General features: G+C 41.7%; 1 long non-coding RNA gene across 1 annotated transcript; it reads right to left on the bottom strand.

Moving 5' to 3' along the window:
• Positions 1 to 29,687: 29,687 nt before the first annotated feature.
• Positions 29,688 to 70,695, bottom strand: LOC103005149 (uncharacterized). Its single transcript, XR_450389.1, has 3 exons — positions 70,543 to 70,695; positions 31,336 to 31,436; positions 29,688 to 29,885 (listed from the first exon to the last, which is right to left on the bottom strand). It is a non-coding gene; the product is annotated as an uncharacterized LOC103005149 (long non-coding RNA).
• Between the last annotated feature and the right edge of the window lie 1,394 nt (positions 70,696 to 72,089).

Below are 72,089 nucleotides of genomic sequence, written 5' to 3'. Positions count from 1 at the left end.
CCTTCTCCAGGGGACACAGGGAATTTTTGAAGCCAATTATACTCTAAATTAACTTGCAACTCCTGGAAATGCCTTCTAGTCTTTGGAGAGAGATCAAGAGTTCCTGGAAAAGAGCCACGACAGGGGCAAGATGAGGGACACACTAACAGGAAGAGGGCAGCATGGCTTTACAATGTGTGCGGTCAAGAACTGAAAAGGAAATAAATAAGGGAAGGTTAAATTCACTCCCAGCTACAGTGGCCACAGCAGCCCTCAGGGGTCAAGGCGGCTCCACAGGCTGCCGGAACCACTAAACTGGGTCCTGGACAACCTGCCAGGGCTAACCCTGTCCTGCGTTCTTGGTAACCCCTCCACGTGGCTGATCCTGCCCCATGAAAGAGGCTAGACGTACAGAATTCTAGAATAAGCAGAGCTTTAACGTTCCAGCCAAAACCCTGCTGCTTTCTGAGCATCTCAGCATGGTTCATGGGTATAAGTTGGACAGACTTATCTCAAGACATGCTGGGACCTCCGCAGTACAGACTGATGGCCAAGGAAAGAAGAACCCTGACTGCTCCAAGAGGAATGCCAAAGGACATTTAGAGATGCCCAAGTGAGTGTGGTGAGCCCAAGCTTGAATTAGGCTGCAATTTCTGTCAAAGAAAATCTACTCAGTGGGTCAGTATAACAGCAAGAAACCCGCTTGGAATGGATCCATGTATCAGGAATAATGGTAAATCAGCAATGCAGAGGGCACGTGGGGCTGTGAATGACGACCAGGCTCACTGACTAATGGGCTGAAAGCAAGAAGGCCAATTCTAGGCTCCACTCAATAGAGGGGATGATCCTACAAATGCCCTGCCAAGTCTTGATCAGAATTTCCTCAGGGCATGGGACTGATGGAAGACACCAGTGCCTACAACTTGAGAAGTCAAGGACTGATCATCTCAGTGATGGAGTGCTCTCATTTTCCTCCCGTTTTCTGGAAATTTCCCTATTAGACCCATTCAATCCCTGCATACACATAACCGTATCAAAGCTTGGCTCGTACCCTGGAGGACCAGCTCTCTATACATATACAATTCTATATTTAATGCACTTTAAATTCCACTTCAGTGCTGTGACTAATGACTCAACATCTCTCTCCTGCCAATGCTTAGAACCAAAGACCCCGTCTCAGATGGAAACTTTACCTTGACCACATTGATCCTCCCCTCGAAGGTCTGTAAGTCAGTCAAAGATTCCCTCATTACTCTACCCCAGCAAGTTACACGAGAAGATTTCTTATCCTATTTACCCCTTTCATGCATGCCTAGGCCTCTTTTCCACCCAGGTAAACCCCATATCCCTCACAGGGATATTTCAAAAGTGAGGCGGAAGTACAGCTCAAACAGACACCAAAGGACCGTAAAACTATTTTAGTTGTCAAACTTTTTTTTTCCAAACCATATTTTCCACAGTGGACTGGCAGGTATACATAACAGATATGTGCCGAGCTGCTCCAGATGAACGAAGGGCAGGGGAAGGAGATCCTTAGGCCTCCAAGGGACTCAGGGGCTATCAGAGCAAAGGAGGAGAGCCACCGACCTAGACTGAGTCGCTTAATTTACAAAGGAGAGCACTGAGCCCTGAGAGTGGAAGGAGTTTGCCTGGAGTCACAGAATAAATCGGTGCTAGAGCCTAAACCAGAAACAATGTCTGCTCTGGCTTTATACATGGAGATCTCTATGCTCTCTCTCTCTCTCTAAAATTTATCCAGGATATCCATGGAATCAGATGATCAAGTTGTTCAAATATATCCATTTGACTTGATCCATCTTATTTGGGAAATGTGTAAAATAACAAATCCAACATAATGTCAAACCGTATTTTATTAAATTTCATTGGATCCCTATTAGGATCATCATAAATCTTTTATTTTAGGAAAATCAGAAAATGCTCCAATTGAATAAAAAGTATAAGTTGATTACATTAGAGAAAAAGGAACCCTCCTACACTGTTGGTAGGAATATAAATTGGTACAGCCACTATGGAGAATGGTATGGAGGTTCCTTAAAAAACTAAAAATAGAGCTACCATATGGCCCTGCAATCCCACTCCTGGGCATATATCTGGAGAAAAACATGGTCCGAAAGGATACATGCGCCCCAATGTTCATTGCAGCACTGTTTACAATAGCCGAGACATGGAAGCAACCTAAATGTCCATTGACAGAGGAATTGATAAAGAAGATGTGGTACATAGATACAATGGAATACTACTCAGCCATGAAAAAGAATGAAATAATACCATTTGCAGCAACATGGATAGACCTAGAGATTGTCATACTGAGTGAAGTAAATCAGACAGAGAAAGAGAAATATCATATGATACTGCTTGTATGCAAAATCTAAAAAGAGGGCTTCCCTGGTGGCGCAGTGGTTGAGAATCTGCCTGCCAATGCAGGGGACACGGGTTCGAGCCCTGGTCTGGGAAGATCCCACATGCCACGGAGCAACTAGGCCCGTGAGCCACAACTACTGAGCCTGCGCGTCTGGAGCCTGTGCTCCACAACAAGAGAGGCCGCGACAGTGAGAGGCCCGCGCACCGCGATGAAGAGTGGCCCCCGCTTGCCGCAACTAGAGAAAGCCCTCGCACAGAAACGAAGACCCAACACACCCAAAAATAAATAAATAAATAAATAAATTTATTAAAAAAAAAAAATCTAAAAAGAAATGATACAAATGAACGTATTTACAAAACAGAAACGGACTCACAGACTTAGAGAATGAACATATGGTTACCGGGGTGGAAGGGTGGAGGGAAGGGATAGTTAGGGAGTTTGGGATTGACATGTACACACTGCTATATTTAAAAAGGATAACCAACAAGGGCCTACTGTATAGCACAGGGAACTCAGCTCAATGTTATGCGGCAGCCTGGAGGGGAGGAGAGTCTGGGGGGGAAAATGGATACATGTATATGTATGGCTGAGTCACTTTGCTGTGCACCTGAAACTATCACAACATTGTTAATCGGCTATACTCCAATATAAAATAAAAAGTTAAAAAAAATTTCATTGGATCCCTGTTAGGATCATCATAAATATTTTAGGAAAATCAAAAAATGCTCAAATTGAATAAAATAAGTTGATTACATTAGAGAAATAATTCAAATGTGCTTTGAAAATGCATTTTATTTGTTATTTATTTATTTATTTATTTATTTATTTATTTATTTATTATTGGCTGCACTGGGTTTCCGTTGCTGCACGAAGGCTTTCTCTGGTTGCAGTGAGTGGGACGTACTCTTTGTTGCGGTGCACGAGCTTCTCATTGTGGTGGCTTCTCCTATTGCAGAGCACGGGCTCTAGAGTGCAGGCTCAGTAGTTGTGGCGTACCAGCTTAGTTGCTCCGCAGCGTGTGGGATCTTTGTGGACCAGGGATCGAACCCGTGTCCCTCTGCATTGGCAGGCGGATTCTTAACCACTGTGCCACCTGGGAAGTCTGAAAATGCATTTTTCTAATAAGTCATTGAAATCATCTTTCTATGGAAAACTAAGTTATTAATTTAAATAGACAATGTATCTGTTCATGATCAATGTAAAGAGCTGGAATCAGCACTTGTTTGAAGCACATGTAGAAAATTTAGAAGAATATGAGATTTGGTAATAGCTGCACAGAAGGGTGAAATTAGTCTAGGGACTCAAGTTTTATAACATGCATATGGTGACCATATTTTCTAAACAAAAAATCAGGACACATGGTTGACAAGTAAGAATACCCTTATGGGGACAATGGAATAGATATAACAACCAGGTCTGTTCCAGAGAACCTGGAACATATGGTCCAGGATGCAGCAGCAATTTTGTGAGGCTTGTCTCCTTCACAGTTAATGGTCTTATTCATGGGTTGAGAAACCAGTGTGTATTCCCAGTGTCTGTGTTCTTAACTTTCACTTTGTCCTCCTAAGGCAAACTTTATTAAGAAAAAGAAAAGTCTTTAAAAAGTTAAAGTTCTGTAGAAACATGAAAGTCCATAATTATTAACAACACTATAAAATATATAATTTATGTATTGATATACTGGGCCAAATATTTGTTTACTTATCAATTCAATAGATAGTTTATCTGCTCATTTTGTATTAGGTACTGTTCTGGGCACTGAGGATACAGTGATGAATCAACCCTGATCCTTGCCCTCATGAAGCTTACAGTCTAAAAGACAGTATATTAACATAATAATAATCATGGTTTACTGGTCATAGTCATAGTAAATAGTCCACTTGCCATCCTTTCAACCAATTTTGTGTGATGTAGCAGATCATGCATGCCTATATTATCAGACCTAAATTTATATACGTACTAGCTGTGTAAGTTGGAACGAGTCACTTCATTGCTTTGCGCCTCAGTTCCCTAATCTACGTGGGGATAATTAATAGCTTCTCATCATAGGAAAAAAGAGAATGGGATGTGCATATAAAATGCTTTTGCTGAGACAGTCTGCAGTTTTATTCTTTACAATAAAGGTAAACAAATAAAATGCAAAAGTAATCTCAGTTTATTAAGGCGTCCAGATAAACAATCTTTGCAGAATAGGTTATGATCTCCCCAGAATACACAGCCCTTGTATACATGCGCTTACACAGCTCTTAGTCCAATTCACTCAGATTCAGAAAGAAGTAACTTGCTTCAAGTAAAGAACTCTCCTGTCTTCACTACTGTTTGTATACATCTCTAGTATAAATGTGCTCAAAGGTATCACACTGAAGTTTGAAAAACCAAGCAGTGGGTATGGTCTAGCAGTCATCAGTGTTCCTGCAAAGAACTAGGTCCTCATGCAGTAAACAGGAACCTTTTTGCAGGTAGGAGAGGTCTCCCCACTTTCTTTAGGTGATCTAGATTTGAAGAATGATTGATAGATGTCTCACCCTAGGAGTTAGATGGTGAAATGGCTTTTGTCACAAGGAGGCAGGTCTGGGGGTAGGATGGTGTAGGTCTCTGAGTAAAATCTTGCCAGCCAGATATGATAGTTTTCCAGTTTATTCTCTGGACGCATTTCCCTTTTCTCATCCCCAGCTTTAATAAAATTGCGAAAGTGGCCAAGCCTTTTTTTATAGCTTTGCAGAAGAGTATTAAGACAACATCTAGCAGGACACTTTCAGGCCCTTACCACACACACAAACACACTCTAAAATGTTTGCTATACATCTTTCTGAATGCCCGGGATAGCACATCCCCCATATTATGTCCTGGTAGGTTAGTCCTTAACCAGAGAAATGGCTGTGGTTGGTCTTCAGACAAAACAGATATGGGGTAGGTCTTGATGGAACACGATGATACATCAACACCCCTGCATCTCCCTCATGCTTATGACATCATCAGGTAGCCCAAGACTGTACCAGTTGCCTAAATTCTGCCAGTCGTGGTCTTCCTCCCCTTTTCCTGCATGCCAGTAGTCAAAGGAGTGAGTGTAACCCCACCTGAACCAGCCCGTGGTTACAGAGGAACAGGAGTTATTCTGCATGCAACAAAAAGTCCTGAAGAAGTCGTAACTGAGTGATGAAGAAAACGGTAGGGGTCACCAGAGGCAGGAAGCACGTGACTCGGCCAGCATCTCGGCAGCAGCACGTCAGCCTGTGGTTCTCAGCTGGCCGCACTCCAGAGGGCCAGACTCCAGACATGTAGGCAGTGCAGACAGAAAAGTAATTCTCTGGAGGCCAGAAAAGCCAACCGGGCACCTGGGATCTTAGCCACCATTGACATGTACAGCATTCTTGCCATAACAACTGGTTAGAGGTAATAAACCCCCTCTTATTTAAATGGCAAGTGACTAGGAGTGTTCGTTTTTGCTTTCAGCAGAAGTGTAAAAGGAAAGGATTCAAAGGGAAGAAAAATAACCCTGACTCATTCCCTGAGCAGTGAGGCAAGAATTAGAAGAGACAGCCTATGTTTAAATAGAGCCCATCGATAGGTCCCCAAACGGGTCCCTTTGCTTTCATTGTCCCCACACATTTCTTCTGTCAAAACTCTTAAGCAGGAGATTTTCTTTGGGGAAACATGATAAAAATTATGATTGCTAAGCTATCCTGCTTTTTAAATTTATAGACTCAAACTCCCTATGCGTTCTCCTTCAGGGACCACGTACATTTATTCTGACATCACATACACTCAAATGACAGACGTGCCCACTCAGGTGTCACACCTATTACCAGCATGATGAGAACTGAGGTACCCACAGATGGGTGACCAGCTGCTGATGAGGGAAAGTTCTGCTCTTTCTTGGAAGTTCCTCTTCTCAGAAAACTCTTTTCTTCCTCCTCCTTCCTCACAAAAGTTTTATTGTCCTCATCATTTTATGTTACCATGCCCCATGTTATAATAGGACCAGACCTCCTCTGTCTTCATTGACTGCAGCCTCATCTAAAAATCTATGACCAGCTATGTAATTAAAGTTTTAACTCTCAGGGAGATTGCTTTTTACCAGTAGACTTTTGTATTTGTCATTGGCCGTTTCCAAATAACTTTCAGCCATCTTCAGGAATTGTGTCTACTCTCTCTCTCCTTCTCTCTCTCTCTCTTTCTCTCTCTCTCTCTCTCACACACACACACACATACACACACACACACACACACACACACACACACTCAAATACAAACACCATTCATGCCACTGGTTGGTTGACTCCTATCTTATAATTTTCTTAGAACAGATGCCTGTAAGTCAGCCTCAGCTCTCTTTTTGAAAAAATGCCAGTCCCTCCTGCCTTTCAGCCTGGGTAAGCCCACCTGCATTACTAAAAGTTACCACATCATTTGCCCTGGAAAACTCCATGGACCTCGAACAGATATTCAAAGTGTTTAGGGGGAAAATAAAATACCTTAACGGCATTGCCAAATAACTGTGGGGAGGGAGCCTCAGAAGTCACCACGGGCCTGACTGGAAGCCTATGAATCTTTGCAAAGTAAAATCCTTTTAGCCCAGGATCCCTCCAGGCCACAGAAACTGCCCTTGAGTACATAAAGATGGATCCGAGGCTACTGGCCACACCTCGGGCTGCAGGAGAACTTGTGCATTTTTTAAAACGATGTTTATCGGGTCTACGTTGTTTTTCTAGCTCAAAACTGAGACATGAAAATGGAATTTTTAGCCAGTAACTCATACATTTAGATTCCTGGTTTTTAGGTTTTGGAAAAAATGCACCTAGTTGTTTTCTTATTACAATACTGCTGGTTTTGTTCACCGGTCCATGTTTTTCTTGGACTGTGGTGGAGTGGAATGTTTTAAATTATGGGCTTTTGCTTTTTACCCTCCGATGTCTACTAAATAAGTCCATCGTCTAATTCTAAAATTGTGAGGCAGCAAACATGCACTTGTAGCCAACAAAGCTACATTTTTATTCCAGAAAGGGTATTTCTGTTCTAAATTTACAGCAAAATAGCTCTGGAGACAAAGGCAGCATTTCAGCCAAACCAGATGTGCTTCTTTATAATGGCATGTGGCTTCCAGTGCGTTGCTAAGTAGTCTACCTTACTGAATGTTTCTCTTCATTATTAAAATCTATCGTAAAGTGTTTTGAACCTTCAGCTGATGTTAAAAAACAAAACAAAACATTGGCTATGTTTTGATTTAGCCATTAAAACAAAGCTCAACAACAACAGCAAAGATAAACCCACCACTCTGTGGGATAAAGAAATCTGATATTATTTGGAATCAAAGACTAAGTCATATTTTAGGCTTTTGTTACCAACAATGTTACCAATCCAAAGCAGTCGTAAATTAAATTTAAGTGAAATGGATTAAATCGCTCTTGGTAGAGCTACTGCAATTTGGCTAGACTCCCCGTCCCTCTCTTTTCTACTGTAATCCTTTCAGGCAAGGGGCTAGGGGTGGACACTGCATGACCTTCAATGTCCTTCCTGATCTGAGATTTCAGGGACTTTATAATTCTGAAACTACAAGCTACTCTGAATCAGTAAGTCTAAGCTTCTCTGATTCTCTGCCTACCTGACTCTCAGACATCATGGCAGGTCACTGGGGTGAACTCCTAGCCTTCAAAAGGAGCTACGGATCATGATGAAGCAGAGAACCCGGGTAAATGCCACCTTGCCTTCTAAGCAGGCATCGAATTGTTCATCCTGATCCTGCCAACTCCTGGGGAAATCAAAGGTAAAATGAGAAGAACTTATTAGGACTTTTGACCCTAAGTTGCTTCTAAGTAAACAACAGTGAGGACAAAGCCATGTCAAGGTTTAAACTCTTAAGTTTCAAATGTAGACTTGAAAGAACCTTGGCAATCTTTCCCTTCTTCCAATGTCTTCCCTTTTGTTTTTCTTTTAGAGTTTGAATTAGTCAGCTTCGCTACTGTTTGAAAACTCTGAATTGGGACGAGCCTGATTGTGTTTGGATGTTGATGATGGTATGTCTTGGAGGAGGGAAGGGGTGTACAGTGCCCGCCACCTCCCAGCACTCGCATTAGCTTCAGTTAATAAAAGGCCAGACTCTTGCTTGGCACCAGAGCCGAAGAGACAAGCACATACTTTCCTGTGTCGTTAGAACGTCGTGTGAAACCAGTTCCACTTACAAAGACTCCTTTCTTCCATCCTTGCTCTAAGTCACATTTCCCCATTTCATATCTACTATTTACAGATTAGTACTAGAATCTGGGATCCTGATTGAAAGTCCTACTATTGGGAGAGAAGGGAGGGAAAAAAAGTCTCATGTTTGTTAGTAAAACATATTCTGCAGGCATCTAACTGGTCTGCCCTGATATCCTCCTCCAGTGCCTGTCTTCTGCTACTGCTTTAGCTTCTGCTAGTTTTTGACCTTGGCTCTCACTCAAATGCTAGCTCTGGTATGCATTGTGCAGGCCCTTAAGTTGTCCATCAGCTGTAGCTTCTCCTGATGCCTCCCCAGCCCTTCCTGAATAGCCATGATACTTTTCTGCTGTAACTTCAGAATCCACTTGCCCTGTTAAGCCATACTCTAGTCTGGGTGGGACACCATGGAGTTCTCAGTCTTTCGGTGCTAAGAGAGAAAGGAACAATTTTTGCTTAAGCCAAAATGCTATAGGTTTCTAAACTTGGGTGTTATATATTATAATCAGGTTGACAGATGGCAACAATGTGTGGTTTGAAAGACACAAGATAACCCTCTCTTCCCTCTTCCCCCCAATACTGATCATGTCCTAGGGTCAGGAACCCTCGACACTTGTTCTGACCCTGGGTCACCCTGTCGAAGGTCCTTGTGGAAATGATGCAGGTAAGCTTTCTGGGAAGTGTGCATTAGCCTGAATTTGTTTTATATAGAATGGCAGAGAATAGAATCTCAGCATTTAGATCAGGCCCTCAGTTTCTTGCTCTATCTACTCAAACTACCATAAACCCCACAGAAAACTCACTCTGCTTTGCACAGTTCTGCTTCTTACAAACTCAATCCTGGTGTTAACAGTGATCATCTCTAGATGCTAGGGTCATGGCTGATTTTTAAATTCTCTTTATACTTTTGTTTTTGTATGTTATAAAATTCTGTAATGAGCAAATATTATTTAATTTCAGTAAAAAAGTAAGCTTCATTGTTTTAAAACCAGGAAAAAGAAAGTTCTTTCCGATATGAGCCAAATTCTGCATCCCTGACATTTTCCCTCATAAGTTTTGTTCTGACATCTGATCAATGAGCCTAATTCCTCTTCCCTTGACAACCATTCATATACCTTAAAGTATCAAGTACATTCTTGATTCTGCTCTTTCTAAATGTCTGCCCCTATTTTCATAGTTTCTGGTGCCTTCTCCAGCCTGGTCAAACACTAAATGATCTCTAGCCTACCTGCAGTATTTAATAGTGGTTTAGATCTGAATATAGTACAGCTAGTGTGCATTTGCTCAGTGCAGATAACAGTGCAATATCACCTCCTTTAATCTGAGCAATCTACTACTATAAATGTAGCCTTTAGCTATCACAACACACTTTGGTTTCTATTGACTTTTGAATTCATCTAAAATGCTTAGGACATCCCGCAACACATACATAAACAAGATTTTTTTCAGTCTTAAAATTGAACAATTGATTTTTCAAAGCTAAATAAAAGACACTGCGTCCGTCTTGTAACATTACCTCTTGTACTTTGGGCTCATTATTTTAGCCCTTTAATGTTATTCTGATTCCTGGTCCTACCACCTAAGCCTCAGTGATCACTCTGAGCTTTGTGTCACCTGTGAATGTGCTGCTCATGAACTGACAAGCCTAAGATGGGCTGGGAGACTCACCACTTGGAGGGACTGCCCTTTGAGCCAACAGGTGATTCTGAACATACTGGAAAAAAACACTGGCTAGAAGATGCTAATTAGCATAACCAAGTCTCCATTTCCTCATTTTGTGATTCTTAATTTCTTCTTTTCGAGATTGTTGTGAGGAGTAAATAATTTTAAGATAATGCCTTGAAAGATGTCTGTCACACAGAGGGTGCTCTTTACCATTAGCTTCACTTCCCATGTTGGTAAATTTGTTCAAAGAGTTGGGAACCAATGTAACCATAAAGTAATCTAGCCCACACTTGGCTAAAAGTCTTGCAGGAAACCATCTCTGCCCTGCCTATGGTAACCCTTCTCAGAGTCTCCCAAAATACAGAATAACAGGACAGCCTTCAGAGATGCACTTGAAACATCACTTTGAACTGTCTTTCACTTCTTCACAATGGCCTTGTGTCAATTGTCACAATGGTATGAAGTTTAAAATGTAATTATTTGTAATAATAATGGCATCATATTTATGCGGATTTGGGGGGTTTCTAAGATACTTTTGCATACATGATCAAGTCATCTGTTACAGCAGTTCGGTTCGTTAGGATCCCTAACCCCCCACATTACAGATTAGCAACCTGATATCTGAAGAGTTCCGATGACTTGCTCAAAGCCATGTAGTCAGTGACTGAGCTGGTACAAAACCCAGGTCTTGTGATGATTGGTTTTGTCCTCTTACTTTCATTCCACCCAAGTTTATTTTGGTTCTCAGAATGACCCAACATCCCAAGGGTTACCTCTGAGTAGATCCCTATAAGAGGGCTTGGTTTAATAAAATGGGACCCATTTCTTTCTGACTTACACAAATTTGCTTATCCGATTAGCCTAAGCAAAGAACAAAATTCTAAGAACTGATAACTTTTCATTAGGGAAGCCGAAGGAGGGACAAGTCAAAGGTACAAGGAGTCAATCTAGACTGAGATATGACAGCAAGAAAGCCAGAAAATGAAGTGAGACAAAGTGCTAGTGAAGAGCAAAGGAGCACTGAGGACATCTTTGTTAACATCACACCTGTTTCCCGAAGCCACTACGACGTGTCATTTTTAGATCTATGTTCTTCTGCCCCAAATCTTAAATAGCACCTTTCAGCTTTCCAATATTCTCCATAAGCCTTCGCTCACTCCTCCAAGGAACTGTATCACTCACATGTATGCATTTGCAAAGTTATTGCTCACAGACAGTGCCAAGGAAAATACATCCACAATGTGGCCGTGGTCAGGGTCTGGAAGACATGTTTTAACACCATGGTTCTCAAGCTTTTCATTGCCAAGGACCACTTTTCATGTTTTCCCCCAGGGACCTCAGAAAGTCCTACAATGGCGGCAGCAGCAGACAATCAGAACTTCTGATCCACATGAGATATCCAGGGTTACCAGACACACTCAAAGAAATTCCATTCCAAAGCACAGACATTTGACATATTTGTAGGCTGTTTGACTTTATTTGGGGCAAGTGTACATTTTCCATTAGCCTTATTTATTTATCTGAATATTTATTTGTATGTATTCATGCCCCATTTCTTCCCATTAAGAGTTTGAAGTGACCTTATAGCAAAAATACAAACATTGAAATAAAAACAAAATGAAATGAAAAAGTTGGGAAATGCAAGTATACATGGAAAATCAAAACCAAGAAAAAGAAGACTGGAAATATGCACCCATTAGGATCAACATGAATGCTGTGAAAGGGCATCTTATTTCATTAAGACTGTCCTGTAACCCAGGGCAAAACTGGGAAACAAAACCAGGTCTTTGGTTTTCACTATTCAAAAGGGAGTCTCATGTGGGACTTTTTGCAGCATTGGATGTAGGCCTAAGACTTCTGCTTTAACCTAATATTTTCAGACCTCAGGGCTTCTATACAATAAAGCCAAAGATTCATTCTTGTCTGGGCACCTGCTCCCCAACCTAACAAGTCTTTAATGAGTCCACCAGTAGTAACAGCAAAGGAAACAGACCCCTGGACCACACAGCTCTCCTCTTTTCTCCCCTGAATTAGAATTTGTAGGGAGAGAGCAGGATACCACCCCTCCCCACAGCCACAGGCAAACTTTATAAAGAGGATGTGAAACCCAAGAAATCATTCCATTACTGTTGTGTATATACATAGGGGCTCACGCATGCTAGAAACCGTGCCAGGATATTTACGTCTACAAGTAACCAACTTGCCAGAAGTTTAAAAAAACAGCGATACAATTAATATTCATTCCTGGGCTTTGGGAAAGTAAGAAATTTCAATAAAAAGTGCTGAAGGGAGCTGAAAAATACAATAAACCAGGGTCAGCAAACATTTTCTATAAAGTCTTACAGATAGCAAATATTCTAGATAATAAATATTTTAGATTTTGCAAACCATACATTTCCATCACAAATATTAAACTCGATCATTGTGGTGCAAAAGCAGACATAGACAATATGCAAATGAACAGATGCGGCTACAGTCCAACGAAATTTTTATTTACAAAAGCAGGCCAAGGGCTGGATTTGGCCCACAGGCCATGTTTGGGGACCCCTGCTATAAATGGAAACAGAAATAACATGCTATGCCTCTGAACAATGACCCTAAACAAACAACTTTATGAGTTGCCATGCATTAAAGACTCCATTGGCTGTTTCTAAGACTCTTGGAGTTTCTGGCATCTCTACTTTTACTTCTTTTCAAGCTTCTTCCAAAGGTGCTGGGTCTGATATTAGTTTTCTTGCACAAGAATGGAGAATTATGAAACATGCATTCCAGTGAACACACTGATGACACACTGCCTGACACACACTAGGTGTTTTATCTATTGACTTCTCACAGTCCTTTTCAAAAATGCTGACTGCATTTGGGGGAGGGAGAATATGATTATCTTCATCAGGTTATCAGCCCAGCATGAGATCTCGGGCAAGTCACTTGATCTGCCCCAGACCCGTATTTTTTTTTTTAATTAATTCATTCATTCATTTATCCTTGGCTGTGTTGGGTCTTCGTTTCTATGCGAGGGCTTTCTCTAGTTGCGGCGAGGGGGGCCCACTCTTCATCGCGGTGCGCGGGCCTCTCACTGTCGCGGCCTCTCTTGTTGCAGAGCACAGGCTCCAGACGGGCAGGCTCAGTAGTTGTGGCTCACGAGCCCAGTTGCTCCGTGGCATGTGGGATCTTCCCAGACCAGGGCTCGAACCCGTGTCCCCTGCATTGGCAGGCAGATTCCCAACCACTGCGCCACCAGGGAAGCCCCAGACCCGTATTTTTTTTTAATTAAAAACGTTCTATTTTACAATACAGTGTTATCAACAATAGTCACCATGTTTTATATTGGATCCTCAAAACTTATGCACCTTATAACTGAAAGTTTGTACCCTCTTACCAAATTCTCCCTATTTCCCCCACCTCAGCCTGCAGCCCCTGGCAACCACTTTTCTACTCTCTGTTTCTATGATTTTGACGTTTTTTATTTTGTTTTTGTTTTTAGATTTCACATATAAGCGTTACCGTGCAGTATTTGTCTTTCACTGTCTGGCTTATTTCACTAAGCATAATGCCCCCAAGGTCCATCCATGTTGTCACAAATGGCAGGATTTCCTTCCTTCTCATAACTGAATAGTATCCTATCGTATATATGTACCACATCTTCTTTATCCATTCATCTGTTGACAGGCACTTAGGTTGTTTCCATATCTTGGCTATTGTGAATAATGCTGCAACAAACCTGGGAGTGCAGATATTTCTTCAAGGTCCTGTTCTTACTTCCTTTGGATATATACTCAAAAGTGGAATTGCTGGATCACATGGTAGATCTATTTTTAATTTGCGGGGGGAACCTCCATATTGTTGTCCATGGTGGCTGCACCAATTTACATTCCCACCAACAGTGCACAAGAGTTCCTTTTTCTCCACATCCTCTCCAACACTTGTTATCTCATCTCTTTAATGATAGCCATTCTAACAGGTATGAGATGATATCTCACTGGGGTTTTGATTTGCGTTTCCCTGATGATTATGACACTGAGTACCTTTTCAAGTGCATGTTGGCCATCTGTACATCTTCTTTGGAAAAATGCGTACTCAGTTCCTCTGCCCATTTTTAATCTGATTGTTTGGGTTTTTATCTTTATATTGAGTTGTATGAGTTCTATATATATTTGGGTATTAACCCCTTATTAATATATAATTTGTAAATATTTTCTCCCATTCTGTAGATTGCATTTTCATTTCATTGATGGTTTCCTTTGCTGTGCAGAAGCCTTTTGGTTTGGTTGATGTAGTTTGTTTATTTTTGCTTTTGCTGTCTGTGCTTTTGAGTCAAATCCAAAAAATCTTTGCCAATACCAGTGTCAAGGACTTACCCCATTTTATTCTAGGAGTTTTATACTTTCATGTCTTATATTCACGTCTTTAATCTATTTTGAGTTGGTTTTGTGTACAGTATAATATAGGAGTCCAGTTTTATTATTTTGCATGTGGCTGTCTAGTTTTCCCAGCAATTTTATTGAAGAGACTATCCTTTCCCCATTGTATATTCTTGATTCCTTTGTCATGAATTAATGAATTAATTAAGCATATATGTATGGATTTATTTCTGGGCTCTCTATTCTGTTCCATTGATCTGTGTATCTGTTTTTATGCTAATACCATACTGTTTTGATCACTGAAGCTTTCTTTGTAATATAGTTCAAAATCAGGAAGTGTGATGTCTCCAGCTTTGTCTTTCTTTCTCAAGATTGTTTTGGCTGTTTAAGGTCTTTTGTGGTTCCATACAAATTTTAGGATTGTTTTTCTATTTCTGTGAAAAATGTTATTGGTATTTTGATAGGGAATCCCTGGAATAAATCTCACTTGATCATGATGCATGATCCTTTTAATGTATTGTTGAACTTGGTTTGCTAATATGTTGTTGATGTTTGCATCTATATTCATCGGGGATATTGGCTTCTAAGTTTCTTTTCTTTTTATATCTTTGTCTGGTCTAAGTGTCAGAATAATGCTGGCCTCATAAAATGAGTTTGTAAGTGTCCTCTCCACTTCTATTTTTTGGAAGATTTTGAGAAGGACCTTTATTAATTCTTCTTTAAATGTTTGGTAGAATTCACCAGTGATGCCATCTGGTCCTGGGCTTTTCTTTGTTGGGAGGTTTTTGATTCAATATCCTTACTAGTATTGATCTGTTCAGATTTTCTATTTCTTCGTTACTTAGTCTTGGTAGGTTGTATGTTTCTCGAAATTTATCCGTTTCTTCTAGGTTGTCCAAATTTTGGTGTATAATTTTTCATATAGTCTCTTAATGATCATTTGTATTAGTGTGCTATCAGTTGTAATGTCTCCTCTTTCATTTCTAACTTTATTTATTTGAATCCTCTCTTTTCTTGGTAAGTCTAGCTAAAGGATTTTTTTTTCTTTTTTAAAAAAACAGCTTTTACTTTTGTAGATTTTTCTTCCTATTGTTTTTCTGGTCTCTATTTCATTTATTTCCATTCTAATCTCTGTCATTTCCTTCCATCTACTAATTTTGGGTTTAGGTTGTTCTTCTTTTTTCTAGTTCCTTGAGGTGTAAATTTAGGTTGTTTATTTCTGCTCTTTCTTTTTTCTTAATATAGGCATTTATCACTATGAACTTCCCTTTTAGAACTGCTTTTGCTGCATCCCATAAGTTTTGGTATGTAGTATTTCCATTTTCACAGCCTCAAAATATTGTTTTATTTCTTCTTTGACCCACTGGTTGTTCAGTAGCATGTTGTTTAATCTCCACATATTTGTGAATTTTCCAGGTTTCTTCTTGTAGTTGATTTCTAGTTTCATACCACGGTAGTCAAAAATATGATATGATTTTATTCTTCTTAAATTTATTAAGAACTTATTTTGTGGCCTAACATACAATCTATTTTGGAGAATGCTCCATGTGTGCTTGAGAAAAAAATATATATTCTGCTGCTGTTGGAGAAACTTGTTCTGTCAATGTCAGTTAAGTTCATCTGGTCTAACGTAGTTTAATATTTCCTTATTGATTTTCTGTCTGAATGAACTATCCATTGTTGAAAGAGTGGGATTGAAGTCCCCTAATATTATTGTATTGTTGTCTAATTCACACTTCAGGTCTGTTAGTATTTACTTTATATATTTCGGTGCTCCCTTGATAGCCTTTGATTCCAGATAAAAAATCAAACAAACCAGGGTTCATGCTCTGACACTTAACTGTTAGTGGGTCCTGGGGAATTCCACTTCATTTTGCCAAGTCTCAGTTTCTTTTTGTGTCAAATGAGGATAAAAATATAAGAAGTTCAATGAGATAACACATCTAGCATAGTGCCTGGCATATAATCAAAGTTCAAAAAATGTAAATTCTGCCACCCGCATCTCTATCTTTACTGATCTGTGAACTGGGAGTGGTGGCTGCTTTTCTTATGGGCCATTTTCAAGAAGCCTGAAGATGCCTTTTGTAAGTAGTGGGGAGATGAGAAGCTGGCCTGCAGCCACCCTGACTGCCACGGCCCTGTCACCTCTCTCCGACTCTCCCCCTGGTTTCTTAGAAGATCTGTCTTCCTTCTTTTCATATCCTTCTCCATATCTGCACTACACGCCTGGGGACTTATTATCAAACCCGGGGCTTGGCTATGAGTCTACCCGCCAAGCAATAGCTTATAAAGTCCTTGAAAGTCTCCTTTGGATCAATCCAGTACCCTTGGATACAGTAACTTATGAACAATTTTCCTATTGGCTCTTTGTTAGGAACAACATGGAAGAGCATCTATCTTGTATTGAGGAAGAATTCACTGTGCATACTGGACTAGAATACAATAGTTGGGGAGAATACTAGAGGTAGAGGTCCGAGAATTCCTCTGCATCCCTCACAAATGACAAATAGCCACTGATTTAACATTTCCAGCAGTGGGGACTTTACTACCTTAAAAAGCAGCAATTTGGACCAATACTGATAATTATGTAGTTCATTTCCATTGCCCATGCTGTTTGAGTTCCTGATTCTTGTTAAACCAAGATATTTACTATTACTTCCAGCTCTAATTGTCCACAAATTGAGTACCATGACATCTGTGACTTTATCAATGACCTCAGCAAAAATGTGGGCCTGAACAGTAACCATGGACAGGGTCTGTTGCCTGCCCTCATTCTCCTCCCGCCACTTTGGGTAGAATCATTCAGCCGGGTATGAAACTCACGTACACCACAGGGCATGCTTCCTAAAGATCTGTGAACTATACCATACTCAGATGCAGAATCTCCCTGAATAACTCAAAAAGACTAAGAACAAAAGGAGATTTAATCAGTTGGCCCTGACCAACCAGCCTAAGACCTTAGGCTGGATTCCAAGGAAATGAGGCTATGGACAAAAGATAGCAATAAGTCTCAGTCTGAAGCTACTCTGGGCTGGATCATTGGTGGGGTTGGTTTATATTCATAGGGCAAATTGCCGTGGAAGAATAGTGTGACCTAGTAGATTGATCTTCAAACTTGGCTGGAAGCCTGATATATAATATAGACTAAAGCAGATCTGCTCTGTTTGAATTCCATCTGCATGGACCCCTCACTACCCATGAAGGCCCCTCAAGCAAATCAGAGACACTCTAGGAGAAACATATCAGAGAGCAACTTGCGAATGATGGTTGCCAGACCAGTCTCAGGGCTGCCATTGACTCACTGTCTGCCTCTGCTCACATCACTTTCCTTTTTTTTTTTAATTTTTATTTTATATTAGAGTACAGTTAATTTGCAATGTGTGTTAGTTTCAGGTGTACAGAAAAGTGATTCAGGTATACATATACCTATTCTTTTTCAGATTCTTTTCCCATTTATGTTATTACAGAATTTTGAGTGGCATTCCCTGTACTATACAGTAAGTCCTTGTTGATTATCTATTTTATATATAGTAGTGTGTATATGTTAATCCCAAACTCCTAACTTATTCCTCCCCCACCCCCACCTTTTCCTCTGGTAACCATTAGATTGTTTTCTAAGTCTGTGAGTCTGTTTCTGTTTTGTTCATAAGTTCATTTGTATTATCTTTTTAGATTCCACATGTAAGTGGTATCACATGATATTTGCCTTTCTCTGTCTGACTTACTTCACTTAGTATGATAATCACTAGGTCCATCCATGTAGCTGCAAATGGCATTATTTCATTATTTTTTATGGCTGAGTAGTATTTCATTGTGTATATGTACCAGATCTTCTTTATCCATTCATCTGTCAATGCACATTTAGGTTGCTTCCATGTCTTGGCTATTATAAATAGCACTGCAATGAACATTGGGGTGCATGTATCTTTTTTTTTTTAATTTATTTTTGGCTGTGTTGGGTCTTCGTTGCTGTGCAAGGGCTTTCTCTAGTTGCAGTGAGTGGGAGCTACTCTTCGTTGCAGTGCATGCCTTCTCTTGCTGCGGAGCACGGGCTCTAGGCGTGCGGGCTTCAGTAGTTGTGGCACGTGGGCTCAGTAGTTATGGCACGCAGGCTCTAGAGTGCAGGCTCAGTAGTTGTGGCGCACGGGCTTAGTTCCTCCGCAGCATGTGGGATCTTCCCGGACCAGGGCTCGAACCCATGTCCCCTGCATTGGCAGGTGGATTCTTAACCACTGTGCCACCAGGGAAGCCCCCATGTATCTTTTTGAAGTATGGTTTTCTCCAGATATATGCCCAGGAGTGGGATTGCTGGATCATATGGTAGCTCTACTTTTAGTTTTTTAAGGAACTTCCATACTGTTCTCCATAGTGGCTGTACCAATTTATATTCCCACCAATAGTGTGGGAGGGTTCCCTTTTCTCCACACCCTCTCCAGCATTTATTGTTTGTAGACTTTTTGATGATGGCCATTCTGACTGGTGTGAGGTGATACTTCATTGTAGTTTTGATTTGTATTTCTCTAATGATTAGCAATGTTGAGCATCTTTTCATGTGCTTTTTGGCCATCTGTAGGTCTTCTTTGGAGAAATGTCTGTTTAGATCTTCTGCCCATTTTGTGATTGGGTTGTTTGTTTGCTTTATATTGAGCTGCATGAGCTATCTGTATACTTCTGAGCATGATTTTCCTGAACTATAAAGTGAAGTTAATAGAAATATGTTTTGTTTTATCTCAGTAATACTATGGCTCCTTATATTATATCACTACATCTCCTAAACCATCTTGTGATTACTCTCTCACACGAGAGAGTGACCCCTCCACCATAATAACAATGGGAATATTTGGGAAGAAAAAAAAATGATTCTAAATTATACAACAGTCTTACCAGCCCAAAGTACAATTCTTTATACAACTCAACTTGAAGCAATTGTTTCTACTTTAAAGTCTTGGCATAACAGGAAATCTGGTAGGAGAAAATTAAGCATTTTTCCTGTTAAGATAATTCCAAGTAAATGAAATGTTTTGTTCACAAAATAATTTTAACAGAGTCATTACTTTGCAATGAGGCCTCTGAAGATTTTATTTTTAAATAAAAAACTTGGTGTGGTTTTTTTGTTTTATGTTTTGTTTTGTTTTTTGTTTTGTCTACACAGCTAAGTGTACCTTCATTGTAGAAAATCCAATATTACATAAAGGTATACAAAAGACAACAAAAATCTGACAAACAAACAAAGCAACAAAAACCATCATTATCCAGAGAAACCAGCATCAAGCTTCTGATAAATATTTTACTAGACCCCTCAACATCTAATCCTTATTTTTTCACTCAACAATAATATATAGAAATTTACATGTTTTAAGGGTAAGATAGATTTTAATGGAATTTGAGAAACCACTAAATAGATATAAATCTATATAAGTATCTTTCATCTATACTCCATAGGACAGATGTACCAAATTTTACTTATGCACTCCACTTTCTGTGACTATTTCTACTGTTTCACTATTATACACAATTCTTTAATGAACATGCCTGTATGATTAAATTCATTTTCAATTATCTCCATAGAATGAAGTCATATTAGAAGGATCTCAGGACATGTACATTTTAAATCTTTATGCATCCTATCATCCAGGAAGACTGTACTAGCTTTTATATCTATCAACTTGTACTTAATGTTCCTGTTTCCCTATATCCTTTCAACCCTGGATATTATCTCTATTTTCCCTCTTTACTGATCTGATATGGTACAACAAAAAGAAGTCATAGGTTCTACATGCATTTATTTTATTGGAAGCTAAGTTGAATATCTCTTCTGATGTTTATGGGCTATTCATATTTATTATTTCCTCAATGGCTGCCTGTAATTTTTACCCAATTTGCCATTGAATTGTATGGTATTTTTCTTACTTGAGAATGTTTCACAGTTTGATTTTAGAACTTTGACTTTCTATATTTTTCTCTATATAGAAATGTTTAACACAATCAGTCTCTTCCTTTATGGTTTATGAGTTATGACCTCCATATCCCTAAGAAAATAAAAAATATTCATCACCATTTTTTAATAACATGACTTTAATATTTACATTTACATAATAGCTATCTGAAATTAATTTTTAATTAATAAAACTATTAATCATCTTCATCATTTTCACTGTTTATTATTTCCACTGTTAACACTATTTATTAAACAGTCTATATTTCCTATCACCAATCTGAAATACCATTTTGTCATATCATACAGTCCCATATTTATTTAAATCTGCTTATTAACTAATCAGTAGTCAGTTGAGTTATCTTTCTAGCCTAAAATAATATCATATTGTTTTATTAATAGAGCTTATTGTTTTTTAAAATAAAATATTTTGTGTGGTATTGTTCTTCCTAATCTTGCATATTTGATTTCAAAGATGAATTTTAGAGTAATTTTGACAAGTTTCCATTACCAAGACAGTGTATAAATTGTTTTGGATTTTGTTAAATTTAACAGACTACAATATTAAGACTGTTAATATCAGAACAAGGAAGTAACTTCATTTTTTCTTTTTTTTTTGATATTGTTCAGTATTGTGTATCAGTTTTCTTCAAACACACTTTGCACACTTCCTGATGAATTTACTATGTATTTCATGGCCTTTTGCTACAATGAATGGAATCTTTATTGGATTATATGTGCTGTTTATTGTTGATATATAAGAAAGGTATTGTCTTTTTTACATTAATCTTTAAATTATCTTCTTGGCTGAACACTTGATATTTTCTAACAGATTGTTGATTATTTCAAGTTTTCCAGCTATCCAACCATATGATCTGCAAGTAGTGATGGCTGTTTCCTTTCATCTTGACAGTATCTCATACTCATTGTGGAGATGGTAGGTGTGTTAGTTTTTTATGGTTACCATAACCATCTGCCACAAACTTAGTGACTTAAACTATACAAATTTACTGTCTTACAGATCTGTAGGTAAGAAGTCCAAAACTTCTGTAGGTAAGAAGTCCAAAACTTTTTCCCAGGTATCACTGGGAAAAAAATCAAGGTATTGGCCCAACAAAGGCATTCCTCATTTTTATTACAGTGTTTCTGATCTCTGGCATTTCTTCTTGGTTCTTTCTTAGGATTTCTATCTCTCTGCTTACATTGCCCATCTGTTCTTGCATGCTGTCTACTTTATCCATTAGATCCCTTAACATATTTTCCATAGTTGTTTTCAATTCCCAGTCTGATAGCTCCAACATCCCTGTCATGTATGCTTCTGATGCTTGCTCTGTATATTCACATTGTGTTTCTTGCCTTTTAGTAAGCCTTGTAAGTTTTTCTTGATAGGTGGGCTTGATGTACCAGATAAAAAGACCTGCTATAAGTAGGCCTTTAGTAATGTGGCAGTGAGGTATGGTGAGAGGGGAAATGATCTATAGTCCTATGATTTTGGCTAGTTTTTTAGTGAGCTTCTAAACTGTGGATTTCACAAGTGTTTCTAGTTTTTTTTTCCCTCTCCCCGAGGTGAGAGATAATTGCTAGAGTGTCCTGGAGTTGGATATTTTCCTTCTCCCTCATCAGGCTCTGATAATACCTCAGCAGATTAGGCTCTAATTAACTGGTTTCTTCTGAGGACAGGCCTCCTTCAGAACAACAGAGTGCTCTGGCTCCTTTTCCCATCCCCCTGCCAGAAGCACGAGGGGATTTTTCTCTGATATTTACTGTGGGAACCTGGTTGAACTCCTAGAGGTAAAACGCATAAAACTGTGGGGCCACCCTGTGATTGATTCCCCTGGAGTTTTTAATTCTTAGAGTCATCCACACTGAGCCTCCAGCAATTCATCAATTACAAGTCAAGTTTTCCTCCCTGGCACTGGTTCCTGGCCCTGGTTCCCACTGAGGTTTCCCCTTGTGAGTCTCTGCTCCAGTAAGCCATTACTCCTTGTATTTGCCTGTCTGTCTCTCCAATCTTGGGGGCAGGGGTTTGCCCTATGTTCTCACCTCTCTTAAAATCTAGGAGAATTTTTTGATTTTTTGGTCTGTTCAGCTTTTTCCTTATTTTTAGGGCAGAGTGGTGATTTCCAAGATCCTTGCATGTAGAACTGGAAACCTTTCCAAGATTCTGAATTATAGTCATAGCTGCCATAGTGCTAATTCATATTTGCTTTCCTGGCATAAATCATTCTTGATCATGGCGTAGAACATAAGCTCCAGGAGAGACAGGAATTTTATGTTATAGTCATTGTTATATCTCTAAAACAAGAGCATAATAGAAGCTCAATAAAGATTTGGTAAATTGATCTGAGTTGTTAATATTCAATTTGTTTTGGATTTTTATATCAATATTTATAAATGAGATCAAACTACATCCTTCAAAACCAAATCTATTGACAGTCATCAATCCTACCCTTACCCTCATGATAAAATAAGATATGAAATATAATGACTCTGGGATACTCTGGGATTCCCCTCCCCAATCTATTATATAATGTTATTTTCAGGATCTTGTTATTATCATTTTGTTTTAATTTAACATTATTTTTTTAAATTATAACATTTAAAACCATTTCTAACTACAATATCTTTAGGTATAATTATACATTTATCATACTTAATTCTCAATTCCCTTTCATACTCAGATTTTCCCATTCTTCAGCTCTTTTACTATTCTTAAAAAGTTCCTGGCTGTCTAAGTTGTGTTTTTCAGTACATTTCTCAGGAGGAGTACATGGATAAAATATTCCCCAAGACGTTTTATATTTGAGAATAACTTTCTGTTGGTTTTACTTACACATTTAACTAGTTATCTGCGTTGGCCAAAAGGTTCATTCGGTTTTTTCCGTAAGATGGTTCTAGTAGCACTTAGTCGTCTTTCACTTCATTCGAAACAATTTTGTTAGATTGTATGTGACAGCTGTCATATCAGTGTGCATTTAAAAAACAGACATCAAAATTAGTGAATTTTTGTGTAGCCATTCTAGTATTGAAGATGGAAGAAAAAAAGCAACATTTTCAGCTTTATTATTTCAAGAAAGGTAAAAACGCTACCGAAACACACAAAAAGGATTTGTGCAGTGTATGGAGAAGGTTCTGTTGACTGATCGAACGTGTCTAATGTGGTTTGGAAGTTTCGTGCTGGAGATTACTCACTGGAAGATGCCCCACCGTTGGGTAGACCAGTTGAAGTTGACAGCGATCAAATTGAGACATTAATTGAGAACAATCAATGTTGTACCACGTGGGAGATAGGCGACATATTCAAAATATCCAAATCAAGCATTGAAAATCATTTGCACCAGTTTGGTTATGTTCATCGCTTTGATGTTTGGGTTCCACATAAGTTAAGTGAAAAAAACCTTCTTGACCATATTTCCGCACGCGGTTCTCTACTTAAATGTAACAAAAATGTTCTGTTTTTAAAACAAATTGTGATGGGAGATGAAAAGTGGATACTGTACAATAATGTGTAATGGAAGAGATCGTAGACCAAGCGAAATGAACCACCACCAACCACACCAAAGGCCAGTCTTCATCCAAAGAAGGTGATGTGTATATATGGTGGGATTGGAAGGGAATCCTCTGTTATGAGCTCCTTTCAGAAAACCAAACGATTAATTCCAAAAAGTACTGCTCCCAATTAGACCAACTGAAAGCAGCACTCAACTAAAAGCGTCCGGAATTAGTCAACAGAAAACGCATTATCTTCCATCAGGTTAACGCAAGACCGCATGCTTCTTTGATGTCCAGGCAAAAACTGTTACAGCTTGGCTGGGAAGTTCTGATTCATCTGCCATATTCACCAGACATTGCACCTTCGGATTTCCATTTATTTCGGTATTTACAAAATTCTCTTAATGGAAAAAATTTCAGTTCCCTGGAAGACTGTAAAAGGCACCTGGGGGCTTCCCTGGTGGCGCAGTGGTTAAAAATCCACCTGCCAACGCAGGAGACACAGGTTCGAGCCCTGGTCCAGGAAGATCCCACATGCCGCGGAGCAACTAAGCCCGTGCACCACAACTACTGAGCCCATGTGCCACAACTACTGAAGCCCACACGCCCTAGAGCCCGTGCTCTGCAACAAGAGAAACCACTGCAATGAGAAGCCCGTGCACCTCACACGGGTTGTGGCGAGTTGTGCTCGCCACAACTAAAGAAAGCCCATGCGCAACAACAAAGACCCAAAGCAGCCAAAAATAATTTAAAAAAAAAAAAGGCACTTGGAACAGTTCTTTGCTCAAAAAGATAAGTTTTGGGAATATGGAATTATGAAGTTGCCTGAAAAATGGCAGGTGGTAGTGGAACAAAAGGGTGAATACGTTGTTTAATAAAGTTCTTGGTGAAAATGAAAAATATGTCTTTTATTTTTCTTAAAAACCAAAGACAGTTTTTGACTAACACACTAGAATTCCTATTTCTTGCACAATTGCTTTCTAGCATCCTGAACTCAACCTAATTTATTTGCCCTTTTAGATAACCTGTCCTGAGTTTAATAGCTTTTTTTTTTCATTTTCTTTGAAATTTAGTCGCTTCACTAGCCTATATTTGAGGGATTTTTTCTATCTGCTAAGTTTCCTGGAATAGGGTGCACCCTTCAAATTAGAAAATCAGTCATTCCTTCAAATCTGAAAGGTTTTCTTCTCTTAGGTCTTAGAACGCATTTCTATTCTGTTTACAGTGCTTCCTTTCCCCAAATGTCATGGGTTGCTCTCCAGTGTCAGTTTTCCCTGTCATGTTATTATATTGGTGAATACTTTCATCTTTTCCTATTTGCTCTTCATCCTGTTTTTTTTTCCCCCCAGTGCTGTGTCCACACACCATTGACTTAATATTTTCAGATATTAATTTTGGTCTTTGAAAGTATATTTTAAAGTTTCCAGTATATTATTTTTCACTTTAATTCATATCCTTACTTTTACCAGCTTCCTTTCTATTATAATCAGTTGCATAAATATCAATATATCTCTCATTTCATAAAGTCTATGTTTGCCTTGAGAGTGTAAAGTAGTTGCAACTAAAATGTTCTTCTATTTTCTTGAATACATTTTTTTGGAATTTATTTGTATTTTTCATGTTATGTTCCATTTATTCATGTATTTGTTTATTTTTGCTAATTGTTATTGTGGTTTCCTATTGCAGGGATTTCTTTTTCCTCATCTTTGAACAGAGCCATTGTATCTCAAGCTGCTCTTTTTCCAAGTTGTTGTGGATTTACTGTTGCCGTGAGCACTGTGTAAATCTTTTCCTTGGAATATGAGCTGAAGCACTGGATATTTTGGGGTTTTTTTCTCCAGTCACACAAGTGTCCAAAGGGTGTGGACAAGGAGCTTGGGCTTTGTGTAACCAGAATTAAAGAATTTTGTCTTTGCTCTTTTTCTCTGTACTTTTTGGAAGTAACTGAGAATCGCACCACCATATTGGTGATTCAGTTCCCCTGTCTCAAGGAGGAATGGGTGGTGAGCTTTGGACTTGGGTTTGCACCCTTCTCTAGGTGACTGGCTATAAGAAGGTGCTGTCCTTATTTCTGTCCTTGTTTCTCACATGATTTTGATTTGAGTTCGACATGCATTGATTGCCACACCCTACCGAGCCTATGTTTGCTGCTGTTGGATCAGCACAAACAGGGAATCTTAAGAAATGATTCCTCCATTTCTCTCATACCGTCTGCCTTGCCAAAGGCCAGAGGAAAAGCTGGCAGCAATCCAAGCCCAGGCCTATAGGGCTTTTGAAAATCAACAGTGAGAAAAAGCTTCTTCAACAGAAGATACTCCCCATTTTCCCGGTGGAACAACCTGAACCTTAGTCCTAATCTCTCCAACTCTGAATATCAACAACGTTCAGCTTTACCTCCCCTTACTTCCTGTTCTGTTGCAATTTTGTTTCTAAGGGGAGTCATGCATCCGTGCAGCCATCATCTTCTTTCAATTCTGTCCAAATTGTTCTAAATCTGAAAATCCTTTCACAACACTCAAGAGTATGAGATTGGGATACTTCCCTAGTTTTGCGTTAATGGTTTAGCTTTGCTTCAATTTTTTTATTCTTGTTATTTTGGGAAGAAGGAAGTTTTATAAATATTCTTTTTGGGATGTCTATCATTGATTTCTTTTTCATACTCTAATTCTAAAACCTTTTTCTTCTTTTTTATTCAACCTGTACTGTTTTACAGTGTACTTTAATAAAATTACAGCATATTCAAAAGCATACTATCATTTTTTGCTTTCTGCTTATGACTCAGACTCACTGTATAATCTTCTTTATACACTTCATCCCTCTGGGCATTATTTTGCTCAGCTACTAAGTAACCCTTTTGCATTAGGTGGACTCTCAGCACGCTGGCAGTACTAGAAGTCCATGAAATGGTAAATACTAAACCTGGATTTCTGAGACTTGCCATCGTCCTTGGTTTCTGGGCTGCCCAGGGAGGGGCTGGAAGGGCAGAAAGTTGTTGGGTTCTTACGTGTAACTGAATCATCCTGGATCTGAGAGCACACAAACTGCGAACAGTAAAGCGGATACATCTTGAATCCCCAGCCATGAGACTGCAGGAGTCTGACAAACAATCCCAAAGGGAAACAATGGTTCTGATTTCAGCCATTGGCCTAGAAAGTTAACACATCCACTTGGCAAGACTTCCAAAATCATAGCAAAAGGAGAAGACTCTGAATCTGAAATTCATATCTAAAAATATGTATTATTTGAGAGTTGTGGAGAAACTTGATCCAACGAAAATCATTCCGCTGTCCATTGGCACTGATTCATGGTGAGCTAATCATGGCCAATCCAACCTTATCTAAATATAGTTTAAGAAAATAGACAAATATCAATCCCCCCAAAATTTCATAGAACCCAATCCTGTTTCGGAAGCAGCTCCACCTCCAAGGGTGGGGAATAGGCTGCTCTGCTCCACAAAGTTCTCATCTAATTTCGCTTTTCCGAAGTTTGGAGCCAGACGCTAACCCTGTCACTAAACGATGTCGGGCCTTTGGATTTCTTGACAGATAAGATTCTCCAGAGCTTGGCATTCCTGTGGTCTGAGTGGACATGAAAAAGCAGAGGGAGGTGGCAAAACAAGAGCCAGGTTGGGAGTCCAGCAGGACCTGGAGGGAGACCTGTGCTTCAGGGCTGGCTAGATTGCTGATTTGTTTTGAGCTATAATGCCTGGTAACCCTGAGGTCAGCAGGAGTCTCCCTGCACCATTACAGTCTAGACAAAAATGAGTCAAAATCTCATTTCATGTCTTGTGTGAGTCTACTGCAAATTCCCAGGGGACTTGTGTACTTTGGTCATATTTGCCTTGAGCTCCCTGCTTTTGTGGGTGTGGTCTCTTTTGTAGCAGCTCAGGTATGACATTCATCCTTTTTATGAAATTTCACTGAAAACTGATTCTCACAAAACACTTGTGATTTAGGGGTGGGGCTGAGATGAATAAGCGTTTCCATCATGGCTAAATTAATGACTTCAAATTAGATATTGGGCATTTCTTTACCAAAAATCACCCTTACCACTCGGCCTTTAGGAGTATTCCCTGGTCACTCCCCACTTGGTTTCCTGCTTCCCACAATCTGTATTAGTCAGGGTGGACTCAATGCTGTAACAAACAACCCCAATATCTCAGTAGCTTTAAAAAAAAAATGTGTTTCTTACCCACATCACAGTCCAGATGGATATTCAGAGGGAAGTTGTATGCAGTGACCCAAGAACTGACTCTCTTTTTCTCTAGTGGTTTCATCTCAGAGTTTTCCTCTGGATCTTCTGCATTCAGTTGGGAGACAAGGAAGTGAGTATGAAGAGCTGAATATAGAGAACCTCACAGAATGTCTCAGGGGCCAAGCCAGGAAATGGCACACGCTATTTCTGCCAACATTCCATTGGGCAGAACTTAGTCACCTGGCCCATGCAACTGTAGAGGAAGCTGGGAAATAGAGTAATAAGCGGTCCCTGAGGGAAAATGAAAAGTTGGTGAAAATACAGCATTTTTCCTGCCATACCATCTTTTTGGTTCCTCCCTCATACTTCTCGTTTTCCCTCCTCCTTCCCTATCTATCTCTCATTATTTCATACAGAATAGTTTAAGCATTCTCTTGTTCTTTTGCAGTGTTCTTTCCCACCAGACATGGTCATGACCTCAGAAATCTACTCCATACAGCAGACGCTACCACCAGAGTTGGCCTAAGAATTCAAAATCATTTGCCATATAATCCAATTATCTCATTTCACAGAAAAGGGACTTGAGACCCTTAGGTTTGGTAAGCAGAGGAGCTTAAATTTGAATCAACATCTTGAGCTCAGCACTCTTTCCACTACACTGTAAACTATCATCTCTTCAGTGAGATTGTGAGCTCAACATCAGACGAAAGCTCCTTCTGTATCCACCTCCAACCAGCCCAGCACCTAGCACAGCGAAAAATATGTCCAGGTGGGGCTTCCCCGGTGGTCCAGCGGTTGAGAATCTGCCTTCCACTGCAGGGCACGCGGGTTCGATCCCTGGTCGGGGAACTGAGATCCCACATGCCGCGGGGCAACTAAGCCTGCGTGCTCTAGAGCCCGCACGCCACAACTACTGAGCCCGTGCGCCACAGCTACTGAGCCCGTGCGCCACAGCTACTGAGCCCGTGCGCTCTGGAGTCTGCGCATCACAACTAGAGAGAAGCCTGTGCGCCGTAATGAAGACCCAATGCAGCCACATAAATAAATAAATATAAAAAAAAATGTCAGGGTGACAGTATACTTAGTAACTGTTGAAAGGAGCAACATTCTCAATAGGACAACAGAGGGGGTCTTCTACTTTTGTGGCCATGAAATGCCTCCCAAGGCAATACAATTTCATTTACCTGGGTTTAACTGAGGCCAGTTGGAAATGATAGAGCATCTTTTGATCCAATTAAAAATGTTGCCCACAAACTGTGAAAGTTTTCACAGCGTTCTTCAGACCAGAGCACTGTTTTACAGCCAAGTTTCTGAACTCTTTTTTTTCAAAGGAGATTTTTATCCTGGAAAATGTGACAACAGAACTCCAGGGGCGTGAACATGCTGCTGTAATTACTCCTCCAGACACAATGAAACCAACCCAAGTTAATTATTTATCAAAACCAACCCACTCTCTGAAAACATCTTTGTTTTGGCAGAATTTTTTTCTTTCTCCAGGAAATAGGTCAATAGTTTTTCCCCCCACATTTCTTTATCATAGTATCTGACTTTCGGAATTAGCTATGTCAAATCTTGAGACATTTGCCAAGCACCCAGGTGGGCTGGCAAGGGTGCAACAAGAGTCCTGGGGCTTCTGTTTCCTAGGTTCTTCCCATTTCAGCATTCCTCATCAATAAGAGTGAGCCTGAAAAAAGAAAAGGAGACAAAGTGTTGTTTAAGTTATCTTCTATATGTCAGGCCCTATAAGAGGCACAATGTTACATTGTTTTGCTTAATCCTACGAGACAGTTGTGAGTATGCCCACTTTACAGATAATGGATGTAGGCTCAGAGAGGTTAAATAATTTTCACACACCATTCTCTATATCTATTCCATGTACATGGTTTTCCATGTCTGATAAGGAGGGGGTATGAACTGTGTAAATGAAGTTGCTGTTGAACTAAGACTTGACCCTGGTGATTTAGGGAAGCTGATGGGACCAGATATGAGAGATGGCATCACATACACCAAATGAGTTCATCTATATTAATTTGATATCTCTGATGTCATTGCTCCAATTTCGCCCTACAGATGTTCCTAAGTCCCCATGATAAATTCTTTACTTTTGTGCTGCCCATGTCTATGCTCACCGGTTTGAATCAGATGCAACAGAAAAGATCAGTTGAAAAGAAATAGGAGAAAAGTAGGTAAAGAAACAAGAAGAAAGGTATGCTAGAGAAGAAGAGAAGAAAAAGGACCTGTACCTTGAGACTTCCTAGACTTTTAAGATTTTACTGTGAACAGCATGGTTCCGTAGCTAAAGCACTGAGCTGGGGGTAAGGAGACGAAGCGAGCTTTGCCACTCGTCACTGTTTTAGCTCAGGTCAGCCTTCTGTCTGGGCCTCAGTTTTCCCATCTGGTATAATCAGTATGAATTTCTCTACAACTCTCGGAGCCAGATCTCCAAACTCAGTTTCAAGTACTAGAGCTTCTAGCCACCAGATAGATGATACATTCAGTGTCACACTCTTGAGCACTTTACCCTCCAATTGTCCAAGGACCTTGAGGGCTTGCATATTCTAAAAGGGGTCTATAGAACATCCACTTCTGAGCAAGCCCTCTCTGCCTACTTTAGCTGCTATCCTAGCTGGCGAAGCTTCTCCCTGCCACACAAGGCCGCTGTAGAGCGCTGGCCCACTCCTCTGTCGCTGGCACTTCTGGTACATGCAGAACAATGTCTGGCTTGTCTCAGCTCTGGCACAGGCCAATATAATCCTCCAAGGAAGGGTGGACACTGGGTGACTCCACGCCCACAGGGCCTCACTTACCCAGGGGCTGCTCCCCACTGAATCCTGTAGGTGGTATCTCTTCGAGCCCTGTCTTTGCAATAACACCCAGCCATTCCATCTTCATCCTGCCCAGCCTCAGAGATGCTGTGCCCACGACGAACCATTATACACAAACGGATCAAGTTTTCCTGGGCTTAATCTCAAAGCAAGGCTAAACATTTGTAAAGATTCCTGAGCCCTTTTTCATAGATTTAGTACATCTAGGATAGAACTTAAGACACCAGAGATGATTCTCGTACAGCATGTCCTGAGTACCCAAATTACAGAAAAAGTGATTTAGAAACACAAATTGTTCTATTTACTTACTGAGTTTATGTGGGGTGAGGGGGAATATCTTCTATGAGCCGACCATCTAGGTTCTAGCCCACCCCAGGCTGAGCACTGATAGAAGCTTTTTGGTCACTCTCCTGTTAAAGCAACAAGAGTCAAAACAGAAATTGATGCCTTAGTGGGTCATTTACCAATTCAGGATACCCGATTTCCACGCAGAAGTCGACCTGGAAGTTCTCTCTGAGATTCCTCCAGCTCTGTTATTTGAAGTCATACAGGGTAAAGAGTGGGAGATATTTTCACAGCGAGTTACTCTGAAGCAAAGGACTGTGATGAGAACTAAGGAAGAATGACTCCATTTGTCAAGGATAACTTGAGACTTTAACCAGAAGAAAATATACTCGGTTTTTTAGTTTTTTGGTTTTTTTACAATTTTTATATAGCTATCACTATTGTAGCAGAGCAAATAGTGCCCACCAAATATGCATGTCCTTGCTTTCATTACTTAGCTTCTCTGGAAGTTAGGCTTAGGCATGTAGCTAGTTCAAAACAGGGGACCGTGAGTAGAAGTGACATGGGTCATTTCTGAGTCAAGGCAGTTTTAAGCCTGTGTACCTCCTCCATGTCTCTCTTCCATTGCCGCAGGACCCTTGGAGACCTTGCATTCCAGATTGTGAGGTTACAAGACTGTGGAGCCTTTGTCAGCTTAGGTCCCTGAGTGACTACGTGGAGCAAAGTCCCTTGATTACTGCTGTTGATCATATCAAATGAGTGAAAAATTAAACTTTTATGTTATGAAGCCACTGAGACGCCAGAGTTAATGTGTTACTAGTCTATCCTGACTAATGTAGCTAGAGTGGTAGAAAAAATTACTAAAAATTAATCAATTTAGTAAATCAATGCTGCAGAAAAATTGGATTAGCAGGCTAAATGTTTTATTCAGTCTTGGAAAGTGTCAGCATGTGGCAGGTCTTCTATCTAATCTGTGGGCCCAATCTGTCATTTCTTAGTATGAAGGGGTAGGGAATGGAACTACCATTTGTGGAATTTCTTTATGCTAGGGACTTTGTATAAATTACTGCACTTAATCCTCCTGAGATCCTATGAGTTAGGTCTTATGACCAATTTATACAAGAGAAAAGAGAGGTTTGATGGTCATGCATTCATAGGTAAGAGGTATAGGATTTGAAGGCAGGAGGGCCTGACATCAGTGCTCTCTTTATTATATTACATTGTCGCTCCCTAACTCTAGAAAAACAGAACTCCAAACTGGCACAAACTTCTAATGATTTTGAGGTGGGGGCTGGGATGGCTCAAGTCCTCTTCATTTTGCTGCCTGGAGTTTACAAAGGCCTCCCCAACAAGGTTCTGTACATCTGGTCTCTCCCTCTTTAAAAATTCCCCCTGACACACCAGCTACAAGATCATTCTAAAACACAAAGCCTGTTGCCTCCAGGCTGGGAAACCTCTTTGGCTCCTCTTGTTCAAGTTCAAGTTCAAACTCCTTGGCTTGGCAGATAAAGCCTTTTCTTGTCATCCTTTTTTCTGCTACTGCCCCACTGAACTTGAGGTGCTCCCCAGACACAGGGCCTCCATGCTCTTTCATCTCCACACCTTTGCTCAGCTCTGCACTCTACTAGGAGTACACGTCCTCCCCAGTACCTACTGTTTTTCTCCATATTTTTCAAGATACAGCTCAAGTGACGATTTGTCTTTCAAACCTTCCCTAGCAGGATTAGTAGCCACCTTCTTAGCTTCCCCTGCACCAAAGATATATATATATATATATATATATATATATATATATATATATATATATATATATATATATATATGATCCCATGGGAATTTGGGGGGCTTCTGTCTTCTCCTTGGCATAAGGGTTAATTAAATGTGTGTAACTCTTGGATTGATTGCTGGTTCCATCTCTTGGAGGCTGTATAACCTTGGGAAAATTACCTATCAAATTTTTAGTTTCCTCATCTGTTAAATTGGAATAAATAATAATGCTGAGCTATAGGTCTGTTTCAGTGGATGAAATGCAATAAATAATACAATGCAAGTGCTTACTTTGGTGCTCGCATATAGTAAGGGTTAAATAAATATATTTTATTTACTATTTTATTTATTCTTTTATCCCTCAGCCTTAGATAGGTAAGTCCCCAGGAAATATTTGTTAAATGAATAGAGGATCAAATGAATAATTCAGTTCATTCTGATGAATGAGCAGAGTGAGAAGACTTACTAAGTACACAGAGATCTCCTGGAAATCTTAGTCTCAAATAGGAAGATCACTGTTTTAGTTGTGTGTGTGTGTGTGTGTGTGTATGTGTGTGTGTGCGCACTTTCAACTCTTCAGCAAAATTTACGCAGCAATTTGTATTGAATTTCAAAGTGAGAATTGCTTAGGTGAGCTGAGGATTTTCTTCCTCAAATCCAGAGCTGAGGATTTTCTGTTCCAAGTCCAAAATCAGGACTACATAGATCTTGCAAAACATCCCTTGCATTCATCCCTGATCAGTCTCTCTTTGGTGGAGTCGGTCACCCGTAGAGCGTGGACTCTAACGCCTGTCGTAAGGTGCTGTGTATTTGGTGGCATCAGGATTCATCCAGATGACCAGCTGAGCACATCCCAATTCCCACAGACCATCTAGAGTCTGGCTAGCCAGTCAAGAGGGAACAAAAACATCTCTCTTGAGAGATGTCATTCTTTCTTTCTCCAGTCTGTGTGATTTAGCAGGACCATCAAATGGTCAGATGAGATAAGATGAGATGAGATGAGATGAGATGCGATAAGGCTGATGGTGCCAAGCATCCTTCATAAAGGGCTTTCCCTTCCGGGCATTTCTACCTCTTTCTTACATTGCTTGTTTCCAAGACTCATCCTGCTTTCTAGACCTCTTTCTCAGGTTCTTTTCTCTCAATAGTGAAGTCAGACACATACCCTCAACTTTTCTTACATTCCTTTCTATTTCCGGTACAATCTGTCAGTGGAAAGCAATCTGTGATATCTCTCTGTATCAGGAATCCTTACAGTTGTAAGTAACAGCATTAAAAAAAAAAAAAAAAAACCAGAAATCTCAAACCAACTTCCTGCATTATAAGTTCACTTAATAGAAAAGCTTTGAGGTCGGGGAGCAGCAACGCTGCTCCTCTGCTGTCCTCCAGGTTCTGCTCTCTTCTTGGTCTTGGTTTTGCCTGTACGATGGCTTCCCTCAAGTTTGTGGGATGACCACCAGCAGCAGCTGGGGCCACGTGCTTCCTGGAGAGAGGAGAATCCCACACACATCAATGCAAATGGCTTCACTTCACTCCACTGGGGCCCCAGTGTAACCACCAAAGTCTCCTTGGCTTGAGCCTGGGTGGGAAGGAGGGCCCATCCACAGAGATGGGCACTGGCTCAATCCCTCCCAAATTGCAAGGCTGACACCGGATGGGGGACGCAGCTCACTGCCCTGCACTTTTCTTCCCTCACTCTCTCAATCGCTTTTATTTGCTGCGCTCAAGTTCAAATGAATTCCCACACTCATTTTTCTCTGATTTATTTTGTTCATAAAAATAATACATGCTTATTTTAACTGAAGAGAAAATTTTAAAAATAAAATAAAAATAGAATGATCCAAAATGTCCACTAAGCAGAGGAAACACAAACATTTTGGCAGGTGTGCTTTTCTGCTGTGACCTTTTTATACGTGGTCATATTCACTCTACGTGCATACAGGTTTGATTTAACACTGTGGTGCTAGCATCTCCATAGGTTGTTGGAAATATTCTAAGGGCTACATATTCTCATATATAGAGGAACAATGGTTTACTTTAACGTTCCTCTGTGGTGGTACAACGGGTTTTTCTAATTATTCATTATGAGAAATAGTACTTTAACCAATATCTTTAGATTCCAGATTATTTCCTTACGACAAATTCCCAGATACGTATTCCCAAATTATTTTCCAAAATGAGTGCCTCATAGTAGACTTCTCTCCACAGTATAAGAAGGTGGCTGTTTCACTGTCTTTCCACCTGCACCAGGGATTGTTTGTAATCTTTACTAATTTGGGTAGATAAAAGGGGAGAGGAGCGTCCTGTTGCTGTTTTCATTTTCATTGCTCTGAATAACATCACAGATACTTTTTTTGAATGTTAATTAATCATATATTTCCTCTTTTTATGCATGTTCATATACTTTCCCCATTGTCCATTGAGACCTTAGTGTTTTACTTATCAATTTTCATAAAATTTCCATACTCCAGCAAAGATATTAATCCTTTGACATTTGTGCCAATTTTCCATTTTCTGCTTTAATTTGTTTATGTTAATTTTCACATACAGAAGTGTTATATTTTTATGTAGTCAAATATATCAATCTTTCCTTTTGGTATTTGTGTTGGTTTTAAGATTATAAAGCCATTCCTAATTCAGATATTTAATCAAATTTTAATTTAAATTTTTCTTTCATTCCTGTGGTTTGATCTTAACTGCTAATCCTAGGTACTTCAAGTGTCCTTCCTTGACAAGGTCTTTACTTAAGCATGCCTCAGTGAATCCCAGTTTAATACAGGACAGATCTGTCCTCTATATATAAAGAGGTTGGCTGACCCATTAAATCATCTGCTCTGAGAAATCTCTTCTCCTGTGTAGGTGGCTTGAAGGAGACAAGACAGCCAGCAATGAAAGAAGAATCGATGTAGGGTCCTGATATTGGTTTCCTTCTCTGATGCTCAGTTTCCCCATTTGTAACATAGGAGCATTTGACCAGGTTTTCTTTTAGTTTTTATTGGAGTATAGTTGCTTTACAGTATTGTGTTATTTTCTACTGTACAGCAAAGCAAATCAGCTGTACGTATACATATATCCACTCTTTTTTGGATTTCCTCCCCATTTAGGTCCCATATGACCAGGTTTTCTTTAAGGTATGTCTCAGGTCTGACTTTTGTGTTTCCAGAAAATACTTTTTTGTTTCTATGCATGTCCTTATGGTTTCTTCCTTCCCTAATTCCTTCTCCTACTCCTAGGATGACTTTCATGAGATCAAAATCAGATGCACCTCTGTTTACAATGTGTATTTTATGATGCTTGACCCCCAGTTTCCACGGGCTCTGCTATCCAAATCCAACCCATCTACTGAGGGAAGTAGCCATACACTGTTCTTAGTACCAGGTGACCAGCAATTGGCTGAACGGTGGACATCCTATCCAAGGGGGCTTGCCCATTGGCCAGACTCTACCCCCATGAGGGTGTCATGAAGGACATTCTCCAGTGGGACCAACAGTGATTAGCTAAGCCAGTCACACAGACACCCTCCACAACTTGGGCTGCAGCATACAGACATGACTGTCCACTGATCTTGGGATCTGATTGGAGCAGGTGGAAGTAGAGATGCTATGAACACATGACTTCTTGCAGCTCATGAGAGAGAGATGGGGAGAGAAGTGGGTCCGTAGGCTGTCTTGGTTTGAAGCTTATGCAAGTTCAATTCTGGTCTACACTCATCCTAACAATAAACCTCTCTTGTCTTAAGATGGTTTTTGTTTTTTGCCAACAATAATCTGAGTAACATTCCCCAGATGGTTTCCTTCCCACTCTTATTCACATCCTTTCATTACTGTGTCTGGGGTGGGGCTCTGCTGCTTCTGCATTACACCATCAGCCAGGAGACACTGAGCGTTTGGGGAAGTGAGGTGACCAGTTGGACGCAGGGAAGACGTGACACTGAGAATGTGCACACAGACACATACTCCCGGCTTTCACTCCCGCTAATGGTCTGATGCTTCATGTATACTCGGAACAGCCTCCCAGCCTCAGCTCGTCCCACAGAGCCCTTTAACTGGGCAGGATGGACTTAACTGTGCAAAGGTACTCGTTGCCTTCTTATACCAGCCTTGCTGAGAACTGCTTTATAGAAATGTCATCATTGTGCCCAGGGCTGGCCCCAGGCAAGACTGGGAAGTGGGAGAAGTTAGCATTTGGCTCTCCACACACCTCTCTGGGCCCGCTCCCTCCTGCTGACTGTCAGCTGTGCCCGTGCCCCGCATCTTGCCATTAAAAACTGCCCTGTCTGTCTCCGGCTTCCTCAGGGCCCTGCTCTCAGCTTGAAATATACCAGAGGGTTTTCCTTAACAGGAATCTCCTAAGAGTCAGTGCCTTAACCCCAAATATTTTCAAGTCTGAAAGATGACTTTGAGTAGTAAGAACTTGTCTGTTTAAAGGAACCAACAAGCACACAGAGCCAGCCCAAACCCTCACGCCAGTCACAGCTAGGAGCCGGAAGCCTTGCCCTGGTTCTCCCCATGCTCCTTTCTGGCTTCTTCTGTTTGTCTCCATGGTGTGATGCCTCCATTTCTCATGCAAAGGTCTGCCCTCCCTGTCACCCCAGTTCTCAGTGCTACGATCCTGGACAGGACCACTCCCTCCCCTCCCCTCATTCCTCATGCCCTCCCCAGCCTGGTCACCTCTCTAAAATAGCCACACCCTCATCTCACCCCATGGGCAGGGCTCCCCACTGGGGTTCTGACCAGGTCCCCCTGCAGGATCTGGACAGAAGTGACTCTAACACAGGAACCCCAGACTGTCAGGTAGGCTCCTGGCAAAACTCTCACGTCTTACCATCCTGGGGATAGAACAGATCCAAGCTTCAGTCTCCTTACTTATGAAATGAAAGTAATAATAGTAGCCGCTTCCTAGCATTCCTATGGGAGGTGAGCATTAGTAATGTAATAGACATGAACAGTGCCTGGCACAGAGTAGGTGATCTGAATCTTGCCTAGTAATAGTAGCAGTTACATTATTCATAGTGATATTAACCTGTGTTAGCTCCCCTGGGCCAGGTCCTGCACGTGAACTGTGTAGGGGCTCTGGGCCAGGTGGGGGCAGCAGAGAGCTATATGAGGACACGCTGGGACCAGTGGGCCACCTGGGAGTCCCAGGTGGAGGGTTGGCATCCAAGGCCAGTCACCGGGAAGAGCATGGCAAGATAAGACATGGAGCTGGGTGGAGTCTATTCCAACAGCCATCCTCTGGCCTCCCGGCCTCCTGTCTTACTGCCTCCAATTTCGCTCTCACCCTTTGCTAGAGTGGTCTTTCAAAATTGCAATTCCAATGTAATCACTCCCTTGATTAAAACCATTGTATGATTCCTCTGCCCATGGAGAATGACCAATGCCGTTAGGCTGATATTCAAGGCCCTCCAAAAACAGACCATCACATCCCTATATCTTGCCCTTAACTCCACTCCTCATTCTTCCCACACTGGCCAAGCCAGCTATTCCCAAACACACTGCCAGTTTTCTTGTCTTTACTAAGGGCATTCACTGGCCTTTTCTCTGCATGTCAAAATCCGGCTCGTTTAGCTCCAATGCCCTCTTTGCCATGAAGAATTACTGGTTTACCCCGGCACTTACTAAAACACGTCTCTCTTCAGATCTCGCTCAGTCCTTCACGTCTGCCTTTCTAGTGGTATTTGTCATGGCCAGCATTATTCTAGAATGATAGAGATGACATCTCACCTTCCCTGATGCAATGATTTCTCAGAATCTGTCTCCTTTTCTGTAAGAGGGAGTAAAAACCGCTTCCCTGTAGTATGTTGAAGGATACAGAAGATGATGCATGAAAAGTACCTCGAACTGGGCCTGGTGCATGGGAAGGGCTCAGTTAGCAAGGTCTCTCATTATATCATCATCATCACCCTCATCACCAGCGTTATCACTAGAGGGACACTGCCCCTGAATGGTCAGGGATTTACAGGCTTAAACCCTCAGCCTGCCCCTAAGACAAACTAATTTACCAAAAAAAATAAATAAACAAACAAACTACTGAAAACCTTTTGTTTGGGGCAGGAATGGCAAATTCAGATCACAGGGCTGGAGGGAGGCTGCTGGGAGCCACAGAGCCACGGAGACGTAGGAAAACCTCCCGTGGAGGAGAAGTGAGAGCAGGTAAAAGAACAAACTAGTACGGTGACAAGAGAAGAAACTTTTTTTTGTTGTTTAGAAAGATAGTGATGTTTTCAATAAAAATTTCAACCCGGAAATTAAAATTTAAACAACATAAGTGCCTCCGAGAATCGAGTGGCAGCGAGCAGTCCCCTAATGGTGCTCTGCACAGCCTTTATTTTTTAATGTGGAGAAGGAAAGGATTTGTCATTAAAGTTTAAAAATAATCAGAATCAAAATCCCTTTTGTTCCTGCGGGCTGGCAGAGCTGAGGGGCCGATTGTGTGCGCTGAGTGGGTGTCCAGGAAACAGTAGTCATTTGTGTGCGTGTGACAGGAGTCGAGTCCAAATCTAAATTTAAGCAAGTGTTGGCCTTCTTGGAACCCATAATTTTTGGATCAATTATCCTGGACTAAGTGTCTGAGTTTCTTGCTCTCTCTCTCTGCTACATTTAATAATTACAGCACTTGAGCCAAGAATTTGCCGACCAGCTGTGGTGCCCTAACTGTCTGGTTCACTCATAATTTCTGGAACTTGATACAATCATGGCCTTTGAGCCAATTAGGGCAATATTTGGTGTGTTGGAAGTCTGCTCCCCACCCTCCCACCATCTCACCCGGGTGAGAAACAAACAGCCCATGTCTATCCTGCAAGAGAAATCGTGTGTTCTTAGATCTTACCCAGCCATCGCACCCATGGATTCTGCCTATCCCATTCCTCCCCACAGATTGGGAAAGAACTGCACGACTGGTGGGCTGGAAAGAACCTGATCTAAGAGTCCGATAGCCCAACCCTACCCTTAAGCCAGCTGTGTGACCTTGGCTTAATGGCCTACCCTCTCTGAGTCTTAGTTTTCTGTCGGTAAGTAGCCAGACTACTTGAGTTCAAATCCTGTCTCCATCACATTCTAGTTGTGCAACATTGGGCAAATTACTTTATCTCTCTGAGCCTTAATTTTCTCATTGGCAGAATGGGGATGATGTTAATATTAACTATCACATATAGTTTGCGAGAATTTAATGAATTAATACAATTAAAATCAAACACAAAACACACACTCCTAGAACTTAAACGCCATAAGGGCATGTTTTTGTCTGGTTTGTATGCTATTGTATCCTTAGGACATAGAATAGTGTCAGTAATTTTCCATGGATGAATGAATGTATAGAATTTATTTTTATTTGTTCACTATTCACTCTGAGGTTATGTCCAAAAATGATTTGTTATGATCCATGTTTACCACAGGGCAATCATAATGAAACCAGAACATCAAAGACCAGGATAAGGAAGAACAATCAAAAGTGTGATGTCCTTTCACTTAGAGCTTCCTGGCCACCAAAGCTATAAACCAAGCAGCCTAAGAGACTCCTTCCAAATCTAACATTCCAGGAGTCTGACTTTTAGAGTCAGAACCAATAGTTCTGACTTTCATTGTGACCTTTGGCAACTCTCTCACCCTCTCCTAAGTCTCAGTTTTTCCATCTGTAAAATGTGAGAACTCAACCAAAGGAGCTAAGATTCATTCTTGGATTTTAGCTTTTCTTTTCGCATTTGGCCATAGGGAGATAAAAATAAAAGAAATTTGATTTCTATCATCAAAGAGTTTATGAACCTGCAGGAGAAATAAGGTTCATACATACATAACTCTCTAATTCAAGCTGGAAAATGGTAGTTTAAGAATGTTACCAAAGGCTAAAGAAATGATGAAGAAAGATAAATATGCCTGCTTAGGAGGACTTGATAATAGCTTTAGAAAAAAGCTGCAGATTGTGATAACCCATGAAAAATATTAACAGATATTCACAAGAAAAGAATTCCTAACAAGTGAGAAGATGGGAAAAAGCAAATAGGTATAAAATTGCAGCTTAGCTAATAAAGTGAATGTAATGTACTGGGCAGAGATATGGAAGGGCAGATGTGTGTGCTGGTAACTCCCCACCCTCACCTATGGCAGACCTCACCAATCAATCACAGAGCTTCATCCTGCTGAGTCAGGATGTAGCCTCAGAATCCTTCTCAACACCGTGTTCCAGGCAGCCACTCCCAAGTGATCACAGTGGATACACAGAATGAGACCTCTTTACCGTCTCTATTTAAGGTATATATAAGCCAGTAGTAGAAAAGAAGACTAGACCAAAGTGCAGAGGGCCTTGAATGTCAAGATCAAGAATACGAATAATGAAAACATTCTGCTGAATGTGGATTCAGCTGCTCCTTACATTGGTATGATAACCACGTAGTCTGTGGGCAACACACATTATTGTAAAATATATACACTGAGCCTGGAGGAAACGAATCCCTCCCCGCCGAGGCTTTCCGCCATCATCTGGGACGTAATCCACCGCCCAGGCGGCACAGTGCCTGGCTTGTGCTTAAACAAGGATTGTACTGTAGCGGTGTTCTCACATCACACTGCGGAAAGGAAAGCAGCGCTGGAGACCTTTGCCAAAGTTGTCAAAGGGGCTGCCCTACAACGTAAATGTGGCCTCTGCACATTCTTAAAGCGACGCTAGTGATCATCTCTGTGGTACCAGGGCCGGCACAATTATCCTGTTACCATCCAATGGCTGCTCTGGATGAATGTGTCCCTGTGATGGTTCCATTTAACTGTCTCCAGGAAAAGGAAAATCTATCGAAAGGAACGTGAAACAGAATTCCATGAGCTCATGTCTGGTGGGGAAAGAAAAAGGCATCTGAGGGTGATGGGAAGTGAATCATATTGTTTCTCGGCTCCAAGCGTAATCCTATCCTCCTGCCCTCCTCCAGGGAACCTCCACTCTCAGCCTCAGTATGTGGGGACATTCTGGCAGCAGGGAGTCAAGGCAACCCGGCCATGGAGTGGCCAAGACCTCAGCTCCAGGCCCTGTGTTTTTGGGTGACTTTCTCTTTATATCAGCATTTGTTCATACCCTACCTCCTTACGAAACAGTTTCCAGGTGCGTCACTTAAACACTTTTAACATAATATAAGGAAATAAAATTAAAATAAAAGATGCACACCTATTAAGAAGAAAAGATTAGGCAAATGTAAGGTGCAGGATTGTAAAAATGAAACCTGAATTAAGGCAGGCCATTTCATCTTTCTGAGCCTCAGTTTCTACAACATAAAATAGAAGAATAATATCTTATTTATAAGATTGTCATGACGACAAACAATTATTCCAAAAAAAAAAAGGAAAATGCGTCAGAATGGGAAGATTACTGAACAGGTTGTCAGGAGACTCAGGTCTAGTCCAGCACTGCATGTGAATCGGGTGCTCCCTGGGGCTTCTCCCGGCTCATTCCATGAGGTAGGGATGCCTGAGAGGGCATAGAGGAGCAGGAAAGGCAGCAGGGAGGGATGAGGAGTAGTGAAGTATCTTACTTCAACTCATTACTAAAGTATCATTTTTTTTTAACTTTTTTTTTTTTTAAGAAATTCACGTTCTTTTTTATTTATTTATTTATTTATTTATTTATTTATTTATTTATGACTGTGTTGAGTCTTCGTTTCTGTGCGAGGGCTTTCTCTAGTTGCGGCAAGTGGGGACCACTCTTCATCGCGGTGCGCGGGCCTCTCACCATCGCGGCCTCTCTTGTTGCGGAGCACAGGCTCCAGACGCTCAGGCTCAGTAATTGTGGCTCACGGGCCCAGTTGCTCCGTGGCATGTGGGATCTTCCCAGACCAGGGCTCGAACCCGTGTCCCCTGCATTCGCAGGCAGATTCTCAACCACTGCGCCACCAGGGAAGCCCCACTTTTTTTAAAAAATAAATTTATTTATTTGTTTTTGGCTGCGTTGGAGCTTCATTGCTGCACGCGGGCTTTCTCCAGTTGCGGCGAGCGGGGGCTACTCTTTGTTCTGATGTGCGGGCCTCTCACCGCGGTAGCTTCTCTCGTTGTGGAGCACGGGCTTTAGGCGCGCGGGCTTCAGTAGTTGTGGCGCACGGGCCCAGCTGCTCCACGGCATGTGGGATCCTCCTGGACCAGGGCTCGAACCCGTGTCCCTTGCATTGGCAGGCGGATTCTCAACCACTGCGCCACCAGGGAAGCCCAAGTATCATTATTAATTGTATCTTTGGAATATTTTTTTCTCATGACTATATCAGGGGCAATCATTAATGTGGCAAATATCATGTGACTATCTCGTCTGTACCTGGTCCAGAGGGACAAACTTCCATGTGGGTGTTCTAGTGCCTTCTCAGGCCATGCCAGTTACAAGAGGTAGGAAGGACTGACCCAGATAACTGCAATGCAGAGCTTCTTGAGCTGAAGAAAGATGTAGATAGAGGAGTACAGGGCAGAGTAAGAGAGGGAGCCTGTTCCTGAGATAAAGGAAAGTTTCCTGGGAAGAAGAAACTGAGTTTGGCCCCAACAGGTAAAGTGTCCAGGTAGGATGTTTTGAGTGGAAGAGATTAGGTAGGTCAAAGTGGAAAGACTGAAAAACACATGGGATTTGTGAAAAGAGTCGACATTTACTGGGTTTTCATAAGCTCATCATCAGTTTCCTTTCTTTGGCTAACAGCATCTAAATTCACCTTTCAGGAGTACCCACTCCCCTACTCTCAGTCCATCTGGTTTGGATAAGACTGATCCCACCCCCACCTAGCTCCAGGGGAAATATATGGTCCTGACCCAGCAAATTAGGGTATTTCATTCCCCTGGCCACAATGATTGGTTTAAGGATGGGCATGTGACTCAAGTAGATCCATTGAGACTCACACTGAACCTTTTGCTGGATTCCATCTTCCCACTGGACTTAGATGGAGTGCTGTTCAGAAGCTGTAAGAGTTAGTGGATGTCTTGTCATGAAATGAATCACCCTGAGAAGGAAGTCACTACAAATAAAAGTAGTGCTAAGAAATAAAGCATGGTGATTTCTCAGCATCATTTGAATACCTAAATCCAGCCATACCTGAAGACTACACCTCCTGGCTTTTTTAGTTTTATGAGTTTAAAAATTCCCTTTTATTCTTAAGCCAGTTTGATTTAAATTTTTATCATTAACATCTGAAAGAATCTAGTGTAATAGAAGGACCCTGGTCCAGAGGGGCTAAGGATATTAGCCATGGTTGACAGGTGCCACTGTAACCATCGAGGGAGTAGATTTTCAGGAAAAAGACCAAGCGGTCAAGGACCAAGAGAACCTAACCTAAAGGGACTAAGTGAATGTGAATCTGGGAGTAGAGTGGAAGATTCATTAGATGAAAATGCTGTTTTACTATTGTTGGAGAAACATTTGTCTGTCAACCTGAGAGAAATTGAGATGGAGCAAAGACAAGGAAAGTAAAGGCTTCTCTCATATACAGGTCTCCCATCAGGTCCTTAAGCAGCTACTCCTGGCGTATCCAGGAAGCAGCAAGTCTTTCATTCATGTTACCATGGTTATGGCAGCCATGTCGTTCAGTAAAGAGCACAGACATTGAAATCAAACTCACTTGGTTTCAGATCTCACTGGTTATAAACTCTCACTTTCTGTTAATTCAGTGTCCTTAGCAAATGAAGGCTCAAAGTAGTTTAAGGCCACTTAAATGAGTAGCTTTATCCTTCTAAGCCTCAGATTCCTCCTCAGTAAATGTGAATGGTGATACCCACCATCATCTCTCACTGGAGATACCTAATTGGTCTCAACTTATTTTCAACCATGCAGCCAAAACAAACTTTTTAAAGGCAAGTCAGCTACGTCACTCCCATTAAAACATTTTCATGATTCCTGTCATCATTAGGGTGGTGATCCAAATTCATGAAATGGCCCTCAAGTCTCTGCATTGTCTAAAATCAAATCCTGCTTATCATTTGAGTCACCTAGATACTTTCCTCCTTGTTTCACTCAGTTTCTTGAAAAACTGTTAACAGTAAAACTATAATAATTAATAATAAGTGTGATACAGCACATTAACAAAGTGAAGGAAAAAAATCATATGATCATCTCAATAGATTCAGAAAAAAAGCACTTGGCAAAACTCAACATCCTTTCACGAAAAACTCTCAACAAAGTAGGTATAGAGGGAACCTACCCCAAAATAATAAAGGCCATTTATGATGAGTCCACAGCTAACATCATACTCAAGGGTGGAAAGCTAAAATCTTTTCCTCTAAGATCAGGAACAAGACAAGGATGCTCACTCCTGCTACTTTTATTCACTATAGTACTGGAAATCCTAGTCAGAGCAATTAGGCAAGAAAAAGAAAGAAAACAGTTCCAATCAGGAAGGAAAAAGTAAAATTGTGTCTATTTGCAGAAGGCATGATATTATATATAGAAAACCCTGAAGACTCCACCAGAAATAATAAAGGAATTCAGTAAAGTTGCAGGATATAAAATCACTATACAAAAATCAGTTGCATTTATATACACTAAAGACAAACTATGAAAAAGAGAAATTAAGAAAATAATCTTATTTACATTAGCATCAAAAAGAATAAAACACTTAGGAATAAATTTGACCAAGGAGGTGAAAGATCTGCACATTGATAAATAGAAGACATTGATGAAAGAAGTTGAAGAAGACACAAATAAATGAAATGATAGTCCATGCTCATGGATTGAAAGAATGAATATTATTAAAATGTCCATACTACCCAAAGTAATCTACAGATTCAATGCAATCCCTATCAAAATTCCAATGGCATTTTTCATAGAAATAGAGAAGATAATCCCAAAATTTATATGGAACCACAAAAGACCCCAAACAGCCAAAACAATCTTAAGAAAGAAGGACAGAGCTGGAGCCAGCACACTTCCTGATGTAAAACTATACTACAAATTTACAGTAATCAAAACAGCATGGTTTGGGCACAAAAACAGACACATAGATCAATGGAACAGAATAAAGTTCAAAAAATAAACCCATACATATATGGTCAATCAATTTACGACAACATGGATAGAACTTGAGGGTATTATACTAAGTGAAATAAGTCAGAGAAAGACAAATAGTGTGTAATATCACTTTGACATGGAATCTAAAAGAGTCAAACTCATAGAAATAGAGACTAGAAAGGTGGTTATTACCAGGGGCAGGGGGTGGGAGAAATGGGAAGCTGTTGGGCAAAGAGTACAAACTTTCAGTTATAAGATGAGTAAGTTTTGGGGATCTAATGTACAGCATGTTGATTATATTTAGTAATACTGTATTATGTACTTGAAAGTTACTAAGATAGTAGGTCTTAAATGTTCTCACCACAAAAAAGAAATGGTAATTATGTGACATGATAGATGTGTTAGCTAACCTATGGTGGTAATTATTTGCAATATATAAGTGTATCAAATCAACATGTCATATACCTTAAATTACACAATGCTATCTGTCAATTATATCTCAATAAAACTGCAACAAATAGTTAATAATAAATAATAATAGTTAATAATAAAAACTAACATTTATTGAACACATACAAGATGCCAGGCACTGCTCTAAATGCTTTACTTGAAACAACTCATTTAATCCTTATGACAATCCTATGAAGTAGGTACTATTATTACCCCCACTTTATAGATGGGAAAACTGAAACACAGAGAGGTTAAATAAGGTGTCCAATGTCATCCAGTAAAGAATCATTATAGTCAGGTTGCAAACCTAGATGCCAGTATCCAGAGCCCATAGGTTAATTACTACATTATGCTACCTCTCTAAATGCATTCCACAGGCTTTTCCCCATTTTGTAGCTGTGGTAGACTGAATAATGGTCCCCAGCTATATTCACATCATAATCTCCAGACCCTGTGAATGCTACCTTATATGGTAAAAGGGACTTTGCAGAAGTGATTAAGGATCTTTACTTTAGATGAGATTTATCCTAGATTACCTGGGTTGACCCTAATGTAATCACAAGTGTCTTTATAAGAGGGAAGCCAGGGAGATTTGATTACAGAGAGGAGAAGAAAATGTGAGGATGGAGGCAGAGATTGGAGTAATGCAGCCAGAAGCCAAGGAGTGCTTGCAGCCACCAGAAGCTGAAAGAAGCAAGGAACAAACTCTTCCAGTCTCCAGAAGGAACCAGTCCTGCCAACAGCTCGATTCTCCCTCAGTAAAACGGATTTTGGACTTCTGACCTCCAGAATTTGTAAAAGAATAAATTTGTTTTGTTTTAAGCCATCAAGTTTGTGGTAATTTGTTACAGCAGCAATAGGAAACTAATACAGTGGCACTAACACAACTTGTTTTTTCTGGCGCATCCATTGCCTTCCTTAACTCCCACTTATTCTTCAGCTCATACCTTCAATTTCACCTTCTCAAGGCAGCCTTCCTTGACACCTTAACCTTATATTTGCCCATTATATCCTCACACAGCACCCCAGACTTCTCCTTAATACTCACTGCATTTGCGATTGTTAATGATTGTCGCTCATGTGACCAAATCCAAGGGACAGAGGACAGTGTGTGTCTGTCTTATTCCTCATTGTATCCCAAGAGTCTAGCTCAAGGCCTAGCATGTTATAGGTTCTCAATAAATATTTGGTGAAATGAATACATACATATATATATATACATACCTAGTTGTTCATAGGACTTGGATGCTTTCTAAAGATTATGAATGTGTAGAACTTGGTACAGGGCCTGACATTTAATAAGTTCCTGAGAAGTAGAGACCTATGTGAGATCTGGGACTTATCTGTGTGTCTTTTGAACAAAATCACAGACCTCATCTTAGATAAGTCCCAGGAGGAGTGCTCTGTTGTTGTATCTCCTTTTCCCTAACACTCTAAGCACTACTCTTTACTGCAAATTCTGGTAGTCACCCAGGCTTGACGACCACACTGAGTATTTTAGAAGGGAAAGGATCAGCGCATCCCAGAATACAATGAAACATGGAGGACTGCAGCAAAGCTACCTTCTGCTTTAAGACTACAGCAAGCCCTTTGGGCCAATCAACATGGTAGTCAGAATGGGTAATTCCAGCCCTTCCTCACCTTTCTAGTGTGTGTGTGAGCCTCCAGCTGGGCCAGGGACTGATTTTCCAGGCCCAGAGGAATTCTCATCATTTCTCAGGGATACGTTAGCTTGAGTTTGGTCCTTGCGCCAAGGCTCTGACAGCTTTATTAGCACCTATAATTCAATGTAAGCATCAACGTGTTGGGAAATACTTTGAGGCTATCTTTCAAAGTCAACTTAATTCCCTCTCAAATGCCTCTTTGTTTGCCAAAGTGCCAGCCAGAAGACTTCCAGGTAGGCAGGAGATGAGCTCCAGACAGGGGATCAGCAGGACGTGTCTGCCGGGCGCCCAAGTCACTTTGCTGGTAGCTGATGTCATTTCCAGTTAGTGGGCTCCTGGCAGAGGTGCCTGCAGATGCTCAGATGACATCACTGGGGACCAGCCTGTCACCAAGGGAGATAATAAATGGAGCCCAGCCCTGAGTCCCCGCTGCCCCCGGAAGTCACAATTCATTTCATGGCTTTGCTGTGGGTCTAGAGAGTAGACACCCTGTGCTCCCACCCTGGCCAAGCCCCAGACAGCCAGTGCACACCCTCCTGCTGGCTGCTTTGTTTAAACAAAACAGAATGGGACATGCTGAGTTCACCCAAAAGTGCTCAGCAACTCCATAACAATAGAAACTGGACAAAGGTGATATAGCAGAGTTTACTGGTCATCTACTCAGCAGCCATTGCCATTTACCCTTCCTCCTGAGCTGGTAGAACCCAATTTTGCTCACATCTGCACCCTCCTCTAGGAAAGAGTGGCCTATCCCCAACTTCGAGGGGTGGATCCTCATGGGTCTAAGCCAATCATTCATTCATTATTCATTCATTCATTCAACAAACATTATGTAGCACCTGTTTTGTGTTTGGCATTGTTCTAGGCACTAAGGGTAAAGTCATGAAAGTATCAGACAAAGTCTTTGCCTTCATGAGACCTTAATTCTAGTTGGGGTGATAGGAAATAAACACACACATATATATTATATAATAAATATACAATGTCAAGCCAAGCAATGATATGTTTTATGAAGAAAATAAATCCAGATAAAGGGATAGAGAGAAACAGGCTCGCTGTTTTAGATAAGGGGGCAGAGGGAGGTGATTATTTCAGCAGAGATATGAATGAAGGGAGAGTACCAGCCATGTGAATCTCGGGGGTGGGGGGGTGGGACACATTCCAGCCAGAGGGAAGAGCAGGTGCAAAAGTCCCAGGGCAGGGATGAACCTACATCTTGAGACCAGCTAGAAGGTCAATGCAGCTGCAGTGTTGTGAGCAGGGACTGAGTCATGGAAAGGACTTTGGATTTTTTTCTAAATGTGATAATGAATTATTGGGGGCTCTTCACTAAGAGAGAGAATTGATCTGATTTCCATTTTCACAGGATTACCATGGCTGCCATGTGGAAAGCCGACTCAAGTAGGACAAGAGGGAGAGCAGGAGACCAGTGAGCATGGTGAACCAGCGTGGTAGCCAGGGAGGGGGTGATAACTGGTTGGATTTGCGAACTATTTTGAAGGTAGAGGCAAAAGAATTTGCTGATGAATTTGGTGAAAAGAATGAAAGTTTGGGGCCCACACAACTGAATAAATAAGAGTGCCATAAACTGAGATAAAGAACACCAAAGGAGGGCTTCCCTGGTGGCCCAGTGGTTGAGAATCCGCCTGCCATTGCAGGGGACACGGGTTCGAGCCTTGGTCCGGGAAGATCCCACATGCCGCGGCGCAACTAAGCCCGTGCGCCACAACTACTGAACCTGCGCTCTAGAGCCCACGAGCCACAACTACTGAGCCCGTGAGCCACAACTACTGAAGCCCGCGCACCTAGAGCCCCTGCTCCACAACAAGAGAAGCCACCGCAATGAGAAGATTGCACACCGCAACGAAGAGTAGCTCCCGCTCTCCGCAACTAGAGAAAGCCCGCGCACAGCAACAAAGACCCAATGCAGTCAAAAATAAATAAATAAATAAATTTAAAATTAAAACAAAAAAGAACACCCGAGGAGGAGCATTTCTGAGTGGGAAGAGATCCAGAGCTTGGGTTGATACGTGCTGGGTTTGGGGTGCCTACTACACACCGAGGTGCAGATGTTAAGTAGTCAGCAGGTGGATACAGGAGCGTGGCGATCAGGAGAATGGTTGGTCCTAGTTCCCTGACCAGTGCATTGGTTAGACTTCAGCATGAGGTGCAATTCTAGACAATGAGACTTGGCTGAAGGAGACATCTGGGCAAGGCTTCCTCATTTCTAATGAGGAATGAAGGTTGGTTGGTTGGATGAATGAATGAATGAATCTCTAAGTTTCCATTCATCTCTGATGGTCATTCAAAAATTTTAGATGCACTGGAATTGGAGTTAGGAGACCTGGGTTCTATCCCTGGCTCTTTTATGAACTAACTGGAACCCTGGTCATGGGTATACCCTCTCTGAGCCTCAGTTTCTCTATCTGCACAATGAGGAAGTTGGGCCAGATAGTCTCTGTGGGCTCACCTGGCCCCGCCACTCTACCCAGTTCTAAGAACATGGGCTTTGGAACCAAAAGCTCTGGGAGAAATAACTTTTCCCTGCTTGATGTGTGACCTCTGGCACCTCAGAGCTCTTCCCTGTCACCATTTCCTCATCTCTGAAATAAAGATTTCCAACATGAATTTCCATTAAGTCACAGCATATTTGCCTGGTGACTTGTGTTGATAGAAATAGTGAAAACCTCGAGGCGAGAAATATTTATAAGGAATCCAACTCCTCCGTGCAAAAACACACATACACACAACCTGGGAGGGGACACCAAGCCTTTCTTTTCAGACCAGCTGCACCCTGGCTCCTTATGAGTACATCCTCTGCTCAGGGTGGGCACTAGGTTCTTCTTGAGGGGGGCTCTTGGCTTCCCTTGCCCCTCATCCCCAGGAGCTAAGAGCTACACGAAGAATGCCAAAGCTTAGCCCTGCTGGGACACTCCTGTGGTTCTACCACAGGGCTTGGGGATGAGTAAAAGGAATTACGACTCTAAAGCCCCTGGCCTAGGCCCAGCCCACAGTGAGTGTGCAAACTGCCTTGTACATTGGCCCCCAGGCCCCAGAGGCATTAATGGCAGAGTATAAGGCCATTTTAGATCTCATGTATTTTTCAGGTGCTCAAAGGTAGTGATTTCTGGGCTATTTCATTCATTTAAAAGGTCTAACAGTAATTTCTCAGTTTTGAAAGTAAATTAAAAATAAAATAAAAGACCTACTGGAAACCCTCCTCTTACTATAGTTAAGCCCACCTAGCCAAACTAAAATTTCTTTGGTCTGAAATTATCAATATATCAATTCCGTGTTGTTAGTGTTATCTGATCAGTACTATATATGAAGGTGGGTTAATAGGGAATGCGCAAATAAGTAGATTATGACTTAATCAGTGCTTTATGTTTGAAGACTTGATCTTTCAAAACTCAGAGGGAGGGATTACTAAAAGAGGTCTTCAGTATCAGAAAGGCTGGGAGGCAGCAAGTAAAATGTTGAATGTTTTCACAGGGGGCTGCTGATGACTATATCCCTCCCTTTGATGTCTGGGCTCTAAGAACCTCTGAGCTATGACTGAGTGTCCCCAAGGCACAGAGCCAAGGGAGAAAGGGGAAGAGACACTGTGCTAACAGTGACTGATGTCACTTCCAGTTAACTGGCTCCTGGCAGATACACTACAGATGTTCAAATGACCTCATTAGGGACCTGGGTGTCAACAACAAGACAGATACAAACAGAGCCCTGCTTAACATTCCTGCACATTCCATGGCTTTGGAATCCCTTAACTCATTTCCCAAGCTTTCCAAAGGGTAGGAATTTCAGGCCATGTTATGTGGCATCATACAGAGCTTTAGAGAAGAGGGAGCTTGTATTAGCTGAGTAGGCTGGCTTTGCTGCAATAACAAAGAACACCCAAAGCCCTCCCTCACTCCCCACCCCATTTTACTTCATGAGTTGTCCTAATCCTTGGCTACATCAGATGGGATGTTGCCCTCCAGGCAACATGGAAATAGTAAGTATGGCCTCCAGACATGTCCTGGCTTGCATTTAACCAGCCTTCGACCCCAAAGAAAAGAGAGAGCTAGCATCTCTCAGTCACCATATGCAAAATCCTGAGGAAGGACTTTGGCCCAGGTTGGATCAGGCATTGTTTTATTACCGTGGCCAGGGTCATAAGATACTATGCATGAAAATTAAAAATAAAACATCTGAAACAATCAGGGCATTGTTGCATAAATTCCAGTTTGTCCCCTAGTGCAGATTTTCATAAAACAGAATTAATTTAATCTGTGTGTTAGCCTGCTCTGTGAATGTAGAAAGTCACAGAAAATTGTAACCTTTTTTTGACAAAATAAAAGAATATCTACTTTAAAAAAAAAGATACTATGCATGGCCAGGCCAGGGTTCATACATCTTCCTCCGCTACTAGGCTATGAGATTGGAACAGGGTCTCACTCTGCTTCCTGTCTGCAGCCTTTCCCGCCCTGTAAGGCACAGTCAGTCAGCCTCAGTTGAGTCGAATATATTAGCAAACCTGAAGGTTTTCTCTGGCAGACCCACTCAGCACAAGCCAGGAAGAAACAACTAAACGTAGAGAAGACTGATAACAGAGGTGATTCATAAACTGACTAGCCAACTGGTCAAAATTGTGTTACATTCAACAGCAGCAGCAATTCTGAGAGCGCCCTGGAGATCTTTCATCTAATAAAGTCTTTCCAGAGCTGATAATAAAAAATTTCTTGCATGGTGGTTTACAAAGCATTTTTACATCGTGTATTTCACTTCGCTACGATTCAGCAAATAATAATGAGAGTCTTCCAAGTGCCAGGCACTGTGCTCACTGGTGGCCTATGGCAGTAGAAGCAGACATGGTCCTTGTGCTCCGAGAACTCTCAGTGTAGTTCTAAAGAGAGATTAAATAATTGAAGAGAAAATAATAGCTGATGTTCTAATACCTAGCCTTCACTGTGTGTCAGGCACTAGGCTAAGTGCCAACACATATTAACTCAATTAATCCTTACAATAGTCCTTTGAGAATACTATTATTAGCCTTGGAAGTTGGGTAACTCATCCTGGGTCACCAGCCAGCAGGTAACAAAGCCAGAAATCAAACCCATGTAGCTTGGCTCCCGAGTCCATGCTCTTAGCCATAGCACTGAAACCACCAGCCAACAGCAGTGTTATGAGAGTTAAAATGGAAAGTGGATGGATCAAGAAGGCTCTGGCATTTAACCCAGTCAGGAGGTCAGGAAAACCTTCTTAACTGAAGCCTGCAGATGAGCACATGTTAGTGTCACAAAGACAGGACACTGAGAGCTCCACAGGGCACACACTGACCGGCCCCATTTTATACTGATGGAAAAAGTCAGGCTGGACGATACTGCAGGACTTTTCCAAGATCACACAGCAAGTAAGGGATGATTCAGGTCTTAGAGTCAGGCCTGGCGGTGTTTAGAATCCAGTGTCGTTCCCACCAGGCTGAGCACAAAGACTGGAGTGGTGGCTTCTATAAGCTGAGCTCACGAGTCTCCAGGGAACTCCAGATATAACACCCCCTGGCCTTCTCCCAGTTGCCTCAGCATAAATAACCAACAGGTTGACTGACGCACATCTTATAAACCACATCCTATAAAGAACTTAGAAGCAAATTGCCCTTCTGGTAATTGCATTAAGGGAACATGTTTGTTTACCTTAGAAGTTTAAACAGAATGACCTTGTCTTGAAAATTGTGAAATAACAATCAGAAGTTATTTGCTTATGTTTATATTTAGAATTAGGTATTCATATGAGCAAATGCAAAATAAGGGAGGGGGTTACAATACTGGTTACTGATTAAGAGCCTTCAGAGAGGTGGATTATTATTCATTCCGCTGTAATGATTAACAGTTAAAAATCCACTCTTGCTGTTCTCTATGTCTAGGGGAAGAAAGAAGCTTTTGTTTTGGGGTGTGTTTTTTTTTTTTTCTGAAATGAAAAGCTACATCTTTCTTTCCAGGGAATGCATTAGAATGAGGGGTTTCCTCAGAGCTGGAAATAAGCCAGGATATTTTGGAGTCAAGGTCCCCTGCCCCTCCCCCTCGCCACTGCCCTTGCAGGCTGAGAGCTCAGCTGGGAGGGAAGGGGGGCTGACTCCACCCGGAAGTACAGCTGAAGGGGCCCAGGGTAGGTGGCGGGGTGGGGGGAGGGAGGGAGGTGGCAAGAGCAGGGCCACAAATAACTAATAACAGCTGATCCTTAACCTTTATCGAGGACTCATTACGGCCAGACACTGATCTGTGTGCCTCACATCCATTAGCTCATTTAATTAGGTTGGTATAATCAGTACCCACATTTTGCAGGTAAGGAAACCGAGACACAGTGCTTCGCTTGCTCAAGACCATATTCCTAGAAGGTAGAGGAGCCAGAATTCCAGCAGGGTGACTCTAGCGTCAGCACCCTTCACCGGCTGCCACAGCAAGCCGGTCATCCCGAAATCATCACCCTGCTGGTGTGGCTTTTGAGACCCTCTCAGGGTCCTCCAGAGAGCACCTCTGGTATGAGTTCTGCTGGCCCTGAACTTGATGCTCTGCAGTCATTTTTGGTTTATAGACATCTCTGTACAAACTGTCAGCTTAATTTTGGCCCCAGAACTTCCTTCCCTGGCGAACCGGGGTAGTGTGGGGGAAGGAGAGAAAAAGAGAAAGACAGAGAGAGACTAGTTAATTACTTTTGAAGAAGTCAGACAGCATTATAACCAGTCTCTTACCCAAGTGATGAAAAAGCTATTGTTGGGGCATCTTGGCACCAGAAAGGAAGGGAGAGATTTTCCTGAATCATTTCTCATTTTTTATTTAGCCTTTACACTTTTCCTGGGGCCTCCGGGCAGCCTTCCAGACCCCATCTCCAGGATTGACTCTGAGTTCCCGCAGTAAATGATCTGTCCCTCGCAGACTGGGGAAGGGGCGGGCTGAGGCCCGGACAGGCCGTGCTTGGCTCGGCCCCCTGACATTGTACACGCTAATGCAATGTGAAGGAGCACGTCTAAATAGCCTGTCCAACTTTTTTGATGTTCTTGAACCCACAGATGGGATTCATTTCCACACTGTTCGCAAAATGTAAACGATACAAGGACATTAAAGAGCATTAAACTACTTGATGACATTTTGGTCACATTAATGAAAAGTGGCATTTTTTAAACTACCAGAAAGAAAGAGAAAGAGGGTGGGGTCAGAGAGGGGAGGGATGAAGAGGAAGAGAGACGAAGTAGGGAGGGGGAAGGAGGAATAGGAGAGAGATTGAATCCATCTAAAGTATAGAAGAAATGTGGAAGTCCCAGCTCTTATCAGCCAAGTTGGGACTTCACTGAGTAGGACCTAAGAAGCAGACATTTTCAGCGACTGGACAGATCTGCCAAATATCCCAACACCTATAGGGTAAGCGGTGCAGACATACTGATACATTAACATTTCCTTCCAGACTGACTAGTGTGGCCAAGGCACCACTGGGAAACAAGAGAGGACAGGAAGAATGTCAAACTCACCTCCTCCAGGCAGCCTTCCCTGACTGCCCCCCCCCCGGCTAGATTAGGTGTCTCTTCTCTGGACTCCCAGAGGCCCTAAGCTTACCCTCATCGTAGCCCATATCAACTTGTCATTTCATCACTGATTGACTTGCTGGAACCCCGCCTAGACTGTGGGCTCCTTGAAGGCATAAAATAAGGAGTGGATGCGTAGGTCTGAAGAAATAAATTTGCCAGGGCTCAAATCCCAGCTGGGCTCATGTATTGCCTTTATGACCTGGAGCAAGTTAATTAACCTCCCTGAGCCTCAGCTATGTCTTCTGTAAAATGGGGTAAGAAGAAACCTAGCTCATAGAGTTGCAGTGATTCTTAAATGAGGTAATAAGTGGAAACTACATAGCACTGGGCCTGGTACTCATACACTCAACACATGCTATAGATTAACACCAGCACCCCAAGTGCTTGGCACATAGAAGGCACTCAGTAAATACTGTTGAAGAAATGAGTCTCAACAGACTCACTTAGGCAGAAAAAATTCACTTATCGAGGGGACTAAGGAATTGGTCATGGAGCCCCAGAGAGTGAAAATGGGTGACCGAGACATTTTAAAACTTATCGAGTCCTGGGCACCTTATTTTAAAATAAAACACATTTAGCACCATGGAGTCTCTCGGGAGTATCCGGCGAGATGTCCTGCTCGGTCCTCCAACCAAGCACCGGCTGCTGAATGGGGGTGAGCAGCCCCTTCCCCCCAGCAGCCCCTACCCCCTCCCTACGCCCATCGCCTTGGCAGGGCTTTCTCCTTCCAGCCCTGGCGGTTACATTAATTGCTAATGACAATGGCAACCTTCACTCTGTGTGGTTTCCTGCCCAGATTCTGGATCCTTTACAAGGCTCCCTTTTCTTTTTTCCCAGATAGGAAATGCAACCCGAGACGTGTGAAGAAAAAAACACTGCGCTTATTGTCATAGCCTCCACTCCTCCCTGGGCTCCCAGGCCGTCTGTGTGTGCTCTGGGGTGTCTGCCCCGCCACAGGGAAGAATAAACCCAGACTCAAATCATAGGAAATTCATCAAATGTGCTTCTCAGAGCTCTGTCTTTCAAGGTCTGTTTCCCTGCCATATGATCTCTATAAACCAAATCACTGTTAGCCAGGGCACAGGACCAGAGGCGCCGGAGGCTCACGGATAATGAATGCCAAATGCATGTGACAATAGACTGATCAGGGAGCCGAATGAAAATTTCTGAGTCGTGCTTTTATATATGTATACATGCACACGAACATACACGCATGCACCTCTGTGTATGCCCGCACACACGCACACCACACACACAGGACATCCTAACAGTGATCCTTGATGCCAGACTCAGTTAACTCACCTTTGAATAACTTCGTTAAATTATCAAGGCAAAGAAGAATAAAATGAAAGAGAAAAAAGTAGAGCTGGGGTCCCCCGTTTAGCTGGGGATACTTGACAGGGAAGAATCTCAGATTTGACTTAGGAATTCAGAATGCCTTTTGCTCAGGGACTAGCATGAGGGGCTTCAACTGAAAAATGAGAAACAAGGACTCACTCATTCTGGGCACCAAAGGCAACTGCCCTCCATTGAATGAAATATTGCATGATCTTTCCCAGTAATGGTTTTGACTCCTCCTGGCTCTGACCAACCCCTACCCTGGATAACCAGTTACCCGTGTGTCAGGGTAAGAGAAGAGAAGAGAAGATGGGACAGAACCTAGCAGGCCACCAGCTAGAAGCAAAAAGGTAATTAATGTTATAGCCTTTTAGATTCTAGAAAATACTGCACTTAAAACTGCAAGTCAACAAAGCGGCTGTCGGCACCGATAAATGCTTCCATATTCACAGGCATCAGCAATCTTCCCCTTACAAAAAAAGTAATAATACATACATATTAATGGATCACATTTTGTCCTTTGGGGAGCATAATTTTTAAAAGGGCCGAGGCAGCAATAATAGTTCCTTTAAAAATTCTAAATGCTGTAATTGTTTTCTCTGAATTATGGTGCTAGGATTTAATTAGTGATGAATGTTTGGTATGGGGTTTGGAGATTTTTGATGAATTCAGCCAAACAGAAAAGTAGTCTTGTCCTCACTGCTCTCTCCGCATCCGTCCCCCGCCCCCTTCCCCGCCCCAGGACCCTGAAGTCTGCGTGTGCATGAGATCGTGTCCATGTAGGAATTTCCTCTTCTGCAGTTGGGCCGTACTTAAGAAGGAGATTGCTTTAACCACAGTTCAACGACGAACATGAAACATGGTCAGTGAGGTCATGCAATTCAGCACAAGTTTTGAGGTTTTCTAGTTATAAGGCAGGAAAATAATAAAATGCAAATGGTAGAAATTTCTTCTTGGCAATGTTCTTATCGCTAGAAAGAAGTTGCCCAGGTCTTGGGTCCGGGCTTTTGGGCCTAAGGGGCTCATGCGCAACAGGGCTCAAGGTGTGTGTGTGTGGTGTGGGGAGTGGGGAGGTTGTTCTTCAATCATTCAGTGAATTACCATTAAGCAAAGCCTACTGGGTCCAGATTCTCCGAGCTGGGCACCAAGCACACAGCCCTGGCAGTGGAGAACTCGCGGGAGAATAAACACAATGGCTTTGTTCTTCTCCAAACCATTTCTTTGTAAAAGCAGCTGGAGGGAAGCCCAGACCAGCGGCCATCCACTCAGGCCGACTCAACATGGCCTACACAGCAGGGCCCCTGGGGGTCCGAGCCACCCCTCTCCTCCACCTTCAGGACTGCTTTCATTTGAGACCTGGAAGCTATTCCTGGGTTCCCAGTATCCTCTATTAACATGCAAATGCCCCTGGGAAAGGTCACACCTTGAGACCCCTTCAGCTAACCTCTTGCTCACCAGTTACTTCTTAGCAAGGATTAGCAGAAATAGAACACCGAAAAGCCTTATGGGGTGGGGGGAAGGTTAGGGCTGGTGGGGACGGGAGGTAAAAGACCTCTTCCTCCTGCCAAGATTTTCCTGGACAGTCAATTTGCTTTAATTCAACACAACAAATCAAGAGGGAGGGGATATGGGGATATATGTATACATATAGCTGATTCACTTTGTTATACAGCAGAAACTAACACACCATTGTAAAGCAATTACACTCCAATAAAGATGTTAAAAATAAAAAATTTTAAAATTTTAAAAACAAATCAATATATTTATTTCAATAAAGGTTGATTTTTTCTAAACTATGAAACTAAACAAAATCCATTTACATACCTTTCATCTCTGCTTTGATTATGCAATAAGTATCACCTGCTTCACAATTTTGCCCAAATAATAAAAATGCTTCCTCCCAACATGGCAGGCCACAGCAGTCAATGGAGACTTTTTCCATTCAATCTAGCATCCTGTCTTGTTTCTCCCCATCATTTCCCGCCTCCTCCCTGCCATCATTCTTGCCTCTTATCTCTTCTTAGCATAACCCGTTTCCTCTTCCTCATTTTCCACCACTGTAGGCTTCTCCAGAGTGCTGTTGAGGCCCATTGGGCCAGCTGCTACAGAACCTTCATCATTCTTCTCAGTGAAGCCATTAAAATGTTATCTGGAGAGGGTCATGGTTAAGAGCATAGGATCCTGAATCAGCCAGAAAGACTCGGGTTCAAATCCTGGTTCTGCCACTTCTAGATACTGGAGGCAAGTGACTTATACTCTCTAGTCATCAGTTTCCTTCACTGTGTACCTTTTGAAAGTAATAAATGAAATTTTATACATATATATAATATATACTATATAAGTAGTATATATTATATAAATATTACATATACTATATAAGTAGTATACATTATATAAATATTATATATATAGTGCCTAGCATATTGCCAGGTACACAGTTAAGTGTTAAATATTTGCAATCACTATTGTTATATATTATATCATATCTATTACATAATCCCATTTCCTTATGAAATCTTATAATCAAATTTCTTTATGAAATGAGATTCCAAAATAATATTCATGTAGTTTTTTATGCATACCAGTGAGTAAGTGTAAGCCTCCAAAATTACTCCCTTAGGGAAATGATTACTTAAAACTTTGCTGTCATTGATCATAATTGTTATTCGTTTATTCTGTTATTCATTCAACAATTATTTCATGTGGCCCCACTATGTTCCAAGCACTGACCTAGGTACTTAGGACCCAGAGGTAAGCTCACTTGATCCCTGACTTCCAGGAGCTCACATCTAATGGGTCAAAGCAGAGTGAGTAATCGGTGTCCATAAAGAGCTATAAGAAAACACTCAGTAAAGAATGAACTGTCTGGGGTAGCTGGTGAAGACATCCAGAGAGGCACTGGAGCTGAGTATCAAAGGATGATAATATTTGTTGCAATCTATTAAGACTCATCTATGTGCCAGTCACTGAGCTAGACATTTTATCATTTTAATGTATTCCACAAAATAATCATGTAAGGTAAATATTACTGTCATTTTGTGGGTGAGAACACTGAGTCTCAGGGAGGTTAAGCAGTGTGCCTATAATCTTACACCTGGTATGTAATAACTGAGATTTTAACCCAGGTCAGTGGGCTTTCCAAGCTCATGCTCTTCCTTGCAACCTAATGGGCCAAAGTCACTCAGGCCAGAAAAAGGGAAAAATGGTCTTGTTGTTTATAGGCACATCTTCAGTTTTTGTTTGTTTTTTATCATGTAATATTTGATACATACAAAATAATTTGTAATGTATTTAAATTTATTACATAGAAATGCATATTTATTTTAGAAAATACTGGAAAACATAGAATTACACACAACACACACACACACACAACAAATATATTTACTTTTATGTAAATTGCTTGCCAAGCATTTTTATACTTAGAGGAAAAGGTTACATCTATACACAAATATGATCATATTTTGATACATACTTGTAACTTCCTTTTTCCACTTAACAACAGATCAAGAACATGTTTTGATGTCAGCAATATACATCTATACCATCCTTATTAATCACTGTTAAATGTTCTTTGAATGGAGAGATGTCATTTATTTAATCTATTCTCTCTTCAGAAAGCTAGCTTAATTTCAAAGCTAGCATACTTCCATTAACAACTGATGAAAATGGCCTGACATTTTTTTATATTGCTATGTTCACCATTTTATCTTACTGATTTTATGAGTTTTTTATATGCTAAGGCTATGAACCTTTTGTCTTTCATATATTCTATGGTATATTTGCTATAGAGAAATATTTGTTTCATATTGTGAAATCTATAAACTTGCTAATAGTTTCTGCTGTTGATGCAATATTCAGGAAAGACTTCCCTAACCGTATCCTAAATTTTCCCATATTTTGTGGCCTTAGTTTTTATATTTTATTTTTAACCTCTCTAGAATTTAATGTGGTCTATGGTAAGAGGAAAGAGTCCAAATTAATATGCTTCTAGGTACCACATTTTGCCCAGCCCTCCACACATGAAATACTACTTCTATTATATACCAAATAATAGTATTGAGGAGCTTTCTGTTATTTTGCACTGATCTACTTGTTTATTTTCATTCACAGGCCACACGGCTTTAATTATTACTGCTCTGTAGTATATTTAATGTCTGGCAGTGCTAGTCTCTTCTCATCATTTTCTTTTTCAAGATTTTTATATAGTCTTTTTCTGGTTTTCTTTCTTTCAAAAGTGAGGGTATGGGGAGGGAGGGTAACTTTTAATAGTACGGCAGTAATATGAATTATAAGATGTATTGTGTTTTTAAAAAATCAGTCTCACAACTTCAAAGCCACACCCAGTCCATTTCCATACCGAATGGTGTTATTCTGGTACTTAGAGTCAGGCATGCCCAATCTATCACTAGATCTATTATGTCCTGTTTGCCAAGAACCTTGGCAGGAGGTTTTGTTCATTCTGTCCATATGAAAAGGCAATATAGCATAGGGGTTGAGAGCACAGGATCTAGCTGTGTGACCTTGGCCAAGCTATTTAACCTCTCTGAGCCTCCATGTCCACATTTGCGATGAAGGGGGGTGGACAACACACTGCCTCGTAACATACACGGAACATATGGAAAGCACTTGGAAGAGTGCCTGGCACAGAGAAAATATCTTGTGAAGGTTAACTAGTATTTTCATGTCCCAATGGTCTTGTCATTCCAGGGGTTTGCTAATTTGTCTTGACTTGGAAAAGGGAGATTGAAAGGAAGACATTAATTTAGGAAACATGAGTTAAGTAAAATAAAATTTCACAAGCCTTTTCATATGTTTATAGGGATGAGTAGTTGTCATTAAGTTGTTATTCCTCATGGTGTCCAGAAAGCTGACATTTAAAGCAAGCTGTGGCCTGCACATAGCGGTGGGGGGGGGGGCCGGGGGGCGCGGGGCATGTGGTATCTGAAGACAGTGTGCCACATGAGGACCCGGAACAATCCAGCTCATCTGAACCCGCTGCAGATTCTACTTAAGGCCCTCGTCTTGGCCTTTGTCAATCCTGACAGCTCAGACTTGCCCTCACCCTCAGCTTTCCCTGCCACCTCTGCTCAGAGCAGATGTCCTCTGCTGCCAGCTGAGAATCTGAGCCTGGGGGCGGGCCTGAGCTCTGCAGTCAGACTGCTGGTGAAAACTCCAGCTCTGCCACAAACCACTTCAGTATTAAAACTGGAGTTCTCCTCAACTGAAAAATGGAGACGTTATGCCTTCTCTGCCAGGTTACCATGGGGATTAGGTGAGACTAATACACATAAAAGCATTTCATGGAGTGTCAGGCATAAAGTAGGTGCTCAATAAATGTTACTGTATCAATAGGGAATGTTTGCTTCTAAGTAACAGAAAACCCAATTCAAACTGGCTTATACAATAAAGGAAAATTATTGGTTTATATAACTGGAGATTCAAGAAAAATCTGGGCTTTAGGAGCAGTTTGATTCAGTGGCCTAACCAAGAATTTGTTCATTTGTTTCCTCTCTCTTCACCCTGCCCTTCATAGAGTCAGCTTTACCCTAAGGCTATCTCCCTCTCATGGTCCCCAGAATGGGTGTAAGCATCCAGAGAGAACAAAAAAGGACCACACCCAGAAATTTCTCCCAGATGTGTGAGGAAGAGCTCTCCTAGGAATCCTTAGCAAATTCCTCCTCTTGTAGCTCAATAGCCAGCAGGAGCTTACAGGCCTGTCCCTGAACCAATAACTACGGCCAGAAGGTGGAATTGTACATGCTAGCTTAGGTCTGGACCATAGCCCTAGGTGTAGAGTCACCTTTGGTGCCAGTGCAAGAACTGTGTAGAGGCAGGAAGATGGAAACTGGGCCCACAGTCAGAGTACTTACCAAGAGAAGGAGTGGGAATGAGGGAACATCTACAATGTCCACCTTTCCTTTTCCCAGTCCCCGGCAGGACCTAGTTGAGTGGAGAGACAAGTCTCCATTGGAACTTGAGGCCTCAAACTTTTGATTGAGTTCTGGGTCAGTGAGGAGAGAAGTGCTCAACCCACCACGTAGGGACTGAAAGCATTCTTCCTAAACAGCAGGGAAAATAGCAATAATGATACTGTGCATGGTTTTTAAAAAGTTAATATTAAAAAAGCCTTTGTGAAAGAACAAAACTCTTCTTGTTCCACACCACTTGAGAAGTAGTTATCCGGATGTGTGCTGTAGACCAAGGATCAAGTCATAGGCACAACTGGTGTTTTTCTTTTCAACTCCTTCCATCCCTGGGACTTTGGTCTTTAGGTGGCTCCCTTTCTCTCTGCTTCTCTCCCTGCTTCCCTTTCTTCCTCTGTTTATGTTTTATTAGCCTCATGTACCTGGGAAGAAATCTGGAAGGGGAGGGACAGTGGGCCCAGGGCCTGAGGGAGGCCGCCTTCCTTGCCAGCGTGTCCCCCACAGCTGGGGGCAGCTTCATCCCCCGAAAGGTTCAATGGCTGAGCCCAAGTGAGCCCTTCACACCTCTGGGTTGCTAAGTGACAAACACTTCAAGTTTGGAAATCTTTATCCACACCGGATATATTATCCTGGCAAATTGGACTTTCAGATCTGGCAGCAATGGAAAGAGTAAATTTTTTTAAAAATAGAGACAATTTAGATGATTTCAAAGACATCTGGTCTCTTTTTCCAGCAATGTATGACTCTTCTCTTTCACTGAGCACATTGAATCCAGCCACTTCACGGGTACAAAAGCACAGGGTCCCTGAAGAAAGAAGAGTTTCAGTTGCAAAAGCAGACTCACAGAACGTGCTGCCAGTTGGAAAGGCCTAGAACCAACTAAGGTCACAACACCAGGCACATGCTCTTCCCTCTTCCCTCCATCTGAGCCCTCTTTTAACCTGGTTTCCTCCAAGTTCTCTTTCTTCTCTCTGATCCTCTCTGCTACTAACTCCCTTCCTGCCCTCTGTCTTGCCCTCCTCTCTCTCCCTCTCTCTCTCTCCCCCTTTTTCTCATTCCCACCTTTGTCTCTTTAAACTCCCATCCAGTCTCCTCCCCTTCTCCCCATCCTTCTTTCCCCCGAGTTGAGACAGCACAGGAACAAGAAGCAGCAGAATGGCTCACAGCCAAGATTCTTGGTCTTCTTGCCCATCAGCTCAGCGGGGCATAGAGTTGGTCATGCCTCTTTCCTTCCTAAATTAGAGTTGGGGTAATCGCAGGGCAGACTATCCCTCCCCCAGGTCCTTGTTTTTAAAAAAAATTTTTCAAGACAAACCCAAACACCAAATACCTTCTCCACCTGCTTGCTAATATCTAGAATTCTTCCAACAGAGTACATTACATTCCACAATCAAAGACCAAGTTTCAAACCTAAATAATAAGCAACTCACATCTGGGCAGCTCTTAACAGTTTTCCAAACACGTCCAGCTGTTTCCAACCAATTCCCTCATTTGACCCCCACAATAATCTGGAGTTGGAAGCATTATTGTACTATCATCTGCATTTCAAAATGAGGAGACTGAGGCCCAGAGACATTTGGTGCCTTTCCAAAGGTTGTTCTAACCCAGTTCTGTTTGAGTCTAACATCCATGTTCCCCCCCCCCACCCCAACCCACTTCTCTGGAGGGAAACACAGTGATCTGACAGGAGGGGAAACCTTCCCCTACTTTCTTCAGACCCAAGATGCCACCCCAATTCTTATGTCTCTGAGATCTTTGAGATCTCTGTAGTTATTGCTGTGGAAACCTGTCAATAGGGTAGGCTGCCACCAGGTGGCAAATGATACTCTGGTTTCATGTTAAGCTCCAGATTTTTACCTTAACTATGGGAGTCAAATGTTTTTCTATATTTTATCATTTTATAATCAAAATTATAGTTCACTAAAAAATTAGGTAAGCATAGTAGTGTCCTCATCTATGCAGATGATACAGATAAGACGTATATTTAGGAGAATAAATATACAGGTTGACTGTATGCCTATTAAAATGTTTTTTAAAAAAAATGTTTTTTTGCTAGTAACAAGCACAACTCAGTCTAATTCTGCCTACAGTGTCCCAGCCTACTTCAAGTTTCCAAGATGTTAGCCAAGGTACTCCAGGGTTACTGCCTTCCCATCCTGGCCACTCAATTCCCCAAACAGTAGCCCAATAAGAGAAGGCAGAATGCTTCTCAAACTTAAAAGGACATCAGAATCACTTGGAGGGCTTATTAAAGCACAAATTTCCTGATCTCAATTCCTGAGTTTCTGATTGAGTAGGTGTGGAATGGGGCCTGAGAATCTGTATTTCTGACAGATTCCTAGGTGATGATGCCACTGGTCTGGGGACCACATTTTGAAAACCACTAGACCACGGCAAGTCACTCTATCTAGCTCTCATAGGTGCCTCCTTTTCTCTGACCTCTCACCAGCACCATGGAGGTGGGAGTTTGAGCTCCCTGGTCTCCCAGCCACAGTATGGGGTCCTATGGTGAATGATTAACCAACAGCCTTAAATACTGTGGCTGGCACCAAACTAACTTTGTGTCACTTTTAACACATATTTCTGCTGCTCAGCGCTACCTTCTGATTAGACGTTCTCTGATATCAATGCCTGTCAGAGCTCTGTGTACCATTAATTATAGTGATAGAAAATACTAGCATTTATTAAAGCTGTCAGCACTGAGGTCATTATTGCTTTCATTGCCTCATCTGATCCTCACAACAATTCTATGAGGGAGCTACCATTGTCAACCCCCTTGTACAGATGAGAAAACGGAGGATCAAGATTATAAAACCAGTGAGTTGCAGAGCCTGGACGAAACACCAGTTTGTATCTCTCAGCCTCTGTAGATACTGATCCTAAGTTTTCAGTTTGGATACTACAAATTGGATTCCTGGTTCCCTCAGGTCAGTTTCTTTGCGCTCCTGTAGTGTAGCCCTAGCATTTCCCCCACTGTCTATGTCCAAGCCTTCCAGCCAGTCAGGATGCCCCATGGAGTTCCCGATCTAAGTCTCAATTCACTATACTGGACAGGGAAACAGCCTCTTTCAGAGAGATAGATTCAAATATATTCCCCAGATGGTACTTTCTAAGGCAGAGAAACGGAATCAGACACTTTATAATGAGCTTCTACAAATGTTATGTTGGGGAGTTGAAACAGCATCATAAAAATTTCTCTCTTATTTATGAAAGAACTATGCAGACATGTTATTGAAAGAAGAAAGAAAGTGAGGCAGGAGAGGGAAGGAAGGAGGGAGGGAAAGAGGAAGGAAGAAAGGAAGGAAAAGGAAGAAAGGAAAGAAGGGAGGGAGAGAGAGATGCAAAGAACCAACCTAGGAGAAAAAAATAGTAAAGAAAAGAAAATTCTTCACAGTTCTTTCATGCTATAGGACATCTTAATAAGAATATAAATTCAGGAGCAGTAGGGCTGAAAGACAAGATAATGAGATTAAAAACAAAACGGGAGATTGAGGATCTAAGGAAACAAATTGAGGAGACAAACCATATCATTATAGAGCTAATACAAAAATTAGAGCAAGGAACAGGTATATTCCACTGAAAATAAATTATTTATATGGAGGAGACATTGAGATAATCACGGCAAATGCAGATTAAAACAAAGATATTTGAAACAGGTACAGAGAAGCTAATAGATTTTTTTAAAGTCTAATAAATAAAAAGTAAGAAATATCCAACCCCAAGGTAACACTTTTTAAAGTTATCTAAATAAAGGAAAGAATTGATTATGCAAATTGAAAGACATACCATGTTCTTGGAAAATTTAATACTGACAGCTCAAGATAGATCTATCCTAGTTAAATAAGGACACTTCAAACATTCAGTCAGGACAAGCAGATCATTACAAGGGGTTAAAATCAAGCTCGCCTCAGCGTTCTCCACAGCAACAGTTAATGCCAAAAGACAGTGTTCACGATGATCTAAGAGAAAGAAAGTGCACCCCAGGATGTTGTAGCCACACAAGAACATTGTTAAATATAAAAGAAACAGACTTTCTCAAACCTGAAAAACCCAGGAATACAGCACCCATGAGCCCTTCTTGAACAAAACTGTGTGACAGTGACATTCTGCCAATTAAGAAACAAAGAAGGGGGAAAAAGGAAAGGAAAACACCATGAGGGAGCCCTAGTGGTAGGCAATATATCTATTTAATATGCATACTAATATTAAGTACTGTCTCTCAATGAAGCCTGCCCAGACCGCCTTATTGACTCTGGTGGGAGGAGCTCCACCCCACCCCAGCATTCTGCATCTCCTTTCCTCTGCCTTACTTGTTGCTTTTATTCTATAGCACACATCTCTTTTTAATATACCATATGTTTTACTCTTTTGTTCTTTATTATCTGTCCCCACCCCATAGAAGGTAAGTCAGTCAGGAGAGCTGGGATTGAATAGTTGCATGAAATGTGGGAACCGTTCTAGTTAACAGAGCTTTTAGTCGGAGCCGTACATCTGAACAATGTAAAACGAATTATGTAGCTAACAAAATTCAAATTGTGTGGGGAGGGGAGCTGGAAGAGATGTGAGAGTACTAGTGTCCTAACCTTTCACAGCCCAAACACAATTGATACTTAAAATTGAAACATGTAGTTTAAAAAGAAACAATGGCTGCCACCTCTTGATGTATCCATAATCACTTTGATCAACCTTAAAAGGATTTTTCATGAAATACTATGCTACAGTGGGGAAGCATGTATTCAATAATCTGTAGTTTGACTCTGGCATATTTTCTTCTGTTAATTCCAGGAAAGTTAAAGGTAGTACTTCAGATTTTAAAACAATATTTAGAATGATCCCATTTTTATTAAAGTGTTTTTAGATATCTGTTTTTCTGTCTATGTACACAAATACAAAGATAACAGCAATGATGTTTATTCTCAATAAGGGTTATTTCTGAGCAGTAGTATGTGGGGTTATTTTACTACTTTTATCTTTAAACTCTGTTATGAGGTTTATAAAAAGCTTGCATCTTTTTTCAGATACAATTGAATGGTTCTTTTTGTTTTGTTTTTTTGTTTTTAAATTAATTAATTTATTCATTTTTGGCTGTGTTGGGTCTTCGTTTCTGTGCGAGGGCTTTCTCTAGATGTGGCAAGCGGGGGCCACTCTGCATTGCGGTGCGCGGGCCTCTCACTATTGTGGCTTCTCTTGTTGCGGAGCACAGGCTCCAGACGCGCAGGCTCAGTAGTTGTGGCTCACGGGCCTAGTTGCTCCGCGACATGTGGGATCTTCCCAGACCAGGGCTCGAACCCGTGTCCCCTGCATTAGCAGGCAGATTCTCAACCACTGCGCCACCAGGGAAGCCCATTCGTTTTGTTTTAAAAAGGGAAAGACTGGCAGCATGTATGTCATCTAGAAATAGCTATAGAGACAGATAGAGATATAGATACGGATATAGATATAGATATAGATAGATATAGATACAGATATTTAGCACCCATGGTGGGAATAACAGAGCTTGAGCTTTAACGTCCAGCTGACTTGCACTTCCTTCTGTCCAGAAGACACTTGCTACATGGAAAGAAGGAAACTAGTGCTGACTGGAGAACCCACTGAGTGCTTCTCCACCAACTTTTGGGGTAGGAATAATCTCACTTAGATGAAAAATTTGAGGCTCAGATAGGCTGTGATTTGTCTGATTTTGTACAAGTAGGAGGGATAATAATAATGGTAATAACTGCGTACTGAGTGCTTACCATGAGTCAGGCTCCATGCTAGGCATATCTATGAAGAATCCCTTTTTTAATCCTCACAACAGCCTATGATACCAGCAATTTTTACTCTTATTGTTAAAATGCATCTCAGAGAGAATTGTACAGCCAAATGTCACCCAGCTAGAAGGTGGCCTGTCCCATGCCCGAACCCCTGCCATGCCATTTCCTTTACCCTGTGCTCTCTCTAGGCTGGAAGAGGAGTGGCCTGTGCTGGTCACCCACAGGGGCTGTGTCCAGCGGCCCTAATTCCATCTGAGTCTCCTAGTGATTACAAGTCGTCTGCTTGTCAAGAGCGCACGGGGGGCTCTGCTGATGACCACAGTACTGAATCCCCTCGTCCCCTCCCGGGTGCCCCTGCAGAACTGAACAGGCAAACGACAGCTCCGGTGATGACCTGAGATGCTCCAGGGCCAGTCTGGGAACTCGTGGCCCCTCTCAGCAGGTATTTCTTGGCTGGCTCTGACACAAGAAACACTCAGTCAAGAAGGAGGTCTGAGTGATGGTTGGTGGAGTGCAGACAATGGATCCCTCAGCTGAGGGTCAGGAGGTCTAGATTCTAATTCCTCCTCTACCATTCCTCTCTGGTGTGACCCTTGGGAAGTCGCTTGATGTCTCTGAGCCTCATTTTCCCCAAAAATAACATGAAAAGTTTTTACTACGGGACAATTTCCAAAGTTCCTAGCTCAGTACTTCTGTGATTCAGTCAGAGAATGAGATCTTTTTTTTTGGTAGAGTCTGGGGGCTGGGCTTGGGGGGGCAGGCTTCTCTTTGAGAAGATGAAAAGGCAGCCAGGAAGCCAAGCCAGCAAGGGGCAGGAGGCCCTGGATTCTCCCCAGATGGAAAAGGGGTGCTTTCAACAGAACAAGCCTTCGAGGCTGTGGGAAGGGCTCTCTGTCGCAGGCCTCACTTTCTCCGACAGGTGGGTCTTGGCAGCTGGACCACAGGCCTTTATGAGTATCTGCTAATCATGGCCTGGGCATGAGCACCCAAGAGGTGTCACGTGTAGAATGAGATGCTTTTTCACGATGCAGTAAAAGAGAGGAAATCGCCTTGGCCTCTTGCCTCGTCCTGCGCTCCGTAAGGAAGCAGGCGAGCTGAGTCCAGCCTCTCGTTGGCTAGGGCTCTGAGAGCTCACAGTTTCTACCCAGGGGCTGCCATTTCCTTAGAGGGCTGCAGGGAGGAGCTGGAAGGAAGGGCAGGAGAGACAGGCCCACTTTCCAGAATTTTAGGAGAGGCCAGGGATTGCTAAAACCCAGAGACACTAAAAGTTTAGAAGGGCTAGGGTCACATACACTGCATTAGCAACGATCTATACTCACAGTTGGAGAGTAAATCACTGGCCCCACTTGGGAAAGGAGTTTCTCTCCAAATGCTATTATTGGAACAATGTTACATTTTCTCTGAAAAGTAGACCATGCCCAGAACCATGGCTCTTCCCACTGACCACTCCCTCTCACTGTCAGGATATCTAGTGATGATTTTCACCTCAAAGATAAAATAGTGGATTCAACCACCATTTACCGCTGCCAGCTGTGTGCCAGGGATTGGGTTGAGCACATAGGCATTCGTAAGAATAAAAGCAATGAGTTAACACTGAACTGGTAGCTTTACACATATTAACTTAGTTAATCCTTATAACAACGCAGATTCAATCCAACAAAAGTTGAAGTTGATGTTATTATCAAACCCCATTTTACAGATGAGAACATTAGTTCCAGAGACGTTACGTAACATGCCCAAGGCCACACAGCTAGCAAGTAGCAGAGCCAGGATGATTCCTGTGTGTGTGCTTTTAACCCGTCCCTTAGCTGCCTCTCATAACTTACCATTGTAAGTATACGTCTCCAGGTTCTCCTTCCTTCAAGGATCATTTTAATCTTAATACACACGGGGAAACCGTTCTCTCTCTCCTCCAAGGTGTTAGGAAGAAATCTTTTGCCCTTTGCTTCACCCTCTCCTAGGCTCCCTCTTAGGACGACTGGTTTGTCTGATGGGCAGGCTGGCAGGAATGTGTCTTCCCTTGGTCCATCCCTTTGTAACAGGAGGAGGTGAGGGGTGGCTTCACTAGTTAGGGCTGTTGATCCCTCCTGTTGTCAGGTGAGGGCACTGTGATGCTCCAGGCCAGCAGCCCAGGGTGACTTGCAGACCCAGTTCTCCGCTCAGGCAGCTGACAGCTAGACTAAGGTGCAGAATGAGACTCTCATTCTGGTGCCAGCTGCCTCGTCAGCAGGACCGCTGACCCTGCACCTTGACCCTTGTGTCTATTTCTCAGAGTCCAGAGCGGGGAGGAGGTGACCAATTAGCTCTGCAAAACAGAAACAACTCCCAACTCCAGAGTTCAAGCTCCATTCCTGGGCAACTGACTCCAGGAAGCCTGTCCTTCCAGCAGGTTCCCAAGCTGAGGTGCTCCGGAAGGGCCACTTGTGCGGGTGAGGGTCGCCCCAGCCATTCCCCTGCTCCCGCCTCACACTGCCACAGCCGCACTCTCCCCGCAGCTCTTTGCCCCAAGTATAAACATTGGCTCTGATGTAATTTCCTAGTACTTGGTAAGACCAGGAAGGACTAAACAATTCGCATAATGTTGGTGAGGATTTGAGAATAATCAGAAGAGAAAACATGAAAAAAGGAAAAAAAATACGTCAACTGAATTCAGGGCATCATGGCTCCTGAAGACCATCAGTTGTGTCTCCATGGGGAGCCTCTCTGACCCCCCTTCTTTAGGCCGCCCCTTCTCCACCTGCCACCATATTGCAGGCATCCCCCTACCAGGGAGTGCCTTTGACCATGTGCGTCTATCCTTTCAAAACTTTTTAGACTAATAAAAAGGGGAGGAAAAATGCTCCACCTCCAGTCTCCTCATCAGTCTTGCCATCATTATTCAAGTCATTTTCTGGAGTGCTTCTCCATCTGGGCACCTCAGCTTTATCCCTGGACCAGTAAGAAGGAGAAACAAATAAACAGAGAAATAAAACAAACCATTTTCCCCACGTCAACCAGCCCCCATGTTGCACCATCCAGAAAATTATCCACTGAGAAGCATTCCCAGTACAAAGCAGTTTCTCTTCTCATTTTCTCAACTTTACCATTTGGGAACAGGAGCTGGGTGTCCCCTTTACATGATCCAAAACTCCATCAAAATGTTTGTCCAAGATCAAAAGTATGGGCTTCTTGCAAAAATGACCCTATTCCCCAGGAGCTGCAGGAAGGATTGCAGGTAGATGTCACAAAAGGAGCTTGTCACTACTACACATGGTTCCAGGGTATCTACAGAGGGGCTCTGTGAGGTTATTGTTTTCCTCATTTTGCAGCTGAGAAATCTGAGGCTCAGAGAATTTAAACACCTTATCCATGGTATCTTTGCCGGCAACTGTTA

This window comes from Balaenoptera acutorostrata, chromosome 9 (assembly GCF_949987535.1).
Source record: "Balaenoptera acutorostrata chromosome 9, mBalAcu1.1, whole genome shotgun sequence".
Classification (NCBI taxonomy): Eukaryota; Metazoa; Chordata; class Mammalia; order Artiodactyla; family Balaenopteridae; genus Balaenoptera; species Balaenoptera acutorostrata.
The sequence above is the reverse complement of the archived record's forward strand: the minus strand, read 5'-3'. Positions and strand labels throughout refer to the sequence as shown.